The sequence below is a fragment of the Coffea arabica genome, chromosome 3e (assembly GCF_036785885.1).
Source record: "Coffea arabica cultivar ET-39 chromosome 3e, Coffea Arabica ET-39 HiFi, whole genome shotgun sequence".
Classification (NCBI taxonomy): domain Eukaryota; kingdom Viridiplantae; phylum Streptophyta; class Magnoliopsida; order Gentianales; family Rubiaceae; genus Coffea; species Coffea arabica.
In genome coordinates, this window is record NC_092315.1 from 5,850,969 (window position 1) to 5,923,057 (window position 72,089).

General features: G+C 34.2%; 3 protein-coding genes and 1 non-coding gene across 4 annotated transcripts; all 4 read left to right on the forward strand.

Annotated features, from left to right (window-relative positions):
• The first annotated feature begins 21,505 nt into the window (after positions 1-21,505).
• Positions 21,506-21,612, forward strand: LOC113738304 (small nucleolar RNA R71). Its single transcript, XR_003460090.1, has one exon. It is a non-coding gene; the product is annotated as a small nucleolar RNA R71 (small nucleolar RNA).
• A 6,814-nt stretch (positions 21,613-28,426) lies between these two features.
• LOC113737092 (UPF0481 protein At3g47200-like) lies at positions 28,427-30,175 on the forward strand. Its single transcript, XM_027264342.2, has 2 exons — positions 28,427-28,546; positions 28,628-30,175. The coding sequence occupies exon 2, from the start codon at positions 28,666-28,668 to the stop codon at positions 29,968-29,970; it is 1,305 nt and encodes a 434-aa protein (XP_027120143.1). The 5' UTR covers positions 28,427-28,546; positions 28,628-28,665; the 3' UTR covers positions 29,971-30,175.
• Positions 30,176-33,356: 3,181 nt separating this feature from the next.
• Positions 33,357-36,306, forward strand: LOC113736604 (UPF0481 protein At3g47200-like). Its single transcript, XM_027263661.2, has 2 exons — positions 33,357-33,419; positions 34,695-36,306. The coding sequence occupies exon 2, from the start codon at positions 34,730-34,732 to the stop codon at positions 36,047-36,049; it is 1,320 nt and encodes a 439-aa protein (XP_027119462.2). The 5' UTR covers positions 33,357-33,419; positions 34,695-34,729; the 3' UTR covers positions 36,050-36,306.
• Positions 36,307-44,030: 7,724 nt separating this feature from the next.
• LOC113736238 (UPF0481 protein At3g47200) lies at positions 44,031-47,947 on the forward strand. The gene is made up of 4 exons (XM_027263120.2): positions 44,031-44,244; positions 46,464-47,098; positions 47,225-47,296; positions 47,465-47,947. Exons 2-4 carry the CDS (start codon positions 46,498-46,500, stop codon positions 47,788-47,790), a joined length of 999 nt encoding a protein of 332 aa, XP_027118921.1. The 5' UTR covers positions 44,031-44,244; positions 46,464-46,497; the 3' UTR covers positions 47,791-47,947.
• Positions 47,948-72,089: the final 24,142 nt, after the last annotated feature.

Below are 72,089 nucleotides of genomic sequence, written 5' to 3' on the forward strand. Positions count from 1 at the left end.
TATGTCATGGATATTTCAGACTTTTAGTAAAAAAAAAATTTGTTGTTAAAATAACATTGTATCATAGTGTACTAATTATTTTAGGACCATTTTATACGTGAACTAAATGTAATTTAAATTCTACAATAGATTATACATGCATGTGATTTTCATTTATAATTATTGGATCGTATTCTTATGAACAATCTGCCAAGGAAAAAAAATCCAGATCATACTGATTTTCTTATATTAATTGTTATACATTTTGTCATTTTATTATTATATTATTTCTCATTTGTTTAGGCTTTTACTCTTATTATTTCTTGTGTCTCAGATGTAAATTTATTAAAACTTTATCATCTTATTATATTCATAGGTGTTAAATTATAAAAATTTTGATATATAAACAAGTAATATTCTATATATAACTAGGAAGATTTGTTGTTATTGTTATTCGAACTTTCAAACTTTTCAAAAATTGAAAATGATTAAAAACTTATAATACGACAAAATTTTATTACATATTTACAAGAATATGTGGAAATTCAAACTATTTTTCATAGTTTTTTAAAATATATAAATAATTTTTTTAAATTATACCTATAATCATGTATTATACAGGTATATTATGAGTACTTACTAACTAAGGTACTAAGAATTAATCATTAATAAAACATCTTATCGTTATTTCAAATAAATTTCCTAATACTAGTTTGAAATATGTTTTAAAGTAAAATAGTACATGTGTCCCATAAATCAGAAGTTTTGATTATTAATCAATTTTACCATGTTATCAGTAAGAATTACTATTTATGTATAAAAACTCACTATTACTTGAATTAAACTTACTCTCTAAAAAGTAAGTTTGGGATATAAAATAGTAATTTATTTATTTAAAAAGTAAGTTTAATATTTATTCCAATTTACCTTTTGAAGTATAAAAGTTACTAATTTATTACTGTTAAATTACTATTTTAGATGGGAAACTTACTTTCTTATTTTTAAATGTTATCCTATTTACGTGGATAGGCCTATCAAATAATCAATGGTCGCTAAAAGTAAATCAAAAATAAATCAAAAATGGTCATATAAGTGTTATCCTATTTATGTCTCAAAAAGTAAATCGAAATAAAAATGAAAGTTACTTTTTTTAAAAAATAAATTACTACTTTATATTCGAAACTTACTTTTTGGAGAGTAAGTTTAGTTCAAGTAATAGTAAATTTTTATAGATTAATAGTAAATCTTGTTGATAGAATAGTAAATTTGGTTAATCATCAAAACTTACTAGTTTGTGGCATAAATTTATTATTTTACTTAAAGAAACTTATGTGAAACAAGTATTAGGAAGTTTATTTAAAATAATGCTAAGATTTTTTTATTAATGATTTAAACTTAATATTATAGTTAGTAATTGTTGGTAACGTAAATGTATAATACATGATTGTATGTATCCTTCATAAATGTTTTGTGTTTTAAGCATTTTATTAAATGTATGTATCATTTACAAATGTTATGTGTTTTAATAAATTTATTTTCTAAGTCACAAGTATAAAAGTTAAAGTTGTACTAATGTAGCATAATCTTTGAAAATTATAGTAAATTTACCCATATATTAAGTTTTGTGAGTTTCAAATATATTTTGTATCATTTACAATATGGATTTATATGCACATTTTTATCAAAATTATTTTTAATTGGCAAATGGTATGTAAATTATTATAAAATGTCATTTTATAATAATCATAATTTTTATAGGTGAATGGTGTATAAACTGCTAAAATTGTCAATTTATAAATGAGTAAATCTTACTACTTTATGGCATATATTAGTCTGATCAACTAAAAAATATTACCTTAATTAAATGTACGTTGGTTGTTGATTTGAAAGTTGCACCCTTGTCACTATTTCATTATTACTACCACAAGTTTTTCTAATCAAAATAAAACAAAATCAAATATCTATTCCTTTTTATATGCAGTATTTATGTTTAGTAAAAAATTAATAAACCATGATTACATTTCATAATTTCTAATGAAATTAGTAACATTTTCTAAATGAATTAGAATAATTTGTAAAATATGTTATTTTTTTTACCAATATAATCAAAAGAAATTTGCACTCTTAAAAAGCAAATGGGAAGAAAGGACGATGGCATAAGTATAAATGTGAGCAACTATATACATATCACACCATGAGTTTAGGTTTGATTTGTTCAAAACAACAGTAATTTATTTGTTAGTAGATATAAAATGCATATTATTTTTCTGCATATGGAAAATACAATACTAACCATTAACAAAATATGTAGTTTGAACACGATCAATTGAGCTCATATTTCATTTGTTTAGTTATCATTTATTTTGTTACTTAGGTTGAATATTTACATTTGAATAGAGTATTGATATCAGAGCTTCAATTATTCCCAATGACACTAATTTTATGCTGATAAGTTGGTCTAGACAATTAAGTGTCAATGACAACAACTGCTAGAATATATTTTTTTAATTTTTTTTTTTGAAAAATGACAAAAAAATTACACTTTTTTTGTGAAAATATCAAATTGTTAATTCAATTCAAATTAATTTTATAATAAAAAATATTATTCCTCAAAGTAGTTGCTTAATTCGTATCTATGCCCGTACTAGTGTCGAATGGATAACTAAAATAGGAAATTGCAACAAAAAATAATGTTACAATAAAGGTGCAAATAGGTAGGACTTTTGCTAATTTTAACCCAAAATGATAAAAAAGAAAGGCTTTTTCGTAGTTTTGAATTCAAAAGTGTTGTGGTTGTGATAGAATTCTTTGTTAAAATTTGAAACGGTTCAGAATTCCAAAGATAAGTGACAAGGTGATTTTTTTACTTAAATATGGAAATTTTTTACTTTTAGTATTAGTAAGTTTAATTTAAACAAAAGTAAATTTTATCAAATAATAAGTAAGTTAAATTACTCAAAGTGTAAATTTCTATTTCTGACTAAAACTTATCTTTCAGGCATATACTTACTAGTTTTAATTAAAAACTTACTAAAGTTAATATTAATTAGTTTAATATAATATTTAAAAAGTCGCTAAAAAACTTGATATGTCACTAAAGGTAATAGAAACCTATAATAGTAGGTTTCTCTAATATCGTTACCATAACTATAGGCACTGTAGCATTGTCCTTTGATGAAATGCTCATTTGAATGTGCTCTTTTATGTCATTTAAGTAAATTTTTTTCAGTTAAATCATTAATTGGTTGTTCTCCTTTGTGTGACTTTATTATGGTTGTTTAATTTTCAGTCTTAATATGTTTTTTCTTTCTTTCTTTTCTATTAATGATGGGTGCAATTAATGAATGATAGTGCTATTTCAGTTAAAAGCTATCTTTTAATGGCTTTAATGTGCTAGGTTGTTCATATATATACATATACTAGGGGAAGAGTGCCCACGCATTGCACGGGTGTTTGGCATCTGTGATTAAAGAGGATTTTTTATTAAACAAATAATAGTATATTTTGGAAAGAAATAGTCATCAAATATGACAAAACTAATAATAATATATTCCAATTGCAGTACACACTTGTACATTTTATTTTATCAATACTTTTATAATTTTACCATTCCTAAAAAGCCCCTACAAATGTCAATTGAAAATTGCCCAAGAGCAGACATAAGTTATTTCAGACAAAGGAATATCCACCAACCGTTAGTTATAATAACATTTTAATTACACAACGTATTAATATATCTTTATGTTAATTACACAACAAAAGTCACACTTCAATTAAATGTGTCTATAATATCATTTCAGTAATTACACAAACACATAAGCTTATATGAGTTGTATTCGATGCAAAAACGATTGTAAAATAATTTCATATTCCAGAAATACCCAGTTGCCTCCATAAATCAAGGGATAATTTCAGAAACCTCCCCTGAAGTTTCTTATAATATCACTCAACTCCCCTGAGGTTTTTAAATCTCACTCACCTCCCTTGAATTGATATTTCTTATAACATTTTAAACCCTATGAAGGAAATACAAGAAAGATAAAACTTTTGTTCCAATACTACCCTTATATTATCCTACTTATGAAATTTATAACAATAAAAAATAAAATAAGATTAAATTTTTATAAGGTGTAAATTTGTTGACGTAAACTATTTATTTTAATTGTATTGAAACAAAAGCAAAATTTACACCTTGAAAAATTCACACGTATGAAGAAATTATTTTAGTTTTCAATACGACTTAAACAACACCATGAATTAAAATATATTTTTCCAAAAAAAGTATCTTGACTTCTTTAATTGTAATTGTGCACAAAAATTTTTAAAGTGTTAATTACTCTCTAAAATCCTCCTAAGTGGTTGATCTTGATTAGATTTAATTTATTCATATCCTTTGCTATTCTACCATGACCCCAATGTCAAGAAATATGAACCATTATTAGCTAGCAATTTTTTTTAATTTACATTTTTTGCTTTTAAAATTTTATTTTGTTTTGGCTTTTTTGGTTAAATAGTTATTAAGAGTAAGGATAATGTTCTTAATTTGTGACATTCGATAGGAATATTTAGTCTTGTCAAGTTGACAAGAAAGGTAAATGAGATTTTAAAAACTTGAGAAGAGTTGAGTGATATTATGACAAATCTCAGGGAAGGTATCCCATAAATCAAAGCTTTAAATGTACCAAAATGAGGACATTTCAGTAAATATATCTAAACACATACAGCCCTCAGTTGTACCAAAAGATTTAATAAAACTACACAATATTCCACATTCCCAAAAAGCCCTTATCTATGCAGTTGAAATTCAAATCCCCTTTGACCACAACTCATTCTTACCTCGACTATATATATATAAGGGTTAATTGCATTTACCTCCACTATATTTTGACCAAACTATTAACAGACCTCAAAAGCTTTGGAATATAACAGTCGCCACCCTTTGACTTTGCATTCATATAACACATAATCCCTTCCCGTTAGTGTATGAACGGTTGTTAATCCAATCACTTAAAAGAATAGTATGAAAATCCAATATAGCCCTTCCAGATATACCATGTGTAAGTCCTATTTAATGTAATTCCTTTTCAACAATTTTATAGTACTATGTATTAAACCATAATAAAAAGCAAAATCTTCTAGAAAGAAAGGAAAGATCATAATGAAATACACCACTAGCCACCCTTAGAGAATAGATTTAAAAATAGAGATATCTAGTCACATACAAAGAACAGATGTAGAAATAGAGACATAGAGTGGCGATGACAAAATGTTTAGGTTGGATTTGTCAAGACTGTAGTAATTGAGACGAGGAAGAAATCAATTTGTTCGGGAAACAAGTTGTTGCACTCTCAATATAATCACCATCACCATAAAATTGAAAACACAATTTCACGAATTCTCATCAAATCCGGATTTGAATCAGAGGATCTGGTTTGCCTGCTACAATCAATTCATATTCACTCTATCAATACTCATGTTGTGGGCAAACAGAGTCAAGCACCATATATTCTTCTAGAGTTTAAAAACAAAAAAGGAAGAGAAGATAAATCCGATGGTTGTGGTCTTGTGGGTTAGAATGGCAAGGAAGAACAAGACTGGGAGAAGTGTTCATAATTAACAATGGATTTTGCAAATTAGATAAGATTAGGTATTTACATGAGTAGAGAATAGGTAATTCATGATTAGAAGGGATGAATGGTAGAACAGACATGGTGGATTTCTTTTGGTGGTGTTGTCATGGACTTATGGTGTCATTTTTGGTGGTGTGGTGGTCTAGGCATAATTGGTTTTCTTTAGCCATTTTGTTTTTAATCCTTGGCCACTTATTTATTCTTTTATTTTGCCTTATTTTTCTTTTTTGTATTTAATAATGTGTAAAGTTTTGGGAGGGTAGTTACGGCCACACAAGAATAAGTTTAACACCGTTTAGCCTCTATTAAGTCAAATGGGAGTGACCGTTGATTTCAGAAGTTCAAGGGGTATAATGGTAGTTTGGTTAAACCGTGTAGATGTAATTATTCCTGTACATGAATGGGTGTATTTCTAGGATATCATTATGGGTTATTTTTTGCTTGAATGACATTTGGTGAATCTATTGAGAAGGACAACGGTGGGATTTGGTTTATACCAATCCCAATTCACATTCTTAGAAGAATCCTTAGCTTTATGCAGACCACGAAGACTTGGACAGATATGATTAATCCATCCTCAAAATCTAAAGCTGCCATGTATATCCTTCGTCCTAGTCCATTTCAAGTCACCATATTTGCCAACGCTTAGAAATTCTTAATGCCAAATCTTCACAAGAAAATTTATTTGTTCATGGGTTTGACACTATTTTCTTGTAATCTTTTTTTCTAGTAGGAGAGGAATGAAATTTTAAAAAGTGGAAATTCATTTGGCAGATTAGAATTCAGAATCTCTACGTTCTCGGGTCTCAGCCTTGAATTTTGACACCATTTACTTGTCCTAAACGATAAGCAGAACTTCGGTGCCTCAGAAACATGAATCTACATCGCACTCTGTCCATAAATGAGTTTTTCAACCCATTATATTAGTTTGCTGCGAATTTCCATGTATCTTATTTCTTGTACATTCAGAACTAAATGCTATCTGATTCTTCCAAATGGTTTCTCAAATTTTTTTTTCCCATCTCGGTTTGATTTGCATTCCATGAAAAGATGCATCCCATTTGCTTCTAAACAATCATTATTGATTAATTTGACCTTGACGAATCAAATGCCTTTGACGGGTTTTTACTTTAAGTGCAAGTTTAATTCCGAATTTACACCCGTTGGACTGCAAGTATACAGGTCGCAATTGTAGTACAAGATGTGTATCGGGTCGATCCCACGAGGAGCAATTTAAAACAATTATTAGATACTAATTTACTCTATTATTTAGACTCACAATTAATTTGAGCAGAAACTTCAGATTTTAATTCAACTACAAGAGTTCTTAACTAGATAAATGCAATCTCACAATAGGAGTAGAATTCACTAAATATTAAGATCTAGGGATGTAGATTCCACTTATGACACAAAAGATCTAAAATGAATTAATTCAACACTTGTTACTGCTCTTGTTTAACCAAGGATTCATTTCCAGAAATACCAAAATCACATTCTCATGATAATAATGGGTTAAAACAGATTAGTTTTTCCTAATCTCTTGGTAAATACTAAATCTGTTCTTATTCACACATGAAATGCAGATTTCATCCACTTGAATATATTTCTATTCTCATGAATATACAACTCAAGTTCTACTTGTGTCATTCCATTATTTTTACCATTTCTCAATGAATAAAAATAACTATAAACCTGCTATTGGTGATCAAGCAACAACAAGTAATCCAACATACACAAGTAGATAAGTTAATACAAGACATAACAAGAATGAATAACAATCACTTCATATCATTTGGCCATAAGCTTCATCTACTCCCTAGATAAAGAAAATTAGCTACTCATGAATGATAAAACACTCATAACTTTATTAATGTAAATCATCATGAATTACAAATACAAACAGAGTAAAGAAAGTCTTAGCCAAGATATGGTGAAGCCTTCCAAAAATCTCCTTTGTCTTGAACTTAGATGATTACAAGATGAAATCCCAATTGCCCCTTGCAAGTCCTAGGTAGAGAGAATATGTTTTTCTGTAAGAAAACTCAGCTACGAATGGATCTCAGACCCCTCCCCATATTTCTGCATAAAAAGTACTCAAAGGCTCCATTTTTCCAAGTCAAATTCTATCCTTTGATTCCCAAATCTCCACTTTGTTAGCATAGTCAAAAACCAATATTTTTGACTTGAAAATAAGCCACTTTTCTTGCCCTTTTGTCTTCTGAAGCATGTGCACCGAATTCCCTTGCATCTTATAGCTAGAAAGTGGTGTGAACACAAGAGAATTGGCTGAGTCAAATTGCAGAATTTCGGCTATAAAACGCGCCTACACAAAACGCGGTTACAAGTCACGTTTTGTGTACTCGCGTATTCACTTTGGCCTTACTTCATCTGCGATTTTCTCTATCATAAAGGCCGAACTAGCTTTTGTGCAAAACACAAAAGTTGTAGCCCTTTGAGTTAGCTTTCCAATGCTTCAAGAATCATCCAAATCGGAGCTTTGTAGCCTGAGATATGATCGAAATACTGAAAAGTGTCAAAACTGACTTGTATTGCATTTTCTCACTTGAACGTTTTTCACTTCATTCTTCTTGTTGCCACTTGAATTTATCACCAAATCTCTATTTTTTACCTCATTTGACATCCTTTGGTGATTGAATCATCATTCCTGCATAAAAATGAAGTTTTTACCATTAAAATCAATAGAAATGCAATATTATCCACTTTTACCAAAAATATATAATTTTACCAAAAACCTCTTTATTTTAATTATAAAACTAAATAATCAACTCAAAATTAACTAATAAAATGCATTTAAAAATACGTAAAATAAACTCTTATCAAATACCCCCACACTTGAATCATTGCTTGTCCTCAAGCAATATAAAATTCCAACCATCAATGATCCAAAAATTGAAAATAAACATATGTAGTATTTCAACTCCATTTCCTTGAATCAAGGTAAATAACCCTTATGTGATCTTTCCATTAAGTTCAAGTACTCATAATATCAAGCAAAGAAGAGCCAAGTATACCATAATTTTACCAATTCAACTCAACTTCTTATTTTTATCTAATTTCGCAAGCAAGCAACTCCTATAGTCAATAAAGATGCTAACTAATCTCATGATCAACTTCTTATTTTTCTTAAAGAGGGATTTAATTTACTTCTTTTTTTTTTTTTTTTTTTGATATTTTAAGGGTTAAATATTGCTTAAGTTGTGAAAAATGCCTTTTGACGCGAAGATCAACATTTTTAGATGCAGATCCCCGGTTACTCAACATTTCACATACTCAAGTTGCTTTGCATACTCTTAATTCAAGTACCTTTTTACGCGAATGTCGACATTTGTAGATGCCAACCCCCGGTTACTCGGTACGAGAATCATTGGAGTAGAATAACCAATTTTTTTTTTTTTTTTTTTTTTTAACAATATATAATAAAATTCCCTCTAAGAGTAATCATGAGAAGAGTATGACACTTATTAACCATATTAATTTCTTATCTTATAAAATTAGATAAAAAGAAGAATTTTCATCAAATATACAAAATGTAGGCATAATTTTCTCCACTTTACTAGATATACTTTCCTATAGATGTAAAAATTATAATCACATAAAAATCATTTCCAAATTTCATGAGAAAAGAAGTATCAAAACCGCATATATTTATTTCAAAAGGATAAGTGACAAAATTTTATTTATTTATTATAGTTAATAACATATATATATATAAGGTTTTGGAAAAATTTTGACAGAGTCTCCCCTTAAAAGTGGACTAAATCTCCCTGCCAGCAACCACAAGAAACACCATTTAAGCACAAGAATTATATCAAACACAACTAAAATCACAAGTACCACACATATTTCTCCCCCCCACACTTAAATTACACATTGTCCTCAATGTGTAGGGAAGGAAATAAACAAAAGTAGAAAAGAAAAGAAAGAAGTACTCCCCAAGTCAATGGCTGAGATCCGTATCAGCCACTAATCACGGACCACTGTCAAAATACAAGTACCTACCACATAGAAAACAGAAAAATAAAATGAAGTTAAACATCTTAAGTTCCACAAGTTAAGATAATTAGGCAAGCAAGTTCATCAACTAAAGATAGCTTCTGCAGTGTGCTGACGTGCGCGGAGTATACATATACAATTAAGCTCATCCTAATCAAGTTTTACATTTATAAACTCCTAAATACCCCAAACGCGATTTATCGCAAGTATACGAATCGTGAGCGAGTATAGGGTATTAAGGGTCGATCCCACAAGGAAGATTGCAATTACCGGTACTACTAAAGCTTCTCTATTATTTAGACTATCAATGAATTATAACAAATTAAAACCTACTGAAATTATGCAAGAAAATAGCAAATAAAAGCTCCCTGGGTTGTGGTATCCCTAACTACTCATGCAAGTGCTATATTTGGATAATTAATTACTACATCTAGGCTAGTTATAGTGTAATTTCCTTAAACATGTGAAACCTACTTTCGTAGTGAATCAACTATACTCATAACTAATCCATACCTATTTTCATGGTTATGAAATTAGCTACAAGTTCATTTCTTCAATGAAATTACATGAAATGAATCACTAAAAACCACATAAGTGCACCTCTACTTTCGTGAGTGTACTCCCTATGTTTAGCACTTCTTGAACTAGTGTTAAATCTCAATTTTCATTGCAGAAACAACACCTTAAATAATCACAATCAATGGTACCAGATTAATCATGATTTAAAGAGCCAAAGTGCTAAATAACTTGCTCAAATCATAGCAGTCAAATAACCAAATAATAAACACTAACAATTATAGAAAGTTCAACCAAACCCAAGGCTTAAACTTTAGAAACACATAATGAACACAAAATCCAGAACTTGTATATTAACTAAAATTGGAATCAAATACAAAAGATAAAGAATTTAGAAGGAATACAACCCTTGTCACATGAGCTTTCTTCCTTGCCTTCTTCATCCTCCATCTTCATCCTAATCTAGATAATAAACAAGAATGGAAAAGCTACACTACTCTATACTAAGCTAAACTAACACTAGGGAGATGAAAGAGCTACATTTCTGCAACTTCAAGCTTCTCCCGTATGTCTCTCTATTTTTCTGCTATGAACTCCCCATCTCCCCTATTTTTGCAATGCATTTGGCTATTTAATGATGAAAGGTGGTCAAGAAATGAGGATTACATCTCCCTTTTACAGCTGGGAATGTTTCTCACATGTCTAGCATCCAATGTGAGTTGGTGGAGGTGGAATTGAGTTTTACGCGTACAGAGCAGCCTTTTCTGACCAGTGATCCGAGCTGCTACAGTACCTCGGATCCGTATGGATCCGTGCTCGGATCCACTAACCCAGAAACAACCGAGGGTTCGGATGAATAGTGGATCCGAGTGTGGATCACTTGCTCTGTTTTTGGCCCAACTTCAACCAATCTTTTCTTGATGTTAGAGGCTGAACCAGCTCATGTCTAAAACACGAAAGTTGTAGCCTTTTGAGTTATCTTTCTAATGCATCAAGAATCACCTCATTTGGATCTGTGTAGGCTGAGATATGACTGAAATACCCTTGCCTGCTCATTGCCCTGTTCCAGTTTCGACTAGTAGAAATTTACTATTGTAATTCGGCATTTTGACCTGGAAAACCTTCAAACTGGATTTAGATGTCTTCACCAAAGTTGTAGATCTATCTCTTATCTTCAAATGGGTTCAAGAATCATCCCAATCCGATCATTGTAACTCAAGTTATAGCCGAAATACGAAAATTTGTCAAAACTGTCAAAATACACAAAATCCAAGTAAAAAGTGATAAAAACCTCATTTAATCACTTAAAAGCATTTTTCACCAATTATAGCCAAAATGATTCATATTCTTCCAATAATATAACCAAAGTGACTAAAAATAATATAAAATGTCATACAATTATTACGTAAATTAGTCACTTATCAAACTCCCCCACACTTAAATCATTGCTTGTCCTCAAGCAATTCACACATAATCAAATGCAATGATTCAAGAGGTGAAACAATATATGCACTTTGTCCAATTTAATTCCTCAAGACTTGGAAAATAATCATTATACAATTATTCAATTTACACTAAATACTTATAATATCAAGTAAAGGAAAGATAATTATACCCTAAATTCAACAAGTTAAACTTAATCTCTTACCCTAACTTAATTTTACAAATAAGCAAATCACATAGTCAATTTATAGCTTTCCTCCTCCTATAATCATCTTTTTCTCAAAATTCTATAACTAAGAGGGATTTATTCACACAAATTTTACTTAAATAGTGAGAATGCCTTTTTACACGAAAATCGACACTTTTAGGTGAAGATCCCCGGTTACTCAACATTTCACTTATTCAAGTTGCTATGCATACTCTTAATTCAAGTACCTTTTTACGCGAATGTCGACATTTGTTGATGCCAACCCCCGGTTACTCGGTACATGAATCATTGGAGTAGAACAATTTTTATTTACTTTCTCTTTTTTTTTTCTTTTTTTTTCTTTTTTTTTTTTTTTACTTTTTTTTTTCTTTTTTCAGAAATAAAGGACAATAAATAGATAACCCCTCTTAGAAAATATATAAGAATAATCAAAGGAGGAATATAACCTTTATCGACTATATCAATCACTTACTTGCAAAATTAAGTAAAGAGAAGAAATCTCATTAAACATGTAAAATTATAGGCATAATTTTCCTCACTTTACCAAATATACTTTCTAAAATGTAAAAATTCTAATTGCATAATACTATTTCCAAGTTAAATGAGGACTAAACCTTCCAACATACATATAAAGTTTCAACAATTGGAAGAATATAAACATTTAAAGTTGGAACAAATTAGCCCTTTTTGAATGAAAATACAAAAATTTGAAGAACTTTTGGGCCATAGTGACATATTGGACAAGATGTTAGACAAATTTTGACGGAGTTTCCCCATATAAATGGAAGAAAACTCCCTGCCAACAAACCCAATTTCAGGCAAATTATCCACATGGCAAATAATTCAAACACAATTCCAATATTTCTAAGCATTTAAATCCACAAAATATCATCACATAGCATTAGAATGCAAGTTCACATATTTCCTCCCCCACACTTAAACTTCACATTGTCCTCAATGTGAGAAAAGGAAAATAAAGAAAGAGTAAAAGAAAATACTCCCCTTATGACTTGCGCAATCCGAATCCATGGCAATGTGATGAATTTCCAACTTTACTTGAAAGAATGGAGACTTCAATTAATGCACCTTGAAAAAAAAAACAAAAATACAATTCTTAAGAATAAAAGCTTGCAACCAACAAGAAGAAAAGTGGAGTTGAAGGAGGAAAAAGAGGGAAGAATGAGGAAAAGTGGTCCGAGGCTTCGTTTGGAAAGGATCCGAGGTCGTTTTTGAAAGGATCCGAGGTCGGATCATGATAAGTGAGCTCGGATCAAGAAGCTCAAATTTTTTCTGATTGCAGAAGTGGATCCGAGGCCTCGGATCCATATGGATCCGAGCTCGGATCAAGAAGCTCGAAGTTTTTCTCTGATTGCAGAAGTGGATCCGAGGCCTTGGATCCATATGGATCCGAGGCCTTGGATCCATTGAATCTGCACTTATTGCAGAATTTTTGCAATTTTCAGTTTGACCTCAATTCTTCAAAATACACCCTAGATCATTTCTATGTCAAAATAAACCATTCACACACATGTAAAATGATCTAAACATGCATTCTAAACCTCTTTAATGCATCAAAAACCATAATTACTGAATTTGAGGTATTGAGATCTTTGATCAAACTTCGTCTTTTTCACCTCATTTGGTCACTTTTGCATCTTTTTCCAAAACCTACAAATGAAAAATAACAAAATAACTCAAACTTATACTTTAAACATAAAATCACTCCAAAGTAACACCAACTTAAACAAGCATTGGGTTGCCTCCCAATAAGCGCTTCTTTAAAGTCAATAGCTTGACTATTTCTCCTCATTTTTCAAGGAGGTTTAGTTAACGAATAATCCACCATTTTAGGCCTTGGTGGATCATTGTAAGGTGACTTAATAGAAAAAGCCACATGATCTAATGATGTGAGAGATGGAAGTGACTTACATATTCCAAGTGTTTCATAGATATTACCTTGAATATGCACCACTTGAGAACTTACCAAAGGAAATGTCATGAGAGTATCTTGAGCAGGAATACCTTTAGAACCTATACTTTCAATGCACTCCTCAAGAGGGGTGAAAAATGAGTCATTAAAACTCACCTCTTGAGGCTCAAAGTTAGTTCCAAAGATATTATCATGTGAAATGGATATTTGCTCATTAAAACACAATTGAAATTCATCATTTTCATCCAAATGCAATCCATTTTCACATACAACATTCCTACCATTCATGCTAGGATCATTTTGCAAATTATTAGAGGAAATAACTTCACACAATGCATTCAATTGCTCATGTATTCTACCAAAGTGAGAAGCTAATTCATCTATTCTTTCCTCAATCCTATCAAAACGGTCAGAAGTCACATTAGCTAATTTTTCTATAGCTAACTCCCAAGGTGGCTTAGAATCATTAGGTACCATTTCAATTGCCAACTCCCAAGATGGTTTTGATTCATATTGGACACATTCAGGTTGGTAATCGTTAAAATATGAAGAATTACTATAAGTAAATTGATTATCCCAACCATAAGCAGGAGAATTGCTCCAATTAGCACTATATTGATCAAAACAAGGATTGTAATGCTCTAATTCATCATAATAATCCACATTTTGTGCTTGCATACATGTATTAGTAGCATGATAACCTCCACACAAGTCACAAATCACATGATAAGAATTAAAAACATTAACATTCCTCTTCTGCTCAATTTCATGCATCATGGTGTCCATTTGAACTTGTAACTTAATTACATCAAATTTTTCCTTTAAGCACCTTAAACCATATTCAAAAGACATACATTCAGTAAATTCTTGGTTACCTCTATTAAAGGAGCTTTGCACTTGGTAACCATCCATTACCAATCTTCCACTTCTCAAGCATTGTCCTCCACATTGACCTACCCTTCTCATTACCTAAAATTGCTTTTAAACAACCTCAAAAGCAAAATTAGTAAGAAAAATAGGTAATGAAACATACACACATAAAATACAAAAATAACAGAAAATAACATTCACATTATAACTAATATTATGTCTAAACTAATAAAGTTGCTCTTCACACCGATATTGCCAAATCTTCCCCGGCAACGGCGCCAAAAACTTGACGTGCGCGGAGTATACATATACAATTAAGCTCATCCTAATCAAGTTTTACATTTATAAACTCCTAAATACCCCACACGCGATTTATCGCAAGTATACGAATCGTGAGCGAGTATAGGGTATTAAGGGTCGATCCCACAAGGAAGATTGCAATTACCGGTACTACTAAAGCTTCTCTATTATTTAGACTATCAATGAATTATAACAAATTAAAACCTACTGAAATTATGCAAGAAAATAGCAAATAAAAGCTCCCTGGGTTGTGGTATCCCTAACTACTCATGCAAGTGCTATATTTGGATAATTAATTACTACATCTAGGCTAGTTATAGTGTAATTTCCTTAAACATGTGAAACCTACTTTCGTAGTGAATCAACTATACTCATAACTAATCCATACCTATTTTCATGGTTATGAAATTAGCTACAAGTTCATTTCTTCAATGAAATTACATGAAATGAATCACTAAAAACCACATAAGTGCACCTCTACTTTCGTGAGTGTACTCCCTATGTTTAGCACTTCTTGAACTAGTGTTAAATCTCAATTTTCATTGCAGAAATAACACCTTAAATAATCACAATCAATGGTACCAGATTAATCATGATTTAAAGAGCCAAAGTGCTAAATAACTTGCTCAAATCATAGCAGTCAAATAACCAAATAATAAACACTAACAATTATAGAAAGTTCAACCAAACCCAAGGCTTAAACTTTAGAAACACATAATGAACACAAAATCCAGAACTTGTATATTAACTAAAATTGGAATCAAATACAAAAGATAAAGAATTTAGAAGGAATACAACCCTTGTCACATGAGCTTTCTTCCTTGCCTTCTTCATCCTCCATCTTCATCCTAATCTAGATAATAAACAAGAATGGAAAAGCTACACTACTCTATACTAAGCTAAACTAACACTAGGGAGATGAAAGAGCTACATTTCTGCAACTTCAAGCTTCTCCCGTATGTCTCTCTATTTTTCTGCTATGAACTCCCCATCTCCCCTATTTTTGCAATGCATTTGGCTATTTAATGATGAAAGGTGGTCAAGAAATGAGGATTACATCTCCCTTTTACAGCTGGGAATGTTTCTCACATGTCTAGCATCCAATGTGAGTTGGTGGAGGTGGAATTGAGTTTTACGCGTACAGAGCAGCCTTTTCTGACCAGTGATCCGAGCTGCTACAGTACCTCGGATCCGTATGGATCCGTGCTCGGATCCACTAACCCAGAAACAACCGAGGGTTCGGATGAATAGTGGATCCGAGTGTGGATCACTTGCTCTGTTTTTGGCCCAACTTCAACCAATCTTTTCTTGATGTTAGAGGCTGAACCAGCTCATGTCTAAAACACGAAAGTTGTAGCCTTTTGAGTTATCTTTCTAATGCATCAAGAATCACCTCATTTGGATCTGTGTAGGCTGAGATATGACTGAAATACCCTTGCCTGCTCATTGCCCTGTTCCAGTTTCGACTAGTAGAAATTTGCTATTGTAATTCGGCATTTTGACCTGGAAAACCTTCAAACTGGATTTAGATGTCTTCACCAAAGTTGTAGATCTATCTCTTATCTTCAAATGGGTTCAAGAATCATCCCAATCCGATCATTGTAACTCAAGTTATAGCCGAAATACGAAAATTTGTCAAAACTGTCAAAATACACAAAATCCAAGTAAAAAGTGATAAAAACCTCATTTAATCACTTAAAAGCATTTTTCACCAATTATAGCCAAAATGATTCATATTCTTCCAATAATATAACCAAAGTGACTAAAAATAATATAAAATGTCATACAATTATTACGTAAATTAGTCACTTATCATGTGCCAAGTCAGTTATCCCCCTCAGCATCATCGTCATCCTGTGCATCACGATTGGGCGGTGGATGAATGCCCAAATGATCTTCAATTCGGCTTAGACGATTCCTAACGTCAGCGAACTGGAATGCAAAGTCCTCCATATGATCAAAAAGTCGCTGCCAATTAGTTTGTGGTGGAGGAGGAGGTGGTGCTGCAGTAGAAGGTCCAGCTTCATCCCGACCATGTCTAGCCTTTTGTCTCCGCTCCTGAACAGGGCGTGGAATGTCTCCCGTGCCAATACCAAGGCGGCGAAGAGTAGTGATAGTCATCTCAGCACGTGGTGGAACATACTCCCGCCGCATGCCTTCCAAGGGAACCTCAAAACGGGGAAAGATTAAAGTCAGTAGACGAGAAAATGATAGTTTGAAGGAAGTTGTCTTACGCCTCGCCGTAGACCTAATGTGGCTGATGATGATGTTAGGCAATGAAATCCGAGCATATGGAGATGTCCGGTTATGGAACATGTAATCCAAGAAGTAGATATCGCTCTTGCGGACCTCCGTGTGCCCCGTCTTCTTTGGGATGACATTGTGAGCCATCATGTAAATGATAAGACGATGACGAGGTTCGAATACATTCGCCAATATGGTCTCCTTTCTGGTAGAGCGAAAAGGTTGGTACTCGAGACCAAACCTAGCCATGGCCAATGAGGGATCCCACCTCCTATTCGGGGGAACAAACTCCTTCTTCAAGTCTACTGGACGTCCGTCATCCATACACCCCAAAATAGCAGCCAAATCTTGCCGTGACAAGGTGATTCGTCTTCCACGCACCCAGGACTCAACTATTTCTCCACTATGGCGCGCCTTACTTTCAATGTTGGCGTAAAACTCGCGCACCAACTCTGGGTAGTAATGGTTTGGAAGGGTGAGAATCGGAGCCCATCCTAGCTGAGCAAAAGCTTCTGAGATGTTGTACATCATCTCAACTGGTGGACTGACGTGCATCTCAAACAAAAACTCCAAATTAGCACGCGCCTCATGCCACTCCTGATTCCTGCGAGTGTTGAACCTAGCACTGTCAAATACCGATTTTCCCGCTCCACGGGAGGTGCCCTCACCAGGTCGACGGTTAACTGGTGGAGGAGAAGGTGAATTCTCCTCTTCAGTCACCTCCATCTCTTCATTAACCTCCCTCTCCTCACTACTAGAGGATGAAAGTACCGCTCTTCTTCCCCTTAGCATAGTACCTAAAAAATATTTCAATTATCCACATGTACTACAACTCATTATTTGGCAACAAAAGTTCAGCATTAATCCAAATAACGTCAAATACAATTGCTCAAGTTCTAATCATTCAATGATCGTACAAGACATATTTTCTACCTAAAGTTGCCCAAAATCACCAAATTACACAAGATATGTATCAATTATACTTTAATTAGTGAAAATAGGAACAATTATGATTATAACTATTTAGAATTAACAATAATAATATGCTTTTAGCTATAATCATGTTTAGGCAAAAATTAAACTAATTAACTCACCAAATCAACCAAATTACTCACTATACACAATGCACATGCTTAAACATCATCAACTAACCATTTTTAACCATAATTTAACATCACCAATGACTCAAAAACATCCTAGTTCCTTTTTCCAATTTCATCTAAATATAGCAATTGTGAATTTTAAAGTACTTGAAAACCAATAAATTGCTACATTTAAACATTTAAACATGCTTAAACAATCATAATAATCATGAATAAAATCAAAAATAGCCATGAACCTCATCAAATTTTCGAAATTAAAAGATGTCAGATAGCTCAGGATAAAAAATATGAACTTCTAAAATCAAAAGATTTGATGAAGAAACTTACCTCAATCACATAGAAGGATGTTTGGTGATGCTAAAAATGCAAAAAGCCCTATGACAAAACCTCCAATTGACCTCCAATTGAAGAAATTAGAGTTTAAGAACCCTAACCTTCAATCCCTCAAAAACCTGATTTTAGGTGTTTTTCTTGGATTTTAATCGGTTAAAAAGGTTGTATGAAGCTCAAAAGGTGTTGGGGTGATGATTTCTAGCAAGATTATGGAGTATAAATGAAAAATTGTGAGTTGGGTAGAAGGAAGAGGGAAAAACGCGGCTGGAAAAATTGGAGAAGTGAAGAAGAAAGGCTGAAATCGCGTTTCTGAAGGCTATATTCAGATACGGAAAACGCGACTAAAAACGCGCCTTCAACTCGCGTTTTTGAAGTCGCGTTTCCTGCACAAATCTTGCAGGAATGAAAACGCGACTGTGCTGTAAAACGCGACTCAAAGTCGCGTTTCTGAAGTCGCGTGTTTGAGTCTTGATCCAGGCTTGAAAACGCGACCTCCATTAAAACGCGACTTGAGGTCGCGTTTTGAAGGCGCGTTTTCTTTTCTGCAGGCGCAGAATTGAAAACGCGATTCTGAGAAACGCGACTTTGAGTCGCGTTTTCTTGGAAAACGCGTTTTCTGCTTCGATTTTTAGCAGAATTTCAACTTTTGAAAAATTACAAAAGGTACCCCAATGACTCAAAATGCATCATAGATCATTTGTTTGCCAATTGTAATGGCTGGAACAAATGTAAAACATTAAAAACATGCATTTTACCCCTTTATAATGAATCAAAAACACCTTTAACGCAAATCGAGGGGTTGAGTTGTTTGATCAAAGTTCGCCTTTTTTGTACTCAATTGGTCATCCTTGCCTTCAATTGCCAACCCTACATTACAAAAACAACAATTAGCTAAAACATTGATTCAAACCACAAAATCACACCAAGTTAACAAATATAACCTAAATATTGGGTTGCCTCCCAATTAGCGCTTTTGTTTATAGTCGTTGGCTCGACTGAAAAAGTTGAATCACTTTAGAGCATTAGAGAGAGATTTTCTCCCCATGGGTCGAAACTCCCGAACCAATCCACCATGTGGTGAACCATGCATTGATCTTCATAGTCCAATTTCCTCAAATGCCAAGGAGGAATATTAGACTTGTCATAGAGAGGCTCAACTTCACCTTGGAGTGGATTTTGCTTGTCTTTTCTGAATTGGCTTAACTTTTCACCATTTTCTTCATGGAATGAAGAATTTATTAAGCCAACTTCCATCCTTATCTTCTCCTCCTTTGTTCCTACACCATGAAAGTTAGTACCAAGGACATTTATAAATTTAACTTCTTCGGTCCTTTCTTGGTTAACCTTTTCATCATATGGCATATTAGAAACAAGAGCAGTAGGCTCTATACTCCCTTCTTTATTATCCAAATTGAATTCCAATTCCTCACCATTAACCCGTAATATAAGCTTACCTTTTTCTACATCAATTATAGTTCGTGCAGTGGCTAAAAACGGTCGTCCTAGAATAATTGGCATTCTCACATCTTCTTCAATATCTAAGACAACAAAATCCACAGGTATTATAGATTGTCTTACCTTTATGAGCACATTTTCCAAAATACCCATGGGATGTGTGATTGACCGATCCGCCAATTGCAATGTAATATTGGTAGCTTTTAGCTCTTGAAGTCCCAATCTCCGGGCAACCGATAACGGCATAAGTGACACACTTGCACCTAAATCACATAAAGCATTAGAAAAATGCAATTGACCAATAGTGCAAGGAATAGAAAAACTTCCCGGATCTTTCAATTTAGGAGGGAGTTTATTTTTAATCAATGCACTACACTCTTCCGTTAATGCTATCATCTCATTATCTACAATTTTCCTCTTCTTTGACATGATGTCTTTCAAGAAACGTGCATAAGAGGGAATCTGTGTTATAGCATCAATGAAAGGAATGTTAATGTGCAATTGTTTAAACATTTTGAAGAACTTTTCAAACTCCCGATCCTGTCCATCTTTCTTCAACCTGTGAGGAAAAGGTATCACATTAGAATTTAAATGAGAATTTAATTTGGGATGAAGTGCATTAATATCAATGATAACATGATCATTTTGACTTTCTTGCTCCCCTTCAATTGCTTGCTTCTTGTCTTTTTCACCACCTGAATTTTCAAAATCGAATCCCTCAACCGTTTTACCGCTTCTAAGAATGATTGCATTGACATGCTCTCTCGGATTCACTTCGGTTTTACTTGGTAATTCACCAGGGTTTCTATTGTTGATCACATTGGCAATTTGACCAATTTGAACCTCCAAGTTTCTGTACATCCCAGCTAATTGGTCCAACCGCCCCTCAACTCGCTCGAATCTATCCGAAGTCACCTTAGCAAGTTTTTCCACCGCGATCTCCCAACTTGGTTTAGTTTCAGCCTGTGGTTGCCTTGGTTGAAATCCCGGCGGATTGGTTGGCCTTTGTTGATTGCCTTGATCTTTCCATCCAAAGTTTGGATGATTTTTCCACCCCGGATTGTAAGTATTCGAGTAGGGATTATTTGGAGCATTTCGGTTGTAATTATTGACAAATTGTACCTGCTCAGAATCAACACACTCATTAATATCATGTTCACCTCCACAGAAAGAGCAACAAGCTACGTGTGCATTAGATGAACTTGGACCAACTCCACCTTGTCTACTTAGCAATTTCATCACATCATTCATTTGAGCACTCAGCATATTGAGAGTGTCCATTTCTATCATACCTGCGTGACGTCTCGTATTACCTCTTTCATTGGCCCATTGGTAGTTATTTGCTGCCATTTCTTCTATCAAATTATGAGCCTCTTGGGGTGATTTACCCATTAAAGCTCCACCTGCGGCTGCATCAATAATAGTTTTAGTGGAGAAAGATAAACCATTATAAAAGATTTGTATGATTAACCATTCCGGCAGTCCATGATGTGGACATTTCCGAAGCAAATCTCTAAACCTTTCCCATGCCTCATATAATGATTCTCCCTCCAATTGACTAAAACTAGTGATATCCATTCTAAGCTTAGCAGTCTTTCCTGGTGGAAAATACTTATTCAAAAATGCCCTTGATAAATCATCCCATGTGGTAAAAGTGTTAGGAGCATGAGAGTGTAACCACATTTTTGCCTTATCTCTTAATGAAAATGGGAACAACCGTAACCTTATAGCATCATCACTAACTCCATTCATTTTAATTGTATCACATATTTCTAAGAATGTAGCTAAGTGTGAGTTAGGATCTTCTACAGCATTACCTCCAAATTGAGATTGTTGAACCATTTGGATAAGTGATGGCTTAATCTCAAAGTTGTTAGCATTTACCGTAGGCCTTACTATGCTTGTTTGAGATCCTTGTGTTCCCGGTAGAGCAAAATCTCGTAGAACTCGCCTATTTGCTTCATTTTCAGCCATTTCTTCCTCAAATGGTAGATCTATTGAGATTTCCTCTATAGGTTGCCAAATCTCTTGTTCCTCTTGCTGTGGTGGATGCCTCCTTTGTCTACGTAGTGTCCTCTCAATTTCTGGATCGAAAGGTGTAACTTCCCGAGACGCCCGGTGCATACACTACAAACAGAAATAAGAGATATTATGCAATTTCAATTGTCAAAAACTGATTACAATATAAGATTAAATATAATCTAAAAAAAATAAAACTGTTTAAATTAATAAAGATGATTAGGCTCTAATATTGCCGCTCCCCGGCAACGGCGCCAAAAACTTGACGGGTTTTTACTTTAAGTGCAAGTTTAATTCCGAATTTACACCCGTTGGACTGCAAGTATACAGGTCGCAATTGTAGTACAAGATGTGTATCGAGTCGATCCCACGAGGAGCAATTTAAAACAATTATTAGATACTAATTTACTCTATTATTTAGACTCACAATTAATTTGAGCAGAAACTTCAGATTTTAATTCAACTACAAGAGTTCTTAACTAGATAAATGCAATCTCACAATAGGAGTAGAATTCACTAAATATTAAGATCTAGGGATGTAGATTCCACTTATGACACAAAAGATCTAAAATGAATTAATTCAACACTTGTTACTGCTCTTGTTTAACCAAGGATTCATTTCCAGAAATACCAAAATCACATTCTCATGATAATAATGGGTTAAAACAGATTAGTTTTTCCTAATCTCTTGGTAAATACTAAATCTGTTCTTATTCACACATGAAATGCAGATTTCATCCACTTGAATGTATTTCTATTCTCATGAATATACAACTCAAGTTCTACTTGTGTCATTCCATTATTTTTACCATTTCTCAATGAATAAAAATAACTATAAACCTGCTATTGGTGATCAAGCAACAACAAGTAATCCAACATACACAAGTAGATAAGTTAATACAAGACATAACAAGAATGAATAACAATCACTTCATATCATTTGGCCATAAGCTTCATCTACTCCCTAGATAAAGAAAATTAGCTACTCATGAATGATAAAACACTCATAACTTTATTAATGTAAATCATCATGAATTACAAATACAAACAGAGTAAAGAAAGTCTTAGCCAAGATATGGTGAAGCCTTCCAAAAATCTCCTTTGTCTTGAACTTAGATGATTACAAGATGAAATCCCAATTGCCCCTTGCAAGTCCTAGGTAGAGAGAATATGTTTTTCTGTAAGAAAACTCAGCTACGAATGGATCTCAGACCCCTCCCCATATTTCTGCATAAAAAGTACTCAAAGGCTCCATTTTTCCAAGTCAAATTCTATCCTTTGATTCCCAAATCTCCACATTGTTAGCATAGTCAAAAACCAATATTTTTGACTTGAAAATAAGCCACTTTTCTTGCCCTTTTGTCTTCTGAAGCATGTGCACCGAATTCCCTTGCATCTTATAGCTGGAAAGTGGTGTGAACACAAGAGAATTGGCTGAGTCAAATTGCAGAATTTCGGCTATAAAACGCGCCTACACAAAACGCGGTTACAAGTCACGTTTTGTGTACTCGCGTATTCACTTTGGCCTTACTTCATCTGCGATTTTCTCTATCATAAAGGCCGAACTAGCTTTTGTGCAAAACACAAAAGTTGTATCCCTTTGAGTTAGCTTTCCAATGCTTCAAGAATCATCCAAATCGGAGCTTTGTAGCCTGAGATATGATCGAAATACTGAAGAGTGTCAAAACTGACTTGTATTGCATTTTCTCACTTGAACGTTTTTCACTTCATTCTTCTTGTTGCCACTTGAATTTATCACCAAATCTCTATTTTTTACCTCATTTGACATCCTTTGGTGATTGAATCATCATTCCTGCATAAAAATGAAGTTTTTACCATTAAAATCAATAGAAATGCAATATTATCCACTTTTACCAAAAATATATAATTTTACCAAAAACCTCTTTATTTTAATTATAAAACTAAATAATCAACTCAAAATTAACTAATAAAATGCACTTAAAAATACGTAAAATAAACTCTTATCAGCCTTCTATCTATAAAAGTATGCATAATAGAAATCAGAAGATCACAAACTAATCTATGATAATTGCATAATTATTGGAGCCATGTAACGCTATGCTTTTTTTTTTTCTTTGTACAATTGTTAGTGTGTTTGGATTATAAATTATTTGAGATATTTTTACTGCAGCACTTTTTGTAATATGATGTATGTGAGATAAAAAGGTGATTTGAAAATTGTAATGGTGATGTAAACAAATATATTTAGGCAAATAATCTTCTATCCAAACCCATACATTGTTAGTTTTTAACCATAGTCACAGCAGGACTCAAGGGCTAACTTGGGGCAACTCTTGGCTTTATGCTCTTGGGACGGCTCTTCCATCAGGCTTGTTAAGATGCGTTTTCTAATTAAGTGAGACTGCAAAATGTTTTAACAAGGGATTAAATCAATCCAAGAGATTATTCACATCTTATCCTCAGTGAATCGTGCAACCTTGTGGGTAAAATGTCCTGAGACATAACATTCATCTATTAAAAACATTATCCGACGGTTGGTCCTTTAAATTCTGCATCTCCAGGTTAGATAATGTAATAAGCACTACCAAAAAAATTCATCATTTTATTTGACCAAATCGGATGAAGAAAAGAACCTTTGATTTCAATCCAGAATGTAATGCATAATATATTTTCATTCCGCATTATAGAAGCTGCTTTTATCCAAATGCACTGGGTAATGAACACATCAGCCACCGTTTTGAACTTATCGTTCATATAATTCGTTTCAAGGCGTTATTTCAAGCATTAGGTCAAACCCAACCCCCTTTTTCCCAAAAAAAAAAAAAAAAAGAACAAAGAACAAAGAAAGTAATTGGAAACAGCTCAGGTAAATATAGGAAAGGTAGCTTGCGATACACTTATAAGAAAAAAATGAAAGAAACTGGATCGCGATGGAATTGTGTTTAAAAATACACTTGGTTACTCAAAAAACGAGCCCCATTTATAATGCCTAATTAATTCAACATGAAAATACGTTTCAAATAAAAAGGCTTCCAACTTTAGTACAGCATACGACAAAAGCAAACAGAAATCGAGTTAAAAGCTTAAGAAACGAGTTAAAGGAACCTGAAGAGTAGGATAGGACATTGCACAGAAACCGCCAGTGTTATATATAGGACAATTGTGATTGCTAGAGGAAATATAGGGTTGAAAATATCGTCGGTGCAAGAGCTAAATGTAATGTAGAAATAGAAACCAAGCATTGGGCTATTTATTTATATTTCCATGTGGCATTAAGGGATCGGCTAGTATTATTTTTTGGTTGGTAGAGTGGTCACACGGGATTGAATCCCTTATTACTATTAGTGTTAGCAATAGAAGTCAGCCACTAAGGGGACTATGATTACAGTATATGCGTCCGTCCTTTTTAACTCCTTCCAAGTTAATAAAATTTCGAGAGATGCTCGGCATGACTACAAGGAAAATCAGCGCTGATGGGAAATGTTAAAAGTCATCACTAACTTATGACAATCCAATGGGCCACATTCATTTATGAATTTATATTTATTAGTGAGTTTGTTCCTTTCCTCAGCATAGTAGTAGTTTGTTAGGAGAATTGGCAGAGGTAAACTTTTGCAAGGGAAGATAATAAATAAATGAACTCAGGAGTTGGTAATTGTGTGAGTGTTTGCGCAAACATCTCAAGAGTAATGCTCTGATAGAAGAGAGTGAAGTTCAATTTAATAGTGTCTAGTGTAAGCTGATTTTGTGACTATTATTATTACATACACTTTTAAGTGTAATAAAATTGTTCACTTGCCCTGCTTCTACATTAGTGGATTTAATCTAATAATTTAGTATTAAAAACTACCACAATCCAACCGTTGCAACGGGCCAACATGTGTTGACATTCTCTTGTGTTGGTAACGGGTGAATATACATACATATACATATACATACATATATCTATATATATGTATATGTACACATATATATACACCTGTAATCATCATGTGCTTTCTCAGTGAAACTTGACTCGAACAATTTGTTTGGATAGTGTATTATTTGAAATATTATTTGGAATAATTATTGTAGCACTTTTTGTGATGTGATGTATGTGAAATAAAAAAGTGATTGGGAATATAAAAAGATAGATTGAAAAATGTGTTTATGATGCAAGCGAAATATTATTTAAAATAATTTAGATATCCAAACACTCTCACCAATTGGCTGGATGGTGTTGGTTTGTGGATCCCCCTTAGACTGGTGGTTGAACCCGATTTGGCGATGACTTTTGAGCGTTTCTAATCTAATTGTGTGTATGTGTTTCTTCTCTCTATGGAAAAAAACACTCTCAATATTTTGAAGGAACCAGTGAAACTGTTGAATCGGTGTCAGACCATTCGGAACTGTTAAATCGCAGTTTTCAATGTCTTCCCAAATGGCTCAAGTTTGGACCTTTTCCTAATGGGCCTCTCATGTGGTTTCTACTTAATCAATAATATTGAGCAGTCCCAAGTCCAAAACAAGGTCGTGTTGACTTTTAGTCCAATTCATATACTACCTACCACTAATATGTAATTCGTAACATTAAACAAACATAAAAGATTTCAAAGAAAAAATTGGAGTCACGGTGGAATACAAAGGATATGAATAAATTAAATCTAATCAAGATTTCGTACATAGTTACAATTAAGGAAGTCAAGATATTTTTTGAGGAAATATGTTTTAATTCATGGTGTAGTTTAAGTTGTATTAGAAACTAAAATAATCTCTTCATATGCGTGAATTTTTCAAGATATAAATTTTTCTTTTGTTTCAATACAACTAAAATAAATAGTTTACGTTAAAAAATTTGCACCTTATAAAAATTTAACCTTATTTTATTTTTTATTTTTTATAAATTTCACAAGTACGATAATATAAGGGTAGTATTGGAACAAAAATTTTATCTTTCTTGTATTTCCTCCAAAAGGGTTAAAATATTACAAGAAATATCAATTCAAGAAAGGTAAGTGAGATTTTAAAAATCTCAGGGGAACTGAATGATATTATAAGAAACCTCAGGGGAGGTTTTTGAAATTATCCCATGAATTTTTCAACTCATTATATTAATTTGCTGCGAATTTCCACGTCTCTGATTTCTTGTGAACATCCATACTAAATGCATGCTATCTGATTTCTTCCAAATGGTTTTCTATTTTTTTTTCCCCATCTCGGTTTGATTTGCATTCCATCGAAGATGCATCCCATCTGCTTGTAAACAACCATTATTCATTAATTTGACCTTAATGAATCAAATACCTTCTATTTATAAAGTACACGCATAATAGAAATCAGAAGATCATAAACTAATCTAATGATAATTGCATAATTCTTGGTGGCACAAACATAGTGTAATACACTACTATTATTGAGTTCAGTCAGTTGCCTTGCTAGTTTTTAACCACAGTCACGGCAGGACTCGTGAATCGTGATCTAACTTGGGGCAACTCTTTCCTATACGTTCTTGGGACGACTCTTCCATCAGGGTCCACGGGTCCTAGATAGCCCTTTTTTCTTTTTCTTTTGGTAATGAAAGTAAATTGGGTCCTAGATAGCTTTATTATTTGTTAACTTACATCAGGCTTCTTAAGATGCATTTTCTAATTAATTGAGACTGAAAAATGTTCTAACAAGTGGACTAATAAATCATTTTGTGACGACATGGAATTAGAAGATCATCTTGTGCTTTTTCCGGTGGACCGACAAAATGCTAGCTTCAAATTAGGACTAGGTTTTTCTTGAAAAGGACTAGGTTTGGGATTGGGGCCAAAGATATTACTTAACCAAGTAAACATTCCCCTACCTAGAAATAGAATATATGTCGCTTTAAAAGACCAAGACAAACCTGCAAGACGTTCTTTCATAATATGCTAGCCGGACGAAGTTCGTCAAAGTTCCTGTGTCTTTAATATACGAATTATCCCACACGAGGGTAGGCAATTAAATGGTGGATAGATATTACAAGCTAAATTATCCCTTAAACATGTAAACTACCAATCAGTCACAAATGTTACCCAAAAAAAAATGGGAAAAACAAAAGATGTGCATGGAAAAGCAAAAAAGCAAAGACATACAATTGTTTATTATCCTATCAATCTTTTTTAACATTCCATATTGCTTTATAAACTTTTAATGATCAAAGACCATAAGGGTGGATGTATGAGATAAGCCAAGACCAAATGCAAATGATTGCACTGAGTACTCGACTTTAGTCACCATGAGAGTTTTTACAAAAACCCAAGTCTTTACTTTGAGAGTCTTGAAGTATTCCAACTTTAGCAAAGCATAAGACAAAATCAAACACAAAAGATTCCTCTATTTAACTTTTTTTAACTTTAAGATTCTTGAAGTATTGTACTTGAGTCAGAAGCTTAAGATAAGGATAAAAAAAACTTGAAGAATACAACATCGAAATTGCGAGCGAGTATATATATATATAGGGCAGTTGTGATTGCTAGAGGAAATATAGGAGCTCAAACCCACGCATTGGTAACAGGTTAGAGTTAAACTTAATTGCTTGTTAAACTTAATTATTAATCTAAAAGAACAGTACTGATGATTTTTTCCTTAATTTCAGCAAGAGATCGACTGTATTACTCAACACAAACAAAGATCATGTCCACCGACGCCAGAACTGCCCGAATTTCTAATTGTATCCGAGAAAAGCTTTCTGGGCTATCAGATACTGGCATTAGGGCGGCATCAAATGAGCGATGCATATTCAAGGTCCGTGAGAGAATACAAAGTCAAATCGAAGGGCCATATGAACCACAAATGGTTTCAATCGGACCTTATCACCGCGGTAAGCCGGGGTTGCAATTAATGGAAAAGTATAAGCTGATTTACTTGAAACAGCTTCTTCAGCGAACAGGTGAGGGAAATCTAGAGATTTGCGTTGCGGCCATGGCAAATCTTGAAGGAGTAGCTCAGAGTTGGTACTCCGATGAAAAGATCAGTCATGATGGTGACGACGGCTTTGTGGAGATGATGCTTCTTGATGGCTGCTTCATACTCGAGCTGGTATGGAAAATTAATCTCCCCACACAATCTACAGATGGCATTTTATCGGACGCACTATTCATAGACCTATTAGGAATCGAAAATCAAGTCCCTTTCTTCATCCTTGTTGAATTGTTTCACAAGACCAACTCTGACTCTGGCGCCAGAAGCAAATTTAATGATTCGGCTCAGCGTCTAATTGATTTCATAATTCTTGCTTGTGACAGCACAGAGAATGAATATGTTGTTGATGATGATCAGGTCATTCATCTACTTGACCTTGTCTACAAAGCCCGGACCTCTTCGTTTGCTGCAAAATTTATTGCTCTTGGTCCAAGGATTGGTATTCCGGAGGATGATCCTTTCTCACTGTATCATATAACTTCTGCCAGTGAATTACAAGAAATTAATGCGGTTGAGTTCGTAGATAGTGGGAAAGGACCATGGCTTGAGATTACTTGGGAAAATGGTGTGGTAAAAATCCCTCGTTTTATGGTTCATGTTGATACAGAACGTCTGCTCAGAAACTTAATTCGCTACGAACAGCATTACACCCGTCATCATAAGGGCACGAGGGAGCATATAAATGATTATGCAATATTCATGGGAAGTCTCATAAAGTCTGCTAGGGACGTTGAGGTACTGCGTCACAGTAAAATTATTATCAACAAGTTGAATGATGATCAGGCTGTCTCTACCATGTTTCGTCAGGTCAGCGGAGGTATTTACCCCGGCAAAGGCTTTTGTTACGCGGGTGTATTCAGTGAAGTGGAAAAGTATGCCAAAAGATGGTGGACGAAGCTCAGGAGGACCTACTTCAACACCCCCTGGTCCCCCATTTCATTTGTTGCTGCAGTTGTTGGGCTTATCCTGACTTTTCTCCAGACCTTTTATGCCATCCGGCCAGTGGGAAGAAATTAGTAGTAACAAAACTACTAAACTAGTCATATCGGCCACATGCTAAGGGCGTTTGTTTGGTCTGAATATTGTTTGTCTTTCTTTTTCAACACAACCTAAAAGACTTTCATCACCATCTATAAGTTGTGCTATCAGTCAAGTTTCTTGTATTTTCAGTATCTCATGGAAAAGAAATAAAAATCGTGTGTGTTTGTTTTGGTTTTGATGATATGTAATGTTTTTATTAATATTAATCCTCGGATACAATATATCTCTGCTTTCACTGTTTCAATGTCATCATTTCGCCTGGTTTGGTATCATCAGTTACCCAATATGACTTTTTCAAAGCTATTTCTGGTTCACAGATTGTGCAACTATCTCTATTTTACTGCATGCATGGAAATCATTACGATCAGAGGCAGGAGAAAAATTGAAGAACCCTCAAAACTTTATGCACCAGCTCCTTAATTTTCTAATGTCTCTAGTTGCTTTTCGTAAAGATTTACACCAGCTCACTTCTCCAATAAACAAATCTTGATACAACAATGCTACACCAAAATCCGAAAGCTGATATATACTTTTCTTTTCTTTTTTTGGAGCAAAAGCTGATATCCACTTACAACTCTAAAAAAAAGAAGAATAATGAAACTACTACCTATTTTTTAGATTTTGTGTTTTGTTTTCCGTATAAACACATGCAACCCTATATCAGAAAAAGTAATCAGTTAGATGTTTGACAAATACATGCTTAGTGGGCTAGGTTTTCAAATAAAGTACTGAATCAAACAAGAAGGGCAACCGACAATTGAGCATCCAGGGGCAACACTGAAAGCGCGATATTTGCTATTTACAATTTGATCTTCTAGCCTCATTTAAGGAAAGGAAAAAAAAATAAAGGAATACTATAAATTAGGACAAAATAGAGGAAGGTGCAAACTCCAATTTTCTTTAGACGTATTTGGAAGTACCCCTACAAAATATATACTAGTCGGGAGGGAAATCCGACCCTAATTTATTTTACCATAAAACACAGTCAACAAGAAAATACAGCCCGTTTTCAATTTCCAGAGTGAGATCTTAATTCTAGCATTTGGCACTGAAACACTTAAAAAGTGAAACACTTAATTCTAGCATTTGTGTAGGTCAAGGGATCGAATTCCTTGGCTTACATTCTTATTCAGGATTTTCTGAAAATTTCATCGGCAGATACAAATGCATCTGTCTGATCCAGTGATAGTTCAGTTCTTTTTAGGGTCCTCATTGACGCCTTGGGTCCACCCATTTTCCTTAGTGTAAAGCAAAAGTAGGTATAGAATAAAATTTATTGTGTAAAAAAAAAGCCCACCCCATTTGTCTCCTTATTGTCTCTCTGCTAGCCATGCAACAAAGTCCAATATAAAACGAAAATTGGATGTCAATGACCAATAACATTTTTTTTTTGTCAATACAGTGTGTATCCCAACTTTGCCGGGCTAATCACCCTGTACCTGAAGTATCCCGCCCCCCAAGAGTACCCAAGTATTAAGAGAGGTTCGAATCCTAGACCTTGGGACCTGAATGGCTACCCCAAAACCAGATGATCTAACCCTGAGGGGCGTCAATGACCAATAACATATTAGCAACAAATTGAGTTCAACTGCATTCTCATCGTTAAATTTCCCACTTAACAAAGAATTACTCCTACCAAGATTTCTGAAGAAAATGAAGGCCTTTATGTAGACCACAATTTTTTTTTAAAAAAAATCTGACTAAGAATGTTGCAATTATATTCCTTAGAGATGGCCTTGGTCTAGAAATCTAGAGTACAACGATCAAAAAACATAAATTCACCCGCCCGTACAAGTTTTTTTTTTTTTGGGCCTCCACGAAATTAGATCAACAAAAAGGGTTATCCCCTCCTTCCTTAATCTATGAACAGGAGAATAAGATGGAAGCCATACTAACAATGTTTTTAATTCCTTCCCCCAAAAAAGAAAAATTTTTGGCAGTTTTTTCTCTTAAAAATTCTTTAAACTAAAGTCATGTTGCATCATATTTTTCATACCTCAAATCGATTGTGGATTCATTCCAATTTAAACCCATCAATTTGTTTTGTAATTTCCACTTTTCAGCAGGAGTATTTGTTTTAGATATTTAGGGTCAGAAAAGGATGCCAACTTGAGCTAGTATTTACCTGCATTAGTCTAATGAAAATGAACATATAGAAATCCATGCAAAATAACTATATACACTGCATAAAACACGAATGCTTTTATATTCAGACGAGAAACTTAAACTTTCTCAAAATGCAATGGAGATAATTGATAATCAAAACTCGATTTAAGCACGAAGAAACCTAGTGAACCGGAGTTATGAGCAAACACTTCCAAACAACTTTGATCCTTGTTGATTGGTTAGGTTTGCTAAATATTCTAGAAGTTAAACGAACACAAAAAGCTATGGCATGCCACTATTAAGAATGCCACGCATATTAAGAATTAACTGCAGTGCCTTTTCAAAATTCATCTATATGGGCAGAAAATCTTTCCATGTACTCATACTCAACCATGAACTCCACGAGATCACAAGGCCGAATATTGGTATCAAGATAGACGTCACCTACTGAATGAAGGCTTCTTGATGCGATAAGTTACCATGTGAAATTAATTATTTGTTCACCAGAACTCTGTAAAGTAATTAAAGTTAATATTCCAACGCAAAACACGAAAGTGTTACATATGTTCCTAGCGTTGTCTTCCACTGGGCTATTGGTACATTCTTTGCTGTGAAATCATGAAAAAGTGTTTGTAGAGTACAGCACAAACCAAAATCAAACACACACACACCCACACACAATTCCACTAATAATTACTCCCTCCGTCCATTAACAGGTGCCATACTTTAATCACTTGATTTCAAAAAAACAATTAAAAACTTGGTAGGCCCACTAAAGAAGTTTCTCTAAAAAACAGAGTAATATTGGTGTGTATAAAATTTTGACTCAATTTATAGAAAAACATTGAGGCCTGCTCCTTACTGTCCCTTAGAAGAGTTTGAGTTTAATGGCTTTCTCTTTTAAAATGGCCCCACAAAATAAACAGACTTGACATGGCCTTACAAACTTGCTACTAGGTATCCGATTAAATAAAGATAAAACTGGAACTCAAACTCGTAAATTTCAACAACATTACTATGCATAAAGAATTAGAGTCTCGAAAAGTGCGGAGGGAGAATTTAACTTTATTTACCATGAGTGTCTTTACAATCTATTATATACTAAAGTCAAATGCTCAAGAAAAGAATAAAATAACACAATTGGAAACCTTGAAGAGTAGGACGTTGCCAAGAAACTTGACTTAAACAATATTCTCAAGGAACTGCGAGTATATATACAAGGCATGCATGGGCAGTTTTGATTGCTAGAGTGCATAGAAAAGTTGAAAACCTTGGTGCAAGGGCTAACATGTGGTGACATTCTTCAGTGTTACTAACAGGTTAGTGTGTGTGTGTGTGTGTTTATGTGTGTGTATTCTTCCTGTAAGCAGGTGCTTTTTCTTCGTTTAAACCTAAATCTTAGTTGCATGCTGACAGATATATCTGTTTAAATAGATTTTGTTAGCTTAACGGTTTATCTACTATGTTTACGCCAAAAAGTAAAGCTTTCTGTATAGCCAATCGAGCCAAGAACTGGCAGAGATTCTAAGCCAATGGAAATTTTCAATTTTCTATATAGAATTTTTTTAAAACCACCAAGCTTCAGTTCTATGGCCACCAAAAAGGAATTAAATCTATAAATTCAAGGTTCCGAGCCCACTTGCGCTGAAAAAATTCAAAGGAGGTACTGAAACACTCTTTTAATTTAGTCAGATCTATATATCTATTAACCCCTTATACAGTTTTTTTATGCCCGCCCTTCTTATAAAATAGAATAGTCTTATACACTTGTTAGTCTCTTATACAACATTTTTAAACCCTCTCTCCTTATAAAATAAGATAGATTAGATTATAGGAATGTTATCGCAGCTAGCAAAAAGAATTTTTTTTATAGAAATTTTAATTTTATACCATCAATTTTGGTCGGGATATATAATTTTTTTGAATTAATCATGTACAAAAAGGTTTGAGACTTTGCTTTGTTAAAGTCAACTCATGAAGTAGGTATGTTCTTACATCTTTTTCTCCAACTTCGGTGAGCTGCATCTTCATGACTCCTAGCAACAAAACTAGCAGTGTATGTTTGGGCTTCCCACATGGGAGTCCTTTCTGAAAACAAAAAGTTGCTCATCATTCATGTTTCCTCCATCTTTTGATAACGAAGTCTGGAAACACATAACGGTAATTAGTTAACCACTGACAATTTCTGAGTTTCATAAACTTTTCTTCTCGGTCTTTAGTTTGCATACAAGATAGAAAATCCAACATTAGGAACAGTTTTCCAGCTAATCTATACATTCTGGGTAACTGGAATTTGACAAAAAAATTTCCACATTTTTAAGGTACGGGCTATACAGCCTCAAATTAAGTTTCTAAGCATGAATCGATTCCATGTATATGTACCATCTTGTCGAAGTGTTGATCATCTGGCTTCTATGCTTCATAGCTTTCATCTATATCTTGCAAATTAACTTTGGTGTATGAATAAGATTTTCCTTTTCTTTATCTAGGAGTGCTTCTACATTCATGTAGCGCTTGGAACTTAAGATTCATTCTAATAGGAATGAACCTAAATGCTTAAATTTGCTGATCCTTCTTGATGTTTTCTCCTGCAGCAATTTTTCCTCTTGTTTATGCATACTCAACAAAGATGTTCGGAGAAATATCTGACAAAATCTCCGTTCGCATTGATGAAAAGCGTTCTCGTCTATCGGGTACATCGAGGAAGCAATCGATTTTCAAAGTCCATAGTAAACTACGAAGTGAAAATGAAGAAGCATATGAACCACAAGTCGTCTCCATCGGACCTTATCATCGTGATAAGCCTAAACTGAAAAAGATGGAGCAATATAAGCTAATGTACTTGAACGTGCTTCTTCATAGAAGAGGAGAGTCAAGTGCTAAGAAATACGTCGAAGCTATGGCTGAACTTCAACAGCAAGCTAAAAGTTCTTACGCAGAGGAAATCAATCTTGAAGCTGGTGATTTTGTTGAAATGCTATGCCTTGATGGTTGCTTTGTCATCGAGTTCTTGAGGAAACTTTGTCAGCCGGAATTATACAACGAGAATGATCCCATTTTTCAGATGTCTTGGCTAATATCAGCCACTAAGAAAGACCTAATATTATTTGAGAATCAGTTGCCCTTTATCGTCCTGCAGAAACTGTTCGAAATGACCAAGTCGCAGGACGAAGGAAAGAAACTTAATGACCTAGCTATTCTCGGTCTGTCTTCGCTCATGCCTGTTTCTTATCCAGGTCAAAGTTCTCGTTCTACAATCCCTGCAGGTCATGAGGTCGTTCATCTTCTTGACCTCATGCACAAAAATTTGACTGCCTCATTTTCCAACACACTTGCGTATCCCAAACATGAAGAGACTAAAACCACATGGCAGAACTTTTATCGTTTCAAAAAAAAAAAACCCTCATTGCAGAAACCAGTTATTGAGCTACTACATAGTGGAACCCAGTTCAAGAGGGCAAAGAATAGTGAATCCGTGCTCTGTATCACATTCGAAAATGGTGTAGTTAAAATCCCTCCTTTATTTGTGGATGATCATACAGAATCCATCTTCAGAAACTTCATTGCATACGAACAGTATATGTCTAAGCCATTTGAGACATGGAGGTATGTAACTGATTACATAAGCTTCATGGATCTTCTCATAGATTCCCCATCCGACGTTGAAAAGCTTCGCAACCGTGGTATCATCAGGCATGGGTTAGGCAATGATAAAGCAGTCTCTGCAATGTTTAACAAGTTAAGCAGTGATGTTTCTATTGAAAGTCCTTTCTGTTACGACAAAATTTTGGAGAAAATGAGGGAGTACTGCAGCAAACGCCCCCGTACTTGGTGGGCAAACCTCATGCGGAATTATTTTCATACCCCGTGGTCAATCATTTCATGTCTGGCTGCATGCATTTTGCTTCTTCTCGCATTGGTGCAGGCCATATTTTCCATCCTACACTAGACTTTGACTTAATGAAATCAAAGTGAGTTAGTTGTGTCTGTTTTGTAATTTGTTAGTCATTGTACTTAAATACCAACAACATCATTTTATTTGTGTTCCGATTGATAAAAAATTCTTGATGTAAAAGAACTTTCCTGTCTTGGATATTACATGAACTCCTAAATGCATGTTCTGCTAATAATGAACATGATCTCTTCTGTATTATGTTCTACAACTGAACATTAAAATAGCAATGCCCCGTCTGGCTCATTGATTCATTTTAGTCAACCTGACAATTTTTATGAACATGGATCTGTCTACACATGTATCTATATGTCTTTGTGTCAAGTATAACCACAGTACGAGGCTAACTTTGAGTGTTACATGGCACCGGTCCGATCTTAGTGAGAGTACTACTAAATGCATGCAAAGGCTGACGATGAGAACTCAATGAAGCACGAAAATTAAGTACACAAGATTTTAAGCAAACTGCAAAGAAAGAATTTAAAAAATGAAGCTTAAGCATTCATCTGGCAAAAAATCCTTGGCATACTATCATATATAATAGCAGTTAGATACCAGTTGATTGAAATGCTAACTAAATAAGTGTACTGAAAACATATAGTTTTACAGGATCTAATTGTTACTCCTGTGATTTAAAGAAGACAATAGAGAAAAGGCTCGGTTGATTTTCAAACAAAGAAAACCCGGAAGAACACTTTTTTGGGCAAATAGTTATAAACATGAATTGCTTGTTACTTATGGTTCCCGAAATCTTATCTAATTAGCCACTGCATCCACATTGGCTAGAATGCTAAGGCATAAAGGCTGAAAGAAAAAAGAACAAAAAAAAGAAGCAGTACAATAAGTAAATCTGTCATGCTTGCTGGTACCAAAATTAAGTACATATGTAAATTTTAAGTAGTTCTTAGTTGTAAATGTGAAGGCTTTATCTAAGAAATGTATGTTGTCTCCAAGGTTCCCGACCTTTCTCATGTTTGTCATTTCGCGAAGCAAAGCATATGCTAAGGAATGAAGGGCTGAGACATATCTACTTTTTTTTTTAAAGAAATAGAGGGCATAAACATTGGCTGTTCTCTTCTCTTCTCTTTACTTTATTGTGCTCAGTCGCTCACTATTTTCCCTCTACAAAGGAAAAATTGCTAGCCATCTAAAGTTTAGTGGAAAAGAACAGCTATGAACTCATATCTCAAAATTCTAGAAAATTAAAATGTTTAAGAATTTATAGATCCTAACTAGATCAATTGAGTAAGATTGGAAGACAAATGCCTAAACAAGACAATAGAATAGCCAAGATTATGTATCCCTCCCAGCAATACGGGCTGGTGACATTGATTTGTTTTCAGCCCTTACCTAACTTTCCATGATGACTAGCTTCAAACGACAAGAACTTTTAAAAGTCAGAATCAGCACCCGGAAATCAGTATAAACCTGGTTCAAGCAGTTGCTAATGAACTTAATTAGACTGATTTTGTTAATCTTTCCGTGCAGCAGTTTATTCTCCAAAGAGGATGCCCGGAGAAATGCTAAAATTTATTTCTACTGGTCTCGATCGAAATGCTAAAACATCAAAGGAGAAATGTATATTCAGAGTCCATGATGGGCTACGAAGGCACAACCCTCAGGCATACGAACCAGAAATTGTTGCTATTGGACCTTATCATCATGCTAAAAGTAAATTACCAAAAATGGAAAAGCATAAGCTGTGGTATTTGCAACAGCTTCTTCTTCAAAGAGGCGAGTCAAGTGTGGAAAGATACATTGTAGCCTCGTCACAGCTTGAAGAGCGCACTCGAAGGTGTTATGCAGAAGAAACTATTAAATCTATTCTTTAAATGTATAATTGCTCCTTTTCCTATCTCATTTTATTGTGATGATTTGAAGTGGAAAAGATTCTGATATTGGTGTATTTACTATGTTTTTTGTTACGGGAGTTAAGTGTCTGTGAATTCCTCAATAGATTTAATAGTTTTTCTTTTAAAGATGTCAATGTTGAAATTTGGATTTTTTTTTTTTGTTTTTGCATCTATATATACATTTATATATACATGGGATGATTGCATTTAGTAAACCTAACAAGTTGGTACAGCTAAAAAGTGACTAGATATACGTTGAGGGAGGATCATACGTTGGATGAGGAATTGGAAGGGATCTTTTCTGACAACATGGCTGGTATAATGTGGTCTTACAAAAATAAAAATAAAAATAAAAATAAAAATAATAACAATAATAGTATAAATTGGACTACCTATGAGCTTCCCATCCCAAAGGACTAATAGCTTGATACAACTTCCACCTGCTTTCTCCAGCTTTTTGTCTCTATTTCTGATCAAGATTGCTACACGTGAGACTCTCCTCTTGCCCAGGTAAATTTTTCAAGTATTTCCCTTGATAAGTGATTAATCTACGTAATAATTGTATGATATTTTATATTATTTTTAGTCATTTCAGTTACATTATTGGAAGAAAATGATTCATTTTGGCTATAATTGGTATAAAATGCTTTTGTTCAATTAAATGAGGTTTTTATCACTTTTTACTTGGATTTTGTGCATTTTGACAGTTTTGACAAATTTTCATATTTCGGTTATAACTTGAACTCCAATGATCGGAGTGCTAGTGTTTTTTAACTCTCAAGTCAAGATTAATTGTAATTTTCCTCTTCAAAAGTCTATGGCTGCTAATTAAGTCGTGTTATAAATGTATCCTGATATTAATTCTCCATTTTTCATTACGCAGATTGAACATTTAATTTGCCATTTTACCAGCCATGACTTTATGATATTCTTACAATCTTAAACTTAATGCGTATAGTACTGGATTTTCAAATCGGGAAAAGTTGGAACTTTTGTGTTATGACACGTTAGAACTAACTTTGTTACAGCATTTATTCATGCTAATTTTGATAAATAAGGAATTCAAATTATTTTACGATATTTGATGAAAGTTCATACTATGTTAATTCAAGAAATAGACCAAGACATCCTCCTTTAGCTCCCTAAAAATCATTTAGAGTGTTATGTATGATTTGACAGGATCCATTTAATTTTATTTTCTCCAAAAATATTTTTTTTGACAAATGTACTTCAAGTTATACCTTTCTCTTGGCTAATATCCTTAAACATGGGTCTTTTAGCTACATTTTTTTACACTTTTTTTAACCCTTTTTCTTTCTCAATTTTACTGTATTGTTTAAAAGAAATTATGATTAAAAAAATTCAAGGACAGCTGAAAAGAATAAGCACCCCAGCACAACGCGCGGTTACCCCTAGATTTAAACACATGAACAACCTAGGATTGACATTAAAACCATTAAAAGATAGTTTTTTCTTTTAACTGAAATAGCATTATTGTTCATTTGCACCACCATTAATAGCAAAAAAGAAAAACTGATGAAACTCACTGAAACGGAAAATTAAGTCATAAAAGCACATAACGGAGAACAATTAATTAATGATAACACCGAAAAATTAACTAATTCAAGTGAAATGAAAGAGAACGTTCGAAATCCATCAAATAGACAGACACTTTTTACCCACTTTATACACTTCATCCATATAAATGACAAACAATCTAATGTTAACTTCTCTACAACCTATAATTTCTACTCTCTTGGACACGAAAAAGAAGAAGGACAGTAAAAAAAAGTGATTGCAGGTACCAATCTTATGCATACTTTTCTTTTCTTTTCTTTTCTTTTTTTTTTTTTTGGGTCTGGAGGGTAAGGGGTATCTTGGAATCACCGATTCTAATCCCCCAGGCTGAACAGAGCTCACCCCATAAATGACTAACAACAATAGCACATGGGAGTCGACCCTGAGATCTTGTTGTAACTATAAACCACTAGTTACAACTGAGCTATCTAAGAGGAGTTTATGCGTACTTTTCTAAAATTGATATTTTGGTGAAGCATTCTATATATCCTCTGATATTCATCTATTTTAGATATTATATTTATACTCTGGGCCTTTACTTTGAATCTTTTTTAATTTTTTTTACTAATCAAACAGTTGCAGTTTTTTCCCATTTCATCTATTTTCGGCTCCTATGGAAACATCACAGAATCAGTTGATAAGCTCATTAAAGCCTGATGAGAAAATGTGGATGCGTAGAGTCTTGCTATTACTGAAATTTGGCATCGAGGCGTATATCGGTAAACAAAAATCTGGAAATCTTCAGAAGTTAATTTTCCTTGACAGGCAGGTAAAAAATCATAAACTTTCACATTTACTTTTGAATCTATATTTTGCACATTATTTTCAAGAAAAATTCAAAAGGCATATAAAAATTCAAGCTATTATGTTTGATGACATCAAGGAAAACTGTTCCTATTCCTTATAGGAATCAACATAAAATGAGGACTTTTCCTCCATCTCTCTATCTCAACCATTTGGTCGTCACCTTCCTTTCCTCCTCTTCTAGCTATCCTTAATTTCCCCTCAAATCCCAAATTAATTATCTTCTCTAGGTTATTATGTCCTTCATAACCAGAGCTACACTCTTGAATGGTTAACTTGTATCTCCCCATTTTTATTTTTTACTTTTTTCTGTCTTCTGAAAATAATATTCAATTATCTAGACATGTACTGCATATAGAAGTTTAAGCAACTACGGTGATGATTAAAGGGATAATTGATTATGCTTTGCTGGTGGTGGATGGCTTGAGATTTAGATTTTTATAAAGCTAAATCATGAACATGAGTAAAATGGTTGCTAAAGCTCACTGGTCATCTATCAGTATAGTTTATCATCAATGGAGTTCGGTTGGCTTTCTTGTAAGTTGATTCAATTGCTTATTGGATGAATATTTTTCATGTAATAAAAAGTGCATGACTTTGAATTTATTAGTCTACTCAGCAGAAGATAATCTGTAATTCAAGATGTTCATTCGGATAGGATACAAATTCTTAAACATTTTATTTTTCCAGAATTTTGAGATATGAGTTCATAGCTGTTCTTTTCCACTAAACTTTAGATGGCTAGCAATTTTTCCTTCATAGAGGGAAAATAGTGAGCGACTGAGCCCAATAAAGAGAAGAGAAGAGAAAACAACCAATGTTTAAACCCTCTAATTCTTTAAAAAAGTAGACATGTCTCAGGCCTTCATTCCTTAGCATATGAAATGACAAAGTTGAGAAAGGTCGGAACGTTGGAGACAACATTTCTTAGATAAAGCCTTCACATTGACAACGAAGAACTATTTAAATTTACATATGTACTTAATTTTGGTACCAGCAAGCATGACAGATTTACTTATTGTACTGCTTCTTCTTTTTTTCCTTCGAGTCTTTATGCTGTACTTAGCATCCTACCCAATGTGGATGCAGTGGCTAATTAGATAAGATTTCCGGATCCATAAGCAACAAACAATTCATGTTTATAACTATTTGCCAGATAATGTGTTCTTCTGGGTTTGCTTTGTTTGAAAATCAACCGAGCCTTTTCTCTATTTTCTTCTTCAAGTCACAGGAGTAACAATTAGATCCTGCAGAACTATATGTTTTCAGTACACTAATTTTGTTAGCATTTCAATCTAATGGTATCTAACTTCTATTATATACAATAGTATGCCAAGGATTTTTGGCCAAATGAATGCTAAAGCTTCATTCTTTTAACTGTTTCTTTGCAGTTTGCTTAAAATGTTGTGTACTTAATTTTTCGTGCTTTATCGAGTTCTCATCATTAGCCTTTGTATGCATTTAGTAGCACTCTCACTAAGATCGGACTAGTGCTAGGTAACACTCAAAGTTAGCCCTATACTGTGGTTATACTTGGCACAAAGATATATAGATATACATGTGTAGATAGATACATGTTGACTTATATAGATATACTTTTACATCAAGAATTTGTTATCAATCAAACTCGTTGAATTGTTTAGTTACATAAATAGTGATTGGGTAGGTGATACTGTAAAAAGGAAGAGTATTTCAGAGTATGCATTTTTATTGGTTATGGAGTGTTTTCTTAGAATTCTAAAAAGCAGCAGGTGATTGCATTGTGTACTACAGAAGCAAAGTATAGTGCAGCAGCTAATAGTGCAACTCAAGTTTTGTGGTTGCATCGTATGCTTGGTGTACTACAACACAAGCAAGTTGATCCTACGAACATATATTGTGACAGTAAGTCGGCTATTGAATTGTCCAAGAGTCTGATTCTCCATGGGTGCAGTAAACACATAGACATTAAATATCACTTCATACGTGAGTTAGTTCAAGAGAAGGAGATTGAGATGGATTATTGCAGGACCAAAGAGTAAGTGGTGAATATTTTCACAAAAGCATTAAATACGGAGACTTTTGTCAAATTGAAGATGTTAGGCATGTCAAGTTGCTTATTTGCCGGCATATGGTACCAACTAATTAGAGTGCAGAGAACTATACATATGTTTGCATCAAAATTCTTTTTCAAAATCATTTCTTTATCAAGAAAAAGAGGAGGAATATGTCGGTGAATGAATAATATACAAAATTGGGGAGATAGTGATATCTGGCAAGTGGCAACTCAAAGGAACGTACCTCCGAAGTTTCAAATGCTCATCAACCCTCCCAACCCCTCCCTGGCAACTCAAAGGAACGTCTCCTTCAAGATTTAAATAAATGGTGAGATAGTGATATCTGGTCTGTCCTGAAGATTTAAATACTCATCATCTCTCCCAACCTCGCCCTTGGCACCTCAAAGGAGCGTACCCTGAAGTTTCAAATGCTCATCAACTCTCGCAACCACTCCCTGGCAACTCAAAGGAACGTCCCCCCTGAAGATTTAAATGCTTATCAACTCTCCCAACCTCCCACCCGAAGATTTAAATGCTTAAGAAAAAGAAGAGGAATATGTTGGCGAATGAATGACGAAGATTTAAGAGTAAACGTTGATATATAGACTTCCATGGGACTTTAAAAATCGTTCAGGGACTAACAACTGAGAAAGTTGAAGTACTTTTGTGAGACTTTAACTTAGTTTCAAGGATCAAACACATAAACTGCTTAAAAAATAACAGAGCTAATTAAGGTCAACTTTGTTCGAGAGAAGGCATTGCAAAGTGAAGTTAACTTGAACGCGTAAGTCCTTCCATGAAGCGTTGCGCGTGTTGAACGTGTCAACACAGATGAGCAAGTTGCAAATACATTCATGAAATGCTCGATATGACTACAAGAAAAGTTAGTGCTGAGGGAAATGTTCAATTATGGCAATCCAATGGGCCACGTTCAATTATAAATTTACATTTATTATGAGTTTGTTTCTTTGTTTAGCATAACAGTAGCTTGCCAGAAGATTTGGCAAAGGTTAATTTTTGCAACTCGGACAGGGGAAATGTTTTACTACTAAGTCACGCCTGACTCTAAAGCCAACTTAGGGCCTATTTGATAACTCTACTTAATGTCAAAAATTAATTTATTCAAAACTTTTTAAAAAATCAAAGGTTGTTCGGGTTTGTGAATTCTTTAGCTTTTTAGGATTCAAAAACTAAAAAAGAAAAGGTAATGTAAATCTTTAAAAAAATTCTGAACGAATTGATTTTCAATATTAAAAAAAAGATTATCAAACATTGCGCAAGTAATGATAACTTCCTCTCCATTGGAGAGCCTGACAGTACAGCGTACGCATAGAATATATATAGCGGCCAATGTCTCTAAAATCACATACAAGCGGGCACTCGTGTAAACACCATCTAAAGCTCCGTTAGATAATGTAACAAGCACTACCTAAAAACTTCATCATTTTATTTGCGACTGAATTGGATGAAGATAAGAACCTTTGATTTCAATCCGGAAATGGTAAACCTTCCCCACCCCTATAGGCTATAGCTAAATGGTAAACCTTTCCCACCCCTGTGATACGAAACAAACAAAATGAATGGGCAGTCAAAGGTCATTTTCAGAGCTTTTGAAAAGTTTTTGTTCCTTCATGTGCACCATAGTTCACGTAAAATCAATCAATGAAAGTCCTTACATAGATATAAAAATCTAATCCAGTTGTCAAACTCGGCCCTTGAACACGCTTTCCCAGCTCAAAACACAGCAATTCCTCGCAAGACTAAAAAACAAGAAAAGAGCAGTTTTACCTCTGAGAACTTTCTTTGTTGGTATAAAAATCAACTCAAGATCCTGCAACTTCATTGCTGAATTCAGAAAAGAAGAAGGAATCGCTCCTCCAGTTTATAATCAAAGATCCCCTTCTTATTTGCAACCATCCGAGTGAGTTTTCTTATTAATCATCCCTTTTCCCTAAATTACATAAGCATTTATTTATGTTATTTGAGTGGTATTTTAGCGTCTTCAGGTGGAGAATTTATAAAAGGAATCCACTAGTTTGTACTAATTGCCAACTACTAAAGACAAAGCACGAAACTCCATTGTAGATATAAGTTGTATCTGGACCCTTATGCCTAAAAAAGTTGTCAAATTGAATGCATTCATGCAGCACATAGATTGTTCAGATAGTGCTTCTGGAGCTTATATTTTGCTATTTGGAATACCAGATTGCCATTCACATGATTGGTACACCAATTTAGCTTGCTTAGCTTGATTCTTATTTAGAAATTATGATACCGGAGTTATTCATGGTATCATATTACATTTGTTCTACATCCGTAGGTAATTTGGGATTCTTATTGTATTATCGCCCAAGTGGTATTAATATTGTGTTAGTCAGAACGGTAAGTTACTCACTGATGATTTATAAATTTCATAAACTTTTCTTATTGGCCTTTAGTTTGAATAAAATACAGAAAATTCAACATTTATGTCCTCATTTTGATTCTCAGTAGCAGGAACAGTTTTCCGGGTAATCCTATACATTCTCGGTAACTGCAATTTGACAAAATTTTCCAGATTATAAAGGTACGGACTGTACAGGCTCAAATCATGTTTCTAAGCATTAACAGATTTCACGTATATATGCTCGCAATTACCTTCTTGTCAAGTGTTGATTGTCTGACATCGACTATGTTTCCAGTTGGGATCCTCTACGCCGCTATTTGATGTCAAATTCAGTGTCAATCCCACTTATCATGTGATGGTAGAAGAAATTTAAATAAATAGCACATAACAAATTAAATAAACTGGACACTTGGCATAAATATAGAAGTATCACTGAATTATCACTGAAAAAGTGGCACTGAGGATCCCGTATAGTATGTTTCATAGCTTTCATCTATATCTTGCAAATTTAACTTAGGTGTATGAACAAGATTTTCATTTTCTTCATCTATGACTGCTTCTAGATTAAACTTGGTTAAGAGCCAATTTTGAGCCAAAGGAAATTTTCAATTTTCTATGTAAAATTTTTTGAGAAATTTTAATTTCATCCCATTAATTTGCATGAGGATTATATATAATTTTCCGAGTTAATGATGTACAAAAAGGTTTAAGCCTCTGCTTTGTTAAAGTCAACTCATGAAGTTGGCATTACGCGGGAATCATCTTCGGTATAGATACATTACTTATGCAAGTACGTATATTCTTACATCTTTTTCTCCAACTTCGGTGAGCTCTATCTTCATTCTTCAGGATTCCTAACAACAAAACTAGCAGTGTATGCTTGGGCATACACTTGGGCTTCCCGCATGGGAGTCCTTTCTGAAAACAAAAAATTGTTCATCATTCATGTTTCATCCATCTTTTAAACAGGAAGTATAGAAACACAGAACGGTTAGTTACTGATAATTTCTGAATTTCATAAACTTTTCTTCTTGGTCTTTAGTTTGCACAAGACCTACCCAAAAAAGTTTGCATAAGAGATAGAAAATCCAACATTTGTGTCCTCATTATGATTCTTAGCAACAGGAACATTCTTGGTAACTACAATTTGACCAAATTTTCCACATTGTTAAAGTACGGACTACACAGGCTCAAACTAAATTTCTAAGCATTAATAGATTCCATATATATGCTCGCAATTACCTTCTTGTCTAGCTAAGTGTTGATCATCTGACGTCGACTGCGCTTCAGAGCTTTCATCTATATCTTGTAAATTAACTTTGGTGTATGAATAAGATTTTGCTTTTCTTCATCTTTGACTGCTTCTACATTCAATATGGTTTGGAGCCAAATTTTAGGCTTTACTTTATCATTCAGAGAATTTTAATCTACTGTCTGATCAAAAGGCATGTTCTGGTGCAAGTTAACTGTACCCAAGAAACAACAAAATGTCATTAGTCACTCACAAGGTATTTTTTTTTTTTAAAAAAAAAAAGATTTTTGGGACAGTTATCTTGCTCGGACCTTAAGATTCACTCCAATAGGAATCAACCTTGACAGTTAAATTAGCTGATCCTTCCTTTTAAAAAAAAAAAAAAAAAACTTCTTTTATGGTGTAAATGGAAGGATTCGAACCTAAGACCTCTTACTCACACTTCCTCTCCCAACCCATACCTTCCCCAGTTGGCTGATCCTCTTGATGTTTTCTCCTGCAGCAATTCTTCATTTTGTTATACGTACTCAACAAAGATGTCTAGAGACAGATCTCACCAAATTGCCATTCGCATTGATCAAAAGCTTTCTGACCTATTGGATACGTCGGAGAAGCCATCGATCTTCAAAATCCATGGTCAACTACGAAGTGAAAATGAAGAGGCATACGAACCAGAAGTGGTTTCCATCGGACCTTATCACCACGGTAAGCCTAAACTGAAAGAGATGGAGAAGCATAAGCTAAGGTACTTCAAAGAGATTCTTCGTCGTAGAGGTGAGAGTGCTGAGAAATACATCATAGCTTTGGCTGATCTTCAAGATCAAGCTCGAAGGTGTTACGCAGAAGAAATCAATCTTAGTAATGATGATTTTGTTGAAATGCTATGCCTTGATGGCTGCTTTGTCATCGAGTTCTTGAGGAAATGTAGACATCCAGGATCACACTGGCAGAATGACCCCCTTTTTCAGATGCTTTGGCTACGCACAGCCACTGTGAATGACCTAATATTATTTGAGAATCAGTTGCCCTTTTTTGTCCTGCAGAAACTGTTCGATATGACCAAGTCACCAAGAGGAGAAGGGAACCTTATTGACCTAGCTATTCATCTCTGTCTGGTTGGGAACTTGCCCAATCCAGGTCTAAATTCTCATTCTGAAATCTTCGAACTTTATAATGCGGTTCATCTTCTTGGCCTCGTGCACAAAATTCTGTCTGCCTTATTTTCTGAAACACTTTCCTCAACCATGAATTCCAATCCTACAGACTCATCTGTGTTCGTAAAATCAGCTGGTGAGCTCCGACAAAGTGGAATCAAGTTCGAGAAGGCAGAGGATGGTAAATCCTTGTTCCATATCACTTTCGAAAATGGTGTATTTAAAATCCCTCCTTTAGTTGTGGAAGATCATACAGAATCCGTCTTCAGAAACTTGATTGCATATGAAGAGTATATGTCTAATCCATCTGAGACATGGAAGTGCGTAACTGATTACATAATCTTCATAGATTGTCTCATAGATTCCCCATCCGATGTTGAAGCGCTTCGCAGACATGATACCATCGTGAATCAGTTAGGTAGTGATGAAGCACTCTCTATAATGTTTAACAAGCTAAGCAACCATGTTCATGTTGGCGGGAGATTCTGTTACACCAAAATTTTTGATGATGTGGACAAGTACACTCGCAGGCGCTGGCATATTTGGAGGGCGCACCTACTGAGCAAATATTTTAATAACCCGTGGGCTTTCATTTCGTTTCTGGCTGCATGTGCCTTGCTTCTCCTAACAAGTGTGCAGGCCATATTTTCCATCCTACAGTATACGTCGGCTTAAAGAATTTAAAGTAAGCTAGTTGTGCTTGTTGTGTAATTTGTTAGTCATTGTACTTAAATACGAATAAAGTCATTGCATGTACTTGTAACAAATTCTTGATCTGTATGATGTAAAGAACTCTGCTGTCTTGTATATTGATAAGAATATATTTTACGTATTTTTTAGTGTGTTTTATTAGTTAATTTTGGTTTGATTATTTAGTTTTATAACTAAAATAACTAAGGTTTTGGTAAAAAAACTACATTTTATGTTAAAGTGGCTAAACATTGCATTTTATGGATTTTTATGGTAAAAACTTCATATTTTGTAGGTTTAATGATTCAATCATCAAATGAAGTGCATTGAGAAGATATTTGGATGATTGAAGATGGATTAAAGTGGTGAAAATAAAATATGAAGTGTAAAAGGAAAAATGCAATTTGAATCAAGAAAAGTCAGGTTTGACAACTCTGACACATTTTGGTATTTTGACTATATCTAGAGCTACATAGATCGGATCAAGGTGATCTTGATACCATTTCGAAGCTAAGAGATATATCTACATTTAGTATGAAGACATCAAAGTCCAATTCAGCGGATTAATCAGTCAAAAAGTTGAAATACCGAAATTCAACTCAGCTGTCCAAAGTGGAAAACAGAGTTCTGACCAGTCTTTAGTATTTTGGTCATATCTCAGGATACAAAGCTCCGATTTGGATGATTCTTGAAGCATTGGAAAGCTAACGCAAAGGGGTACAACTTTTGTGTTTTACACAAAAGCCAGTTCGGCCTTTATGATAGAGAAAATCGCAGATAAAGTAAGGCCAAAGTGAATACGCGAGTACACAAAACGTGACTTGTAGCCGCGTTTTGTATAGGCGCGTTTTCTGGCCGAAATTCTGCAATTTGCTCAGTCAATTCTCTTGTGTTCAGACTACTTTCCAGCTATAAGTTGCAAGAGAATTCGGTGCACATGCTTGAGAAGACAAAAGGGCAATAAAGGTGGCTTATTTTCAAGTCAAAAACAATGGTTTTTGACTATCTTAACAAAAGGAGATTTGAAGAATCATAGCAGCAAATTTGGACTGGTGGAAAGGAGCCTGATATCAGTTTTATATAGAGAACAACCAGAGAGAAACATGGTCATACGGGAGAGAGCTGGAAGTGCAGAAATGTAGTTCTTCCATTTCCTTTGTGTAGGATAGTTTAGCTAGTGTAGTTCATCCATTCTTGTATATTGCTAGACTAGGATTAAGATGGAGATGAAGAAGGCAAGGTGATGAGCTCAAGTGACATGGGTTACATTCCTTCCCAACTCTTTATCTTTTGTACTTGATTCCAAATTTAGTTAATATGCAAGTTCTGGAATTTATGTTTATTATTTGTTTCTAAAGTTTATGCCTTGGGTTTGGTTGAACTTCCTATGATTGTTAGTGTTTATTATTTGGCTATTTGATTGCTAGTATTTGAGCAAGTTATTTAGCACTTTATCTCTTTAAATCATGATTAATCTGGTACCATTAATTGTGATTATCTAAGGTGTTATTTCTGCAATGAAAATTGAGATTTAACATTAGTTCAAGAAGTGCTAAACATAGGGAGTACACTCACGAAAGTAGAGGTGCACTTATGTGGTTTTTAGTGATTTATTTCATGTAATTTCACTGAAGAAATAAACTTGAAGCTAATTTCATAACCATGAGAATAGGTATGGATTAGTTATAAGTATAATTGATTCACTACGAAAGTAGGATTCAAATGCATAAGGAAATTACACCATAATTAGCCTAGATGTAGTACTCAATGATCCAAATATAACACTTGCATGAGTAGTTAGGGATACCACAACCTAAGGAGCTTTCATTTGTTATTCTTGTATAATTTCAGTAGGTTAAATTTGCTATAATTCGTTGATAGTCTAAATAATAGAGAAGCTTTAGTAATACCGGTAATTGTTCACTCTTCCCTGTGGGATCGACCCGATATATACCCTAAACTACTAGTTGATCTGTATACTTGCAGTGAACGGGTGTAATTCGGTATTTTTTAGCTTGCACGTATGTAAAATACCCGTCATATATTACATGAACTCCTAAATGCATGTTCCGCTAATTAATAATGAAAATGATCTTTTCTGTAATATAATCTACAACCAAACATTAGAATGGTGATAGGGATATAATTATGCATTTTATTGGTGGTTATTTGGTCTTAATTTTGGCAGTTTAGTATGCAAAGTATTGGATTTCTGCTCATAATTAGTATTTGTGTTAATTACAGGTAATTAGTGTTGAAAGTGACAAAAGGGAGGCAAAATCCAGAAGACTCTTGCTTCTAAGGCGTGCCCACGCCAGACAACACAGAGCTGCGTGAAAAAGCCGGATCGCGGGCCCAATCCCTGGAACAACCATTCTGATTGGAAGATACCTTTTTACCATGCGTGAGATCATGCGTGAGATCAGGAAACCTTAAAAACAAGAAGTCTTTTGGCAACAAACAAATAAGAAAGTAAGAAAAAGGAATCCTTTTGGGAAACACAGGAGAATTGGAAACCAATTGGAATTGGAAAGCAAGTGCTGCAAAGACCTTTCAGTAGCAGAGGAAATAGAATTCGAAGAGGACTTTTGGCAACAATCCAATGAGGGAAATAAGGAAACAATCCTTGTGGGAAACAAATTCCAATTCAACAAGCAAAGGGAAGCGGCAGCAACACTATAAATAAAAAGGCAGCAATAGACTAGGGGATCTTCTGTCTTGGACTTGTCTCTTTGTTCTTTTTCTTCTTTTTTCTTTGGAACGCAAGTAGAAAATAGCAGCCGACATCTTTTACTACTTTCTCAATCAACAAAAACTCCATGAAAACTCTGAATTGCTTGAAGATTATGCGGCAAGGCTAGTTCTTTTATCTAGTTGAGGAATAAATCAAGGACCGGGGCACCATAACTGTGAGATCGTTTTAATTGTTTATTTCTAATTTATATGTTCATGGGTATTTAATTATTCTCTATTTTTTCCCTGAGTTATTATTGTTTAGATTTATTGGATAATTAGGCCTGTTATTTGACGGGTTTTTACTTTAAGTGCAAGTTTAATTCCGAATTTACACCCGTTGGACTGCAAGTATACAGGTCGCAATTGTAGTACGAGATGTGTATCGGGTCGATCCCACGATGAGCAATTTAAAACAATTATTAGATACTAATTTACTCTATTATTTAGACTTACAATTAATTTGAGCAGAAACTTCAGAATTTAATTCAACTACAAAAATTCTTAAATAGATAAATGCAATATCTCAAGGGGAGTAGAATTCACTAAATATTAAGATCTAGGGATGTAGATTCCACTTATGATACAAAAGATCTAAAATGAATTAATTCAACACTTGTTACTGCTCTTGTTTAACCAAGGATTCATTTCCAGAAATACCAAAATCACATTCTCATGATAATAATGGGTTAAAACATATTAGTTTGTCCTAATCTCTTGGTAAATACTAAATCTGTTCTTATTCACACATGAAATGCAGATTTTATCCACTTGAACGTATTTCTATTCTCATGAATATACAACTCAAGTTCTACTTGTGTCATTCCATTATTTTTACCATTTCTCAATGAATAAAAATAACTATAGACCTGCTATTGGTGATCAAGCAACAACAAGTAATCCAACATACACAAGTAGATAAGTTAATACAAGACATAACAAGAATGAATAACAATCACTTCATATCATTTGGCCATAAGCTTCATCTACTCCCTAGATAAAGAAAATTAGCTACTCATGAATGATGAAACACTCATAACTTCATTAATGTAAATCATCATGAATTACAAATACAAACAGAGTAAAGAAAGTCTTAGCCAAGATATGGTGAAGCCTTCCAAAAATCTCCTTTGTCTTGAACTTAGATGATTACAAGATGAAATCCCAATTGCCCCTTGCAAGTCCTAGGTAGAGAGAATATGTTTTTCTGTAAGAAACTAAGCTACGAATGGATCTCAGATCTCTCCCCATATCTCTGCATAAAAAACTCTCAAATGCTCCATTTTTCCAAGTCAAATTCTATCCTTTGATTCCCAAATCTCCACTTTGTTAGCATAGTCAAAAACCAATATTTTTGACTTGAAAATAAGCCACTTTTCTTGCCCTTTTGTCTTCTGAAGCATGTGCACCGAATTCCCTTGCATCTTATAGCTGGAAAGTGGTATGAACACAAGAGAATTGGCTGAGTCAAATTGCAGAATTTCGGCTATAAAACGCGCCTACACAAAACGCGGTTACAAGTCACGTTTTGTGTACTCGCGTATTCACTTTGGCCTTACTTTATCTGCGATTTTCTCTATTATAAAGGCCGAACTAGCTTTTGTACAAAACACAAAAGTTGTAGCCCTTTAAGTTAGCTTTCCAATGCTTCAAGAATCATCCAAATCAGAGTTTTGTAGCCTGAGATATGATCGAAATACTGTCACCTGTTCAAACCTCTGTTTTAACTTCCGACCACAGAATGCAGCTTCTGTATTCCAACGTTTTGCCCATGAAGATGGCAGAAATGGATTTCGATGTCTTCATACGAATTGTAGGTCTCTTTCTTAGCTTTAAAATGGTATAAAGATCACCTCAATCCGATAAGTGTAGCTCCAGATATGATCAAAATACTGAAGAGTGTCAAAACTGACTTGTATTGCATTTCCTCACTTGAACGTTTTTCACTTCATTCTTCTTGTTGCCACTTGAATTCATCACCAAATCTCTATTTTTACCTCATTTGACATCCTTTGGTGATTGAATCATCATTCCTGCATAAAAATGAAGTTTTTACCATTAAAATCAATAGAAATGCAATATTATCCACTTTTACCAAAAATATATAATTTTACCAAAAACCTCTTTATTTTATTTATAAAACTAAATAATCAACTCAAAATTAACTAATAAAATGCACTTAAAAATACGTAAAATAAACTCTTATCATTATTCGATTGTCTAAATAATTGATAGCCAATTAGGATGTTGGCGCGTCGCCTTTAAGCATCTTGATTAGTGGCAAACGAGACAATTTCACCGCCTCGCAAGCGGTCTAATTTGGATCGTGGGAATAATTAATCTAGCCTAAATAAACCCGCATGTGTGTTTGTCATCTAGAATTGGGTCTTTCTAATTCCTAATGCTGTGACTACATTAAATCCTGTGAGCGTTTCTGGGGTTGTCTAGTCACAAGAGGGTAGTTTATGAGCGTCTCTTGACTACCATAAAATTAAGGAAAGATTGGTGGTTAGGCGCGTCGCTTGACCACTATAACCAGTTTATTCGTGAGTATATGAATTGTTCCTTGTATCTGTGATCAGTTGTGTGCTTCGGTGCCAAGATTAATTCCTTGACTAGGTTGTTTTAATTAATTGTTATTTGTGTAGTTTGGATCCTGCTATCTTACTCAACTTTAAATTTCAGTTTTTATCTCTTTTTAATTAGTTGGTACTACTGCTAAAAATCCCCCCCATTTTCCTGTGTGATTTGCCTACATGTTCCCTGAGGAGACGACCCTATTCACCATTATACTCATTCAGTTTTGGTAGTAGGTCTAATATAAATTTTATTTTTGGTGGTTTGACACCCACCAAATTTTGGCGCCGTTGCCGGGGAACTGGTGTTTTAAGTGACTTATTGCACAGGTTTTATTTTTTATTTTTATTTATTTTTTCTTTTTTTTATTTTATGCCTCGATCTTCTCGTACAGGAGAATTAGAATTTGATCCAGAGATCGAGAAGACTGCAAGAAGGTTGACTAAGGAGGCAAAGTTGCGTAAGCAACAAGATTCAACGTCACCTTCAGAATCTGAGCAAGAGTTTGTTTCCAGTGATTCATCAAGTGAATCTGAAAAAGGGGAATTTGATAGGGATATAATTATGCATTTTATTGGTGGTTATTTGGTCTTAATTTTGGCAGTTTAGTATGCAAAATATTGGATTTCTGCTCATAATTAGTATTTGTGTTAATTACAGGCAATTAGTGTTGAAAGTGACAAAAGGGAGGCAAAATCCAGAAGACTCTTGCTTCTAAGGCGTGCCCACGCCAGACAACACAGAGCTGCGTGAAAAAACCGGATCGCGGGCCCAATCCCTGGAACAACCATTCTGATTGGAAGATACCTTTTTACCATGCGTGAGATCATGCGTGAGATCAGGAAACCTTAAAAACAAGAAGTCTTTTGGCAACAAACAAATAAGAAAGTAAGAAAAAGGAATCCTTTTGGGAAACACAGGAGAATTGAAAACCAATTGGAATTGGAAAGCAAGTGCTGCGAAGACCTTTAAGTAGCAGAGGAAATAGAATTCGAAGAGGACTTTTGGCAACAATCCAATGAGGGAAATAAGGAAACAATCCTTGTGGGAAACAAATTCCAATTCAACAAGCAAAGGGAAGCGGCAGCAACACTATAAATAAAAAGGCAGCAATAGACTAGGGGATCTTCTGTCTTGGACTTGTCTCTTTGTTCTTTTTCTTCTTTTTTCTTTGGAACGCAAGTAGAAAATAGCAGCCGACATCTTTTACTACTTCCTCAATCAACAAAAACTCCATGAAAACTCTGAATTGCTTGAAGATTATGCGGCAAGGCTAGTTCTTTTATCTAGTTGAGGAATAAATCAAGGACCGGGGCACCATAACTGTGAGATCGTTTTAATTGTTTATTTCTAATTTATATGTTCATGGGTATTTAATTATTCTCTATTTTTTTCCTGAGTTATTATTGTTTAGATTTATTGGATAATTAGGCCTGTTATTCGATTGTCTAAATAATTGATAGCCAATTAGGATGTTGGCGCGTCGCCTTTAAGCATCTTGATTAGTGGCAAACGAGACAATTTCACCGCCTCGCAAGCGGTCTAATTGGATCGTGGGAATAATTAATCTAACCTAAATAAACCCGCATGTGTGTTTGTCATCTAGAATTGGGTCTTTCTAATTGCTAATGCTGTGACTACATTAAATCCTGTGAGCGTTTCTGGGGTTGTCTAGTCACAAGAGGGTAGTTTATGAGCGTCTCTTGACTACCATAAAATTAAGGAAAGATTGGTGGTTAGGCGCGTCGCTTGACCACTATAACCAGTTTATTCGTGAGTATATGAATTGTTCCTTGTATCTGTGATCAGTTGTGTGCTTGGGTGCCAAGATTAATTCCTTGACTAGGTTGTTTTAATTAATTGTTATTTGTGTAGTTTGGATCCTGCTATCTTACTCAACTTTAAACTTCAGTTTTTATCCCTTTTTAATTAGTTGGTACTACTGCTAAAAATTCCCCCCCATTTTCCTGTGTGATTTGCCTACCTGTTCCCTGAGGAGACGACCCTATTCACCACTATACTCATTCAGTTTTGGTAGTAGGTCTAATATAAATTTTATTTTTGGTGGTCTGACACCCACCAAATGGCAACGCCACAGCTGCCTCATGGACCATAGTGAGTATCTATAGTGAGTGTTACTAGTAAATGCAAATGATGAAGATGAGAACCCAATAAAGCACGAAAGGTTAAGCGCACAAGATTTTAAGCAAACTGCAAAGAAAGAGTTAAAGAATGAACCTTTAGCATTCATCTGGCAAAAAAAATCCTTGGCATACTGATAAGAGTTTATTTTACGTATTTTTAAGTGCATTTTATTAGTTAATTTTGAGTTGATTATTTAGTTTTATAATTAAAATAAAGAGATTTTTGGTAAAATTATATATTTTTGGTAAAAGTGGAAAATAGTGCATTTCTATTGATTTTAATAGTAAAAACTTCATTTTTATGCAGGAATGATGAATCAATCACCAAAGGAGGCCAATTGAAGTGAAAAATAGAGATTTGGTGATGAATTTAAGTGGTGAAAAGAAGAATGAAGTGAAAAACGTTCAAGTGAGAAAATGCAATACAAGTCAGTTTTGACACTCTTCAGTATTTTGACCATATCTGGAGTTACACTTATCGGATTGAGGTGATCTTTATACCATTTTAAAGCTAAGAAAGAGACCTACAATTCGTATGAAGACATCGAAATCCAGTTCTGCCATCTTCATGGACAAAAAGCTGGAATACAGAAGCTGCACCCTGTGGTCGGAATCTGAAACAGAGGTTTGAACAGGTGACAGTATTTCGATCATATCTCAGGCTACAAAGCTCCGATTTGGATGATTCTTGAAGCATTGGAAAGCTAACTCAAAGGTCTACAACTTTTTTGTTTTGCACAAAAACCAGTTCGGCCTGCATCATGGAGAAAATCGCAGTTGAAGTAAGGCCAAAGTAAAAACGCGAGTGCACAAAACGTGGGTTTTAGCCGCGTTTTGTGTAAGCGCGTTTTGTAGCCGAAAATCTGCAATTTGCTCAGCCATTTTCTCTTGTGTTCATACCACTTTCCAGCTATAAGATGCAAGGGAATTCGGTGCACATGCTTCAGAAGACAAAAGGGCAAGAAAAGGGGCTTATTTTCAAGTCAAAAATATTGGTTTTTGACTATGCTAACAAAGTGCAGATTTGGGAATCAAAGGTTAGACTTTGACTTGGAAAAATGAAGCCTTTGAGTAGTTTTTATGCTGAGACATTGAGGGAGGTCAAAAACCAGATTGAGAACCATTCGTAGTTTAGCTTCTTACAGAAAAAACATATTCTCTCTACCTAGGAATAGCAAGAAAAATTGGGATTTCATCTTGTAATCATCTAAGTTCAAGACAAAGGAGATTTTTGGAAGGCTTCACCATATCTTGGCTAAGACTTTCTTTACTCTTTTTGTATTTGTAATTCATGATGATTTACATTAATGAAGTTATGAGTGTTTTATCATTCATGAGTAGCTAATTTCCTTTATCTAGGGGGTAGATGAAGCTTATGGCCAAATGATATGAAGTGATTGTGATTTATGCTTGTTATATCTTGTATTAACTTATCTACTTGTGTATGCTTGATTACTTGTTATTGTTTGATCACCAATAACAGGTTTATAGTTGTTTTTATTCATTAAGAAATGGTAAAAATAATGGAATGACACAAGTAGAACTTGAGTTGTATATTCATGAGAATAGAAATACATTCAAGTGGATGAAATCTGCATTTCATGTGAGAATAAGAACAGATTTAGTATTTACCAAGAGATTAGGAAAAACTAATCTGTTTTAACCCATTATTATCATGAGAATGTGATTTTGGTATTTCTGGAAATGAATCCTTGGTTAAACAAGAGCAGTAACAAGTGTTGAATTAATTCATTTTAGATCTTTTGAGTCATAAGTGGAATCTACATCCCTAGATCTTAATATTTAGTGAATTCTAGTCCTTTTGTGAAATTGCATTTATCTAGTTAAGAATTTTTGTAGTTGAATTACATTCTGAATTTTCTGCTCAAATTTATTGTGAGTCTAAATAATAGAGTAAATTAGTATCTAATAATTGTTTTAATTGCTCCTCGTGGGATCGACCCGATACACATCTTGTACTACAATTGCGACCTGTATACTTGCAGTCCAACGGGTGTAAAATCGGAATTAAACTTGCACTTAAAGTAAAAACCCGTCACATACTATTGTAAATAATAGAAGTTAGACACCGTTAGATCGAAATTCTACCAATATTAGTGTACTGAAAACATATAATACTGCAGGATCTAATTGTTACTCCTGTGGCTTAAAGAAGAAAACAGAGAAAAGACTCGGTTGATTTTCAAACAAAACAAACCCATTAAAGTGCACTTCATTAATTGCTTGTTAATTGTGGTTCCTGAAATCTTATTTAATTGAGAAATTTCTAATTTTGTGATGAATTTTAAAAAAATTCTACAAAAGAGGTGATTTTGGTAATGAATTCCGTCCGGGGGTCTTCGCATTCGTAGAGCTCGCATTTCACGAATGCGAGATTAGAATAGAGCTCGCATTCGCGAAATGCGAGCTCTACTTATTGAGCTCATATTCCGCAAATGCGAGCTCTAATTTAATTTTTTTTACTAGCTCCCCCAGAGCTCTCTAGCAGCCTCTATATTCGTAAAAAAAGAAAGGAGCTCCTGGGTCAGAGAATGAATTCCACTTCCCTGATTAGCACCAATCGTCATGAACTGGAAAGGCTAGCTCAGAAGATGGCTAGGCCCCTGTTAGCACCAAAAGCGTTAGGGGCCCGCACTGGAGGCATCAGAGACTTCAATGTTTGTTTTCTTGAACTGCAAATCTTCCAAAAAGAAAAAAAAATTACACTTGACTCTATTTCTTTCAGAAATAGCGGGCAGGCAAAGCAAAGAAACGAAGTTGACTCTCATGAATGGATGTCCGAGCTAGAGAATTTTTTCCAGAAAATAGTAAGAGCTAAATGCGAGCTCCTAAATGTTTTTTGTTTAAATTTTGCAAATATTTAAAATTTTGCAAATAGCTCGCATTTGATAAATTTGTCCTCCAAAAATTGTATTTAACTTTTTTGTTAGATTTCGCATTTATAAGTATGACTTTCAGAAAATTAAATTCAAACTTGTTAGGAAAAAAATTTAAAATGAAATTTACGAAATTTAAAATGAAATTCAAACTTAATATAATTTACTATACATGCATAATTCTTTTATAATAAAAAAAATTGGTAATTGTACGGTTGAAAATACGTTATTTTATTATAATACATTTAAATATGAGAAAAAGTACACATGCATAGTTCTATTTGTTACTTTTCATTATTATTATTATTATTTTTTTGCTTGCAGGTGCTTATTGTAGCAGGAACTAGTACCACATCAAGGGCGTTGAGCTGGGTTATCTCCCTGCTACTGAACCATAGGCACGTTTTGCAAAAAGCCCAGGAAGAGATTGACTCTTTTGTTGGTAAAGAGAGATGGGAAGAAGAATCTGATATCAAGAATTTAGTCTACCTACAGGCCATTGTCAAAGAGACAATGCGACTACATCCACCAGCACCTGTACCTATGCCACGCCAAGCCTGAGCTCGCATTTCCGGAATGCGAAGACCCCTATTTGCAGAACACACTTCAAGAACCGCCCTCGTTGTAGAATTCTTTTTTTTTTCCATCATAAACTAAGAATTCACCCTATTTAATTAGCCACTGCTTCCACATTGGATAGAATGCTACGTAAAGCATAAAGACTAAGGGTCCGTTTGTTTCGGGTGAAAATGTTTTCCAGGAAAATATTTTCCTAATTTCCCGTGATTGGTTGCACAAAAGTTACTGAAAACATTTTCCTATGTAAAATATTTTCACTCATCTTATGGAAAACAACTTGTAAGGTCCCGGTGCAACCCAATGAGTACAAACAAATTCACAATGATGCACAAAGATATATCAAATTTAAGCACAATAAAGAAAACTTAATTAAAGAGAAAAGATAAGAAATGCAAACCAAATATCAAACCAATAGCTTCTTCAATTGATGGCGATGCTAACCAAGATGTACAAGTGAAGGCTCACTCCTTCCTCACCCCAAACACTCTTTGGTTGAGCCAAGGAGTTTTACAACTATTCTAGTTAACCCTCAACAACCTACACTTGAAAGATCACTCACCCAATTAAGAACTATTTTATACAAATGAGGCAACCTTCACCAAGGTTTTACCACTCCGAGTGATAGGTTCACCTTCACCAAGGTTTTACTCCTCCTAGAGAGTAACCTTCACTTGAGCAACCTCACAACCCAACTTTCCCAACCCCTTATACAACCAACAAAGAATCTTTCTACTCAAAAATCTCACTTGTAAGCTTGTATTTTGTGTTGGCAAAAGTCTCATGTCTTCTTGTGCTTTGGGGTGTTTATAGAAGGTGAGAAATGGCTCCAAAAGGCTCTCCAACGGTCAAATATTAAATGCTGTCAAAACTAGCCGTTGGCCTGTCGGACGTCCGAACCACCTGTCAGACGTCCGAACCCTGCGTCCAAACCACCTGTCGGACGTCCGAACCCTGCGTCCGAACGTCGTCCAGAGAGTTATCAAATCTTCGTGGAATTTCTCGGACGTCCGATGCGATTGATGTGCGTCCGAGGCGTGCGTCCGATCCTTCCGGACGTCCGATGCTTCCTCACGAGCGTCCGACAGAGTTTCCTTCTTGATGTTTTTCGTCCTTTCGGACGTCCGATCCTGACTTCTTGAACGTCCGACAGCTTCAGTAAACTTTGCCTTTCAATTGCACTTATTCATGGAATCAAACAACTTCAAAACTGAAAGTATATCTTGAAGAAATATTAGTATCATCCATTTGTTTTGTAAACATCAAAAGATAGGGATCAAGATCAACATTCTCCCCCTTTTTGATGATGACAAAACAATGGATGGAAGGAAGGAAAAAGATTGAGCATATGAGCATAGACTCCCCCTCACTCATTGCAACCAAACTTATAATTTCAGAATAACTCCCCCTAACACATAGCATCCATTTCTCCCCCTTTTTGTCATCATACAAATTCAGTAGTATTCAAAATATCAGCGAAAACTCATATCAAAGTATCAGAAATATAAAAAAAAAAACAAAACAAATGGATGGAAGGAAGGAAAAAGATTGAGCATATGAGCATAGACTCCCCCTCACTCATTGCAACCAAACTTATAATTTCAAAATAACTCCCCCTAACACATAGCATCCATTTCTCCCCCTTTTTGTCATCATACAAATTCAGTAGTATTCAAAATATCAGCGAAAACTCATATCAAAGTATCAGAAATATCAAAAAAAAATTGTGAACAAGAATCACTGCAATGATTAATAAAATCTCCTATTTGTTAAAGTTAGCATCATGTTTAACTATCCACATGCATTTCATGCCTCTTCTCATATTTTTTCTCACATAACAATCACTTTTCATGTGACCTTTTTGACAACAAAAATTACACATAACCAAAGAGTTATCTACATGAACAGGTTTAATAAATCTTACTTGTCTTCTCCTATGGATAGCAAATTCGTTGGAATTAGAATTCAACCTATTCTTTTGAAAACAGACTTGTTTCTTGTGTTTAAGCAATTCATTTAGACCATCCATTCTTCTTTTCAAATCACCTTGTTCCTTTTTGAACAAATCACAAAGTTTTGTTTTTCTATCAAGTTCAAAATGTAAAGCAGTCTCACTCTTTTTGAAGTAATCATTTTCAGCTTTCAACTTTTTATTTTGTTGAAAAAGATTTGCATTATCTCGAAGCAAAAAACCAATTTTCTGTTTTAACCCCTTGTTTCTAGCATAGGACTGTTTCAAACTATCATGCAATTTTATAATGAAAGATTCAATATCATCATCAGTTTTTTCATCACTTTCAACTTGAGAGTTATAAGATGTTACCTCATCATCTCCAATGGCCATTAGTGTCATTTGGGCCAACTCTTCTTTTTCTCTTTTTGAATTGCATTCATCCCATGTAATTTTGCAATCTCCTCTTGAACTTCTCTTGTTGAAGATCTTCTTGAAATATTTGATGTGAGGAGTTATATCATTGTCCACTTCCATGTTTTCATTACCCATGAAGGATGGGTTATCCCCCACTTGAGATGCTTTAAAAGCTATGCCTCTCTTATACATTCTTGCATTTTCTTCCTCTTGCGCTTTGAATTTCAGCTTTAATTCATAAGAGATTAGGGAATTCACAAGAGATTCAATGGACATAAAATTTAAATCCTTTGCCTCTTCTATAGCATTTATTTTGTTTTCCCATTCTTTTGGCAAGGCATTCAAAATCTTTCTATTTTTCTCACCCAAAGAATATTCTTTTCCAAGCAATTTAAGATCTTGAATAATGTCACAAAATCTAGTACACATCTTATCAACATTTTCAAGAGGATGCATTTTGAAAAATTCATATTGAGAAAAAAGCAAAGATTTCTTTTGTTCTTTAATATCTTGGTTACCTTCATGAAATTCACACAATTTATCCCAAATATCTTTAGCTGATTTACAACCTTTAATCCTACTAGATTCATTTACATCTAATGCATTGTACAATATATACATGGCCTTGGCATTCAAAGAAAGGTATCTCTTGTCTTTTTCATTCAATTCTTGTCTAGTCTTTAATCTACTCAAATTAGTGGTAGAGTCGACTATTCTAACTTCATAAGGACCATCTTCTACCACATACCATAATTCAATATAAACGGATTGTAAGAAAATCATCATTCTTTGTTTCCACATGCTAAAATGAGAACCATTAAACATATGTGGTCTATCAATAGATTGCCCTTCTAAAAAAGAAACATTTATGGTTGCCATGATCTTTACTCTAAACGGTTAAGCTTAATCTCTAGGAGACCAAGCTCCGATACCAATTGTAAGGTCCCGATGCAACCCAATGAGTACAAACAAATTCACAATGATGCACAAAGATATATCAAATTTAAGCACAATAAAGAAAACTTAATTAAAGAGAAAAAATAAGAAATGCAAACCAAATATCAAACCAATAGCCTCTTCAATTGATGGCGATGCTAACCAAGATGTACAAGTGAAGACTCACTCCTTCCTCACCCCAAACACTCTTTGGTTGAGCCAAGGAGTTTTACAACTATTCTAGTTAACCCTCAACAACCTACACTTGAAAGATCACTCACCCAATTAAGAACTATTTTATACAAATGAGGCAACCTTCACCAAGGTTTTACCACTCCGAGTGATAGGTTCACCTTCACCAAGGTTTTACTCCTCCTAGAGAGTAACCTTCACTTGAGCAACCTCACAACCCAACTTTTCCAACCCCTTATACAACCAACAAAGAATCTTTCTATTCAAAAATCTCACTTGTAAGCTTGTATTTTGTGTTGGCAAAAGTCTCATGTCTTCTTGTGCTTTGGGGTGTTTATAGAAGGTGAGAAATGGCTCCAAAAGGCTCTCCAACGGTCAAATATTAAATGCTGTCAAAACTAGCCGTTGGCCTGTCGGACGTCCGAACCACCTGTCGGACGTCCGAACCCTGCGTCCGAACGTCGTCCAGAGAGTTATCAAATCTTCGTGGAATTTCTCGGACGTCCGATGCGATTGATGTGCGTCCGAGGCGTGCGTCCGATGCTTGCTCACGAGCGTCCGACAGAGTTTCCTTCTTGATGTTCTTCGTCCTTTCGGACGTCCGATCCTGACTTCTTGAACGTCCGACAGCTTCAGCAAACTTTGCCTTTCAATTGCACTTGTTCATGGAATCAAACAACTTCAAAACTGAAAGTATATCTTGAAGAAATATTAGTATCATCCATTTGTTTTGTAAACATCAAAAGATAGGGATCAAGATCAACACAACTTCCCTTCCAAACTTACTGAAGTAGTTTTCCGAAATGCATGCATCCCGCCTGTAATATGTTCCAAACTTACTGAAAACATCTTATAGTATGTTCTTTTTTTTTAGTGTAAACAGGAGGACTCGAATCCAAAACCTCTTCCTTACACTCCCTCCCCCGTACCACCTAACCCAACCCAACCCTCCCCCTAGTATATTCAAAAAAAAAAAAAATCTCATCCTGCTCATCCTATGCTAGTAATTAATTATGTATAATAGAGACATTCTTTTCTAGAGAAACTTTCAGCAGTGAGAGTGCAAGATATATGTCACAATAAGCATTGCATGTGATTGATATTTGACACTAAATGGCCAGCAATTTGTTTATTGCTTAAGGAGATATTTTTTATTCATATATACATTTCTCCAAGATTTTTTAAAGTTAAACAATGAGATAAATTTTCTTATTTTGCATGAGAAGAAGTATGTAGTTATAATGTGTAGAAAGTAAAGATAGAGATAAAAGTGAAAATATTTCAAAAGTTAAACAAACACCAGAAAAATGAAGTAAGAAAATATTTTCAATAAGCTAACCAAACACCTGAAAATGATGAAAGGGAAATGATTTTCATGGAAAATTACTTCCACGGAAAATATTTTCCAAAGGAAAACATTTTACTTCCAACCAAACAGACCCTAAATGAAAAAAAGAAACAGTACAATAGGTAAATCTTTCATGCTTGCTAGTACCAAAATTAAGTACTTGCGCAAATTTTAAGTAGTTTCTTAGCTGCAAATGAGAAGGTTTTATCTAAGAAATTTTGTCTCCAATGTTCTGACCTTTGTCATGCTCTCACTTCGCGAAGCAAAGCATATGCTAAGGAATGAAGGGCTGAGACGTGTGAACTTGTTTAAAGAATTAAAGGGCTTAAACGTTGGCTGTTCTCTTCTCTTTTCTTCATTGGACTCAGTCGCTCACTATTTTCTCTCTACAAACGAAAAATTTCCAGCCATATTAAATTTATTGGAGAAGAACAGCTATGAACTTATATATCAAAATTCGTGAAAATTAAAATGTTTAAGAGTTTATACGTCTTCTATGAATGAATACCTTCAAGTACAGATTATCTTCTGCTGAGTACATTAATAAGTTCAAAGTAATTTTTTGTACAAGTGTGGAGGAAAATAAAGTGTTTTTGTATATTGTAATATTGGAGAAAAGAACAAAGTGGGTAGACTATTAATTACTAAAAAAAAAAGTCATTTTTCAACTATTTAAATTTGTATACCAAAAGCAGAAAAAAAAACTTTTATTCTTCATCGCGACCATAAGATAACAGCCAATGTTTCAATAATGCCACTCTTAAATTTTCTTTTAATACGATTTACTACATTTTTCTACGTAAAATTAGACATATGCCACTAGATTAATATATCCAAATGGTGACAACATGGACTACGTAAGTGCACCATAATAGTATAAAGTGGTCTGACCAATAAAAATAACAATAATAGTATAAAGTGGACTGCCTATGAGCTTCCCATCCCAAAGGATATAATTTCCAGCGGCTTTCGCCAGCTTTTTTTCTGTGTTTCTGATCAAGATCGCTACACCTTAGACTCTCCTCTTGTCCAGGTAAATTTTTCTAGTATTTCTCTGCTGTGAAATATATTGGAAATCTGACTAGCGATCGAGTTGAAAAAAAGGAAATGTGGAAAAGAGAAAAAGAGTGCCCATAAAAGCAAAAAATTGTAGTGAACCTCTGTCTCAACATCAGAAAACTGAACACTCTTTTCAGGGATTGACATATTTCAAACTCCCCATTGTTCCAACTTTGAAGTGCTTGATGTGGGAGCCAACAAGAAAGTTTCACCAAAACCTTAACACGAAAACAAAGATACAGCGAAATTTGAGGGGAAAATAATTTAATCTCCTAGAAAAGGGAGGAAAAGCAAAATTCAAATGCTTACCCATAAAAAGAAAAAACAAATCAAGCAATTACAAAAATAAGGGGAAAAAGAAAAAAAAAAAAAAGAAAGTTACCTGCCATGCCATTATATTATGGCCTTTTACAGATGAATTTATTTTTGTAAACTTTTCTGCATGAAGATTAAGATGTAGTTCAAAAAGTCAAAACCCCAAAGTCGATGAGTGAAAACCAAAAAAATAAAATCTGGTTGCTGGAGGGTGAAGAGCAAAAACAAAAGGAAACCTATCTCTTATAGCTTCATCAATGACTATCACTGACAATATGATGATCATCAATGTATTGTGCATGCCTGTTCGTATTTGTGTGATTTGTGACAAGAAGTTAAAATAATTATAGCTGAATTCTTTGGTTGCCAAGAGTTTATTCTATATAGCTATATTGGTATTTGAGAAAAATGAAAAATGGCTAAAAATATTTTCAAAACAAAATTGCATAGCCGCTTCTGTAAATCTCTTGACTCGTTCCTCCTCCTTCACCCAGACGAATCCGTTTATGCGTTCCCCCTTCCTAATATTCTCTTCCTCCCTTTTTGGTAAAATAATCAAACTAAACTCCTTCTTTGTGGTCATCCACCAATATGTGCTTATGGATGAATTAATATCGGAGGAAATCTAGAAGGCTTCACCAAAATATAAATTTTAGAAAGGCATGTTCAATATTAGTATACGAAATCACTTCTTATGTGTCCAACAAAAGTCAGTATATATCAGTTCGTCTAATATTTATATGGATGAAGTAGGTAAAAAGTATTCGTCTATTAATTTGATGAAATGCTCATTTGAATGTGCTCTTTTATGTCATTTAAGTAAATTTTTTCAGTTAACTCATTAATTGGTTGTTCTCCTTTGTGTGACTTTATTATGGTTTTTTAATTTTCAGTTTTAATATGCTTTTTCTTTCTTTCTTTTCTATTAATGATGGGTGCAACTAATGAATGATAGTGCTACCAAACTACCAACAGACCCCAAAAGCTTTGGAATATAACAGTCGCCACCCTTTGACTTTGCATTCATATAACACACAACCCCTTCCCGTTAGTGTACAAACGGTTGTTAATCCAATCACTTAAAAGAATAGTATGAAAATCCAGTATAGCCCTTCCAGATATACCATATCTAATTCCTATTTAATGTAATTCCTTTTTAACAATTTTATAGTACTATGTATTAAACCATAATAAAAAGCAAAATCTTCTAGAAAGAAAGGAAAGATCATAATGAAATACACCACTAGCCACCCTTAGAGAATAGATTTAAAATAGAGATATCTAGCCACCTACAAAGAACAGATGTAGAAATAGAGACATAGAGTGACGATGACAAAAAGTTTAGGTTGGATTTGTCAAGACTGTAATAATTGAGACGAGGAAGAAATCAATTTGTTCAGGAAACAAGTTGTTGCACTCTCAATATAAACACCATCACCATAAAATTAAAAACACAATTTCACGAATTCTCATTAAATCCGGATTTGAATAAGAGGATCTGGTTTGCCTGCTACAATCAATTCATATTCACTCTATCAATACTCATGTTGTGGGCATACATAGTCAAGCACTATATATTCTTCTAGAGTTTAAAAACAAAAAGGGAAGAGAAGATAAATCCGATGGTGGTGGTCTTGTGGGTTAGAATGGCAAGGAAGAATAAGACTGGGAGAAGTGTTCATAATTAACAATGGATTTTGCAAATTAGATAAGATTAGGTATTTACATGAGTAGAGAATAGGTAATTCATGGTTAGAGGGGATGAATGGTAGAGCAGTCATGGTGGATTTCTTTTGGTGAAGCTGTCATGGACTTATGGTGTCAGTTTTGGTGGTGTGGTGGTCTAGGCATAATTGGTTTTCTTTAGCCATTTTATTTTTAAACCTTGGCCACTTATTTATTCTTTTATTTTGCCTTATTTTTCTTTTTTGTGTTTAATAATGTGTAAAGTTTTGGGAGGGTAGTTACGTCCACACAAGAATAAGTTTAACACCATTTAGCCTCTATTAAGTCAAATGGGGTGACTGTTGTTTTCAGAAGTTTAAGGGGTACAATGGTAGTTTGGTTAAACCATGAGGGGTGTAGATGTAATTATCCCTATACATGAATGGTGTATTTCTAGGATATCATTATGGATTATTTTTTGCTTGAATGACATTTGATGAATCTATTGAGAAGGACAACGATGGGATTTGGTTTATGCCAATCCCAATTCACATCCTTAGCAGAATCCGTGGCTTTATGCAGACCACGAAGATTAGGCGGCTAACTTGGACAGATATGATTAATCCATCCTCAAAATCTAAAGCTGCCATGTATATCCTTCGTCCTAGTCCATTTCAAATCACCATCTTTGCCAAAGCTTAGAAATTCTTACTGCTAAATCTTCACAACAAAATTTATTTGTTCATGGGTTTGACACCATTTTCTTGTAATTGCTTTTCTAGTATGGGAGGAATAAAAATTTAAAAAACGAAAAAGTTGTTAGGGAATTAGAATCCAAAATCTCTACGTTTTCGGGTCCCAGCCTTGAATTTGACACCATTTACTTGTCCTAAACGATAAGCAAAATTACGGTGCCTCAGAAACATGAATCTACATCGCACTGTGTCCATAAATGAGTTTTTCAACCCATTATATTAGTTTGCTGTGAATTTCCATGGATCTTATTTCTTGTGAACATCCAGAACTAAATGCTATCTGATTTCTTCCAAATGGTCTCTCATTTTTTTTCCCATCTCGGTTTGATTTGCATTCCATGAACAGATGCATCCCATTTGCTTCTAAACAATCATTATTGATTAACTTGACCTTGACGAATCAAATGCCTTCTATATATAAAAGTATGCATAATAGAAATCAGAATACTAATCTATGATAATTGCATAATTCTTTAAAAATTCATCATTTTATTTTGACCAATTGGATGAAGAAAAGAACCTTTGATTTCAATCCAGAATGTAATGCATGATATATTTTCATTCCTCATTATAGAAGCTGCTTTTATCCATCAGCCACCGTTTTGAACTTATCATTCATATAATTCGTTTCAAGGTGTTATTTCAAGCATTAGGTCAAACCCCCCCCCCCCCCCCCCCCCCCCCCTTTCCCCCCCAAAAAAAAAGAACAAAGAAAGTAATTGGAAACAGCTCAGGTAAATATAGGAAAGGTAGCTTGCGATACACTTCTAAGAAAAAAATGAAAGAAACTGGATCTTGATGGAATTGTGTTTAAAAGGACACTTGGTTACTCAAAAAACGAGCCCCATTTATAATGCCTAATTAATTCAACATGAAATGATATTCAACAAAAGCAAACAGAAATGATATTCCATTAAAAGCTTAAGCAACGAATTAAAAGAACCTGAAGAGTAGGGCAATTGCGATTGCTAGAGGAAATATCGTCGGTGCAAGGGGCTAAATGTACTGTAGAAATATAAATCAAGCTTTGGGCTATTTATTTATATTTCCATGTGGCATTAAGGGATTGGCTAGTATTATTGTTGGCTGTTGGAGTGGTCACATGGGATTGAATCCCTTATTAGAAATAGAAGTCAGCCACTAAGGAGGAGTAGTAGCCTCCGATGCTTTTTGTATGGTGTAGCACTGTAGCCAATAGAGTCTCGTTTGATTAATAAAAAATTTTCCTTTGAATCAATATCGTTTTTCCTTTGATTGTTCTTATGGGTTTATGATTTATTATCGATTTGGGTCCATCATATACTACTTAGATTTGAAAGTTCTTTACTTGGAACAGTCAAGTACTAATCTTCTTCTCCTTTCTTGTTAATTATTCCTAGCTTAATTCCATAGAGACTACGAATATATGTAGCTTGTATTCTGGTTTGGTCATTTTTGTTTAAGTTTGACTGTAAAAGTACAGCTTTACGTTTGGACTTGTTCGTAATCAATAACAAAAAAACTCTTGTTAATTTTAAAGCTATTTTTCATTTAAAAATTATGCACAGATATCTGGTTTACCACATGCAGGAAGTTCATTACAGTTGGATGCTTAATGTTGGGTTGGCTAGGTTCTCAAACAATAGCAGGCAGGCACACCCGAGGATTAACAGCAAGAGGCGTCCCCTCTCCCTCCACCATCCCCTTCCTCAAGACCCCTCCTTGTAACAGAATAAGATTTCAAAAAAAAAAAAAAACTAATTAGAACGTGGAGAACTATACATATCGATCATCAAGATTAATTTTTCAAAATCACTTCTTTATCAATGAAAAAGAAAAGGCATATGTTGGTTAATGGTGAATATAAGAGGTTGGTGAGATGGTGATATCTGGTCCTCAACTCTTCCAGCCTCCCCTCTGACAACTCAAAGGAACGTCCCCATGAAGATTTAAATGCTCATCAACTCTCCCAACATCCCCACCGACAACTCAAAGGAACGTCCCCTTGAAGATTTTAATGCTCATCAACTCTCTCACTCTCTCAACCTCTCGCCTGATGCTCAAGAAAAAGAATATGTTGGTGAATGGCGAAGATTTAAAAGTAGACGTTGACTTCCAATGGGACTTTAAAAATAGTTTAGGGACTAACAAATAATAAACTTGAAGTACTATTGTGAGGCTTTAAATTAGTTTCAAGGATCAAATATATAAACTGCTTTAAAAAATAACAGAGAGCTAAGGCGAACTTTGTTTGAGAGAGGATGTTGCAAGGTGTAGTTGACTTGAAATATGTCAACACAAATGACCAAGTTGCAAACATATTTTTTTTTTTTTAAACAAACCTTTTTTATTCATCAACAACCAGAACACAACGCCAAGGAACCATCCAGATCCCTACATCCTAAGAGAAAAACGAAAACTACAGAAATTCACAAAGACTACGAGTTTAACTCCTTCCAAGTTAATAAAATTTCAAGAGACTACGAGGAAAATCAGTGCTGATGGGAAGTGTTAAAAGTGATCACTAACTTATGACAATCCGATGGGCCACATTCATTTATGAATTTGTGTTTATTAGTGAGTTTGTTTCTTTCTTTAGAATAGTAGTAGTTTGTTAGGAGAATTGGCAGAGGTAAATTTTTGCAATTTGGACGTGGGAACTGTTTTACTGCTAAGTCACGTTTGAATCTAAAGCCAACTTAGACGAGGATTTTTAGGAATCTAGCATTTAATGTGACGAGGACAATTGCTTATGCTTGTCCGGTCCGGTTCTGAAAACATTGCTTATTAGTATAAATAGAGGTTCATTTCCTCCGTTAAAATGCACCAGAGTTCAGGAGAAGATAATAAATAAATGAACTCAGTAGTTGTGTGAGTCTTTGAGCAAACATCTCAAGAGTGATGCTCTGATAAAATTAGAATAGATATTCTCGATAATGAAATTAATTTGATAGTGTCTAGTATAAATTTATTTTGTGAGTACCTTCTACATTAGTGGATTTAATCTAATAATTAAGTGTAATAAGATTGTTCACTTGCCCTTCTGCATTAGTGGATTTAATCTAATAATTTATAAACCACCACAATCCAACAGGTGCAACGGCCAACATGTGCTGACATTCTCTTGCGTTGGAAACAGGTTAGTATACATACATACATATATACATGTACATATACATATATGTTTATTTTGTATCTACTATAAGTTCATTTTGTGAGTGATATTATTATAAACACTTTTAAGTGTAATAAGATTGTTCACTTACCTTCTACATTAATTAGTGGATTTAATCTAATAATTTATAAACCACCACAGTCCAACAAGTGCAACGGCCAACATGTGCTGACATTCTCTTGCATTGGTAACACACACATATATGTATGTGTGTGTGTATATACACACACATACACATACACATATGTATCTGTATCTGTATACATACAGACATGTACACCTGTAATCATCATCTGCTTTCTTGTTTATTTAAGAGCCTAAATCTTAGTTGCATGCAGATAGATATATTTGTTTACATAGATTTAATTTGTTAGCTTAATGAGACATGTTCTATTTTTATGCAAGGTTCTGAAACCTAGGCCGTTCATTGATCCAGAAAAATGAATAGGTCAAGGTTCATTGGTTGAACCATTGAATTATCCATTATTAATCCGTGATGTCATTAATACATCATAATTATTATTAATAAATATTAAACATCTAAAAACAAACAAATATTTGTATAAACTTAGGTCATATTGTTAAAAATAATCACTTCGATTCTCATTCTATTCTTCTAAGTAGTATTATTTGTTTGAGACTAAAAAATAGCCTTTATAAGCTAAAGATTAAAATAATATTATTTCACATATTTTTAAGTTTCCTAAATTATATGAATACTACTTTATATGATGAAAATTAAAAGTTTAAAAGGCATTAACAAATAAATGAAATGAATTCAAGATTAAAAAAACTAAGATAATTGTATATGTTATAAATCTTAGACAAGAGTTAATATATAATTATGGAGAAGAGCGAGAAATAAGTAGAATAAGGCAATAATTGTTATTGTCTAATTAATTGGAGATAATTACGCATGGATAATTGGTAAGATATTAAATTTAGAATGTCATTAATGACATCAGTTGACCAAATTCAAAATTATTGACTTAATTAAGATTGGACATTGAATCGGTCGGTTTCACAAAATCGTTCTGGTTCAATGGTTCAATGGTTGAACCGTTTGGTTAAATTGATTTAATGTAAAATTTATACTAACTGAATTTTGAAGCAAACTTAAATTGAAAAACAGGCCAATTGACGGTTCAATCTGTTCGACCGGCTGGTTCGAGCTAAGGTTTTAAATGTTGTGTCTACAGTAAAAAGTAAAGCTTTCCCCTTGCCCTTATCATTTGTATACAAATCTATATAGCCAAACGAGCCAACAACTGGCGGAGCTACCATGCCAAAGGAAATTTTCAATTTTCTATGTAAAATTTTTTGAGAAATTTTAATTTCATCCCATTAATTTTCATCAGGATTATATATAATTTTCCGAGTTAATGATGTACAAAAAGGTTTAAGCCTCTACTTTGTTAAAGTCAACTCATGAAGTTGGCATTACGCGGGAATCATCTTCGGTATACATACATTACTTGTGCAAGTACGTATATTCTTACATCTTTTTCTCCAACTTCGGTGAGCTCTATCTTCATTCTTCGGGATTCCTAACAACAAAACTAGCA

Excerpts from the sequence above, each read along its gene's own strand:
- LOC113737092 (XM_027264342.2), top strand. The coding sequence starts at position 28,666 with ATGTCCACCGACGCCAGAACTGCCCGAATTTCTAATTGTATCCGAGAA.
- LOC113736604 (XM_027263661.2), top strand. The coding sequence starts at position 34,730 with ATGTTCGGAGAAATATCTGACAAAATCTCCGTTCGCATTGATGAAAAG.
- LOC113736238 (XM_027263120.2), top strand. The coding sequence starts at position 46,498 with ATGTCTAGAGACAGATCTCACCAAATTGCCATTCGCATTGATCAAAAG. Across the intron at positions 47,099-47,224 it reads TGGGAACTTGCCCAATCCAG|ACTCATCTGTGTTCGTAAAA; the intron begins GTCTAAATTCTC and ends CCAATCCTACAG. Across the intron at positions 47,297-47,464 it reads GTTCGAGAAGGCAGAGGATG|ATTGTCTCATAGATTCCCCA; the intron begins GTAAATCCTTGT and ends TAATCTTCATAG.